Source organism: Amborella trichopoda, chromosome 12 (assembly GCF_054954075.1).
Source record: "Amborella trichopoda isolate Santa Cruz 75 chromosome 12, AtrichopodaSantaCruz75HAP2 v2.0, whole genome shotgun sequence".
Taxonomy (NCBI): domain Eukaryota; kingdom Viridiplantae; phylum Streptophyta; class Magnoliopsida; order Amborellales; family Amborellaceae; genus Amborella; species Amborella trichopoda.
This window is the reverse complement of record NC_142347.1, coordinates 32,794,000-32,866,088: the sequence shown is the minus strand read 5'-3', so window position 1 is coordinate 32,866,088 and position 72,089 is coordinate 32,794,000. Positions and strand designations below refer to the sequence as shown.

The 72,089-nt window shown below is 35.7% G+C and overlaps 3 protein-coding genes and 1 long non-coding RNA gene across 19 annotated transcripts in view; 3 read left to right on the top strand and 1 right to left on the bottom strand.

The window, feature by feature from the left end:
* Positions 1 to 22,550: 22,550 nt before the first annotated feature.
* On the top strand, positions 22,551 to 32,401 carry NRT1.1 (nitrate transporter 1.1). Its single transcript, XM_006841103.4, has 4 exons — positions 22,551 to 22,973; positions 23,068 to 23,285; positions 23,792 to 24,342; positions 31,380 to 32,401. Exons 1-4 carry the CDS (start codon positions 22,859 to 22,861, stop codon positions 32,242 to 32,244), a joined length of 1,749 nt encoding a protein of 582 aa, XP_006841166.2. The 5' UTR covers positions 22,551 to 22,858; the 3' UTR covers positions 32,245 to 32,401.
* On the bottom strand, positions 29,971 to 34,498 carry LOC148779532 (uncharacterized). 3 transcript variants are annotated; one of them, XR_016045653.1, is made up of 2 exons: positions 34,307 to 34,498; positions 29,971 to 34,101 (listed from the first exon to the last, which is right to left on the bottom strand). It is a non-coding gene; the product is annotated as an uncharacterized LOC148779532 (long non-coding RNA). The 3 variants fall into 3 exon arrangements; XR_016045651.1 differs by having other exon boundaries at positions 34,311 to 34,498; XR_016045652.1 differs by having other exon boundaries at positions 34,337 to 34,498.
* A 3,274-nt stretch (positions 34,499 to 37,772) lies between these two features.
* LOC18430965 (uncharacterized) lies at positions 37,773 to 57,890 on the top strand. Of its 14 annotated transcripts, none has more exons than XR_016045643.1 (15): positions 37,773 to 38,016; positions 38,229 to 38,397; positions 40,850 to 40,895; positions 41,049 to 41,091; positions 45,506 to 45,568; positions 46,388 to 46,500; positions 46,679 to 46,750; positions 46,965 to 47,095; positions 47,522 to 47,588; positions 47,700 to 47,764; positions 51,044 to 51,148; positions 54,543 to 54,613; positions 57,019 to 57,131; positions 57,305 to 57,364; positions 57,632 to 57,890. XR_016045643.1 is itself a non-coding variant. In XM_088853449.1 (15 exons), exons 7-15 carry the CDS (start codon positions 46,700 to 46,702, stop codon positions 57,735 to 57,737), a joined length of 774 nt encoding a protein of 257 aa, XP_088709575.1. In that variant the 5' UTR covers positions 37,773 to 38,016; positions 38,266 to 38,397; positions 40,850 to 40,895; positions 41,049 to 41,091; positions 45,506 to 45,568; positions 46,388 to 46,500; positions 46,679 to 46,699; the 3' UTR covers positions 57,738 to 57,890. The 14 variants fall into 14 exon arrangements, 8 of the variants coding, with proteins under 8 accessions (XP_088709575.1, XP_088709571.1, XP_088709572.1 ...); XM_088853449.1 differs by having other exon boundaries at positions 38,266 to 38,397; positions 54,538 to 54,613; XM_088853445.1 differs by having other exon boundaries at positions 54,538 to 54,613.
* Positions 57,891 to 69,967: 12,077 nt separating this feature from the next.
* Positions 69,968 to 72,089, top strand: part of LOC18430967 (vesicle-associated protein 1-3) — a 26,532-nt gene continuing 24,410 nt past the window's right edge. Inside the window, exons 1-2 of the mRNA XM_011623837.3 lie at positions 69,968 to 70,093; positions 71,568 to 71,638. Coding sequence (XP_011622139.1) covers positions 70,042 to 70,093; positions 71,568 to 71,638 — 123 coding nt within the window. The 5' untranslated portion in view covers positions 69,968 to 70,041. The remainder of the gene's footprint in view (positions 70,094 to 71,567; positions 71,639 to 72,089) is intronic.

Below are 72,089 nucleotides of genomic sequence, written 5' to 3'. Positions count from 1 at the left end.
CTTGATTTTAACCATTTTTTTAATTTAAAATTTTCTAATTAGGTATGAAAATATATTTAAGATAATACTAAGAATTTTTTAGAATAAAATTACATGTTATGATAAAATTTTAAGGTGCGCCTTAATTGGATTGTTTAAGGTTGCAATCTTATAGAAACCGCCTATATATATATATATTGAAAAAGTATACAATTTATCTTTAGTACAAGGCAATCACAATTAATTATAACAATTGGATGGGAAATTAAACGGATGCATTTATTCCATTGACTAAGCACAAACTTCAAAAGAAACTTTCTCGTACTTTGTGACACACCCATACTATCAGATTTCACATCGGATGGTTATAAGTACTTGTGACATTCTTGTATCAAAAGTAAATGGTTTCATTGTATACAATCTCATATATATATATATATATATATATATATATATATATATATATGAAAAAATCTTAAAAACGCATGTAGACGAACTGCTACAATATTTCGCCACCCCCACGGACTTGCTATATCCATGGCAGTTCATTGAACAGACCCACAGCGAACGACGCACTAGCCGTTGCAGTTCTACGTGAATTTTTTATCATCATAGACCTAACATGTCCATGACGGTACTACCACAGACATGCTAGGTCCGTGGCGATCGAAAAATGTATGCCTTCCAATTTTTTTGAACATGAGCCTATGGGTGAAAACATTATCCATTTTTACTCATAGGGTTGCCTAGTCTCTCTCTCTCTCTCTCTCTCTCTCTCTCTCTCTCTCTCTCTCTCTCTCTCTCTCTCTCTCTCTCTCTCTTCCGATTTTTTCGAACAGTGATGATCCTATGGACGAAAATACTATTCATTTTCGCTCATAGGCGTTGCCTAATCTCTCTCTCTCTCTCTCTTTATATATATATATATATATATATATATATATATATATATATATATAGTCTTATATAAAAATAGAAAAGTCTTCCCAACGCCTATAGGCGAAAACAAACAGTGATTTGGCCTATTCTCATCACCGTCCAAAGTTCATCGCACGGTCACAATTGTCTGGTAGTATTTCATTTTTCATTTTTTTTCTAGAAATTGGAATGATCTGAAATTTAGAGCATGTATACATCTTAGTGAGGCGCACCTAACACAAATATAAAAAATAATAATTCGTGAAAAATAAATTAACCAAAATGAAACATTTTGGAGGTATTTTGGTCAATTTATTTCATGTAAAATATTATTGTGATATTTTTCGTAGATTCACATATTTTTCATGAACACACGCTCTAAATTTCAAATTATTTCAATTTTTAGAAAAAAGTGAAAAATAAAATACTACCGGACAATCGTGATCGTGCGATGAACTTTGGATGGTGATGAGGGTAGGCGAAATCACTGTTGAAAAGTAATATCACGCAATAGTCTTCAAAAATCATGTTATGACCATTTGTTTGATCCAAATTTTAAATTATACACTCTTTGTATTCTAATGAACAATCACAAAAAAGAAAAATTTGAAACGCAACCTAGAAAGCATTTTTTTAGCCCAATTAACATAGGCCATCCATTTTGATAAGATGCTTAGATCTAGGCCTTAGAATGATTTTTTCTTTTCCAATTTTTGCAGATGGATTTATTATCATTCGATGAACAATGTTAAAAAAGAAAAAAAATGATTTTGAGTTCATAGAGGCTAAGATCTTAAAATTCAACAAAAGAATGGTCTAGATTCATTGTTTGAGGGAACTTATTTTGACCATATCTAAAGCTCAATTTGAACTCTTTTACTTTTGGAATTGATTATTGAAATGAAGAGAGTGTGTGTGCAAAACTTTGGGTCATTCAAATACCATAGAAATGGGTTTCTAGAAGTGTGGTTGCATTATACTATGATACAACCGTTGCATGAAATCACAGCCCTATATATATATATATATATAGAAAAAGTTTATATAAGGTTGCAACCTTGAAATGTTGAACTATGGATGCACCTCAAAAATCCATCGGAAAAGGTTGTCTTAATGTTGAAAAATACTCTAATTGATCATCTCGACATCGAGATGTATGACTATGGAAAAAAAAAGGGATTTTAAGTTCTATAAATAGTGTATCTTATAACATATTATCTAGACTGTCCATTTTCAAGATTTTCATATTTTTATAGATCTACTTTTAATTATTTTTGGATTGTCAAATTTTATAATTAGATATGAAAATAGATTTTGAGATAATTCTAAGAATATTTTACATGAAAATTATAGGTTATGATAAAATTTGAAGGTGCACCTTAATGGGATTGTTTAAGGTTGCAACCTTCTGGAAACCACACCCTATATATATATATATATATATATATATATATATATATATATATATATATATATATATATATATATATATATATATATATATATATATAAGTCTTCCTAACGCCTATAGATGAAAATGAACAGTGATTCGCGTACCCTCATCACCATCCAATGATTGTCCGGTAGTGTTTCATTTTTTATTTTTATTTTTTTTTCTACAAACATAATGATCTAAAATTTAGATTATGTGTATATCTTAATGAGATGCACCTAATAAAAAATATAAAAAAATAATTCGTGAAACAAATTGTCCAAACTACCCCTGAAGCATTTTGGGGGTATTTTGGTCAATTTATTTAATGTAAAATATTTTTTTGATATTTTTCGTAGATTCGCCTATTTTTTATGAACACATACTCCACATTTTAGATTATTCTAATTTTTAGAAAAAAAATATAAACTAAAGTACTACTGGACAATCGTGATCATGCGATGAACTTTGGACGGTGAAGAGGATAAACGAAATCACTGTTCATTTTTTCCTATAGGCATTTTGTAGTATCTTCTATATATATATATATATATATATATATATATATATATATATATATATATATATATATATATATATATATATATTTATATATATACAAGGAGTCACTACTGTACGCCCATGTTTAAATGGCTCAGATTGAATCTGAGCCATTCAGTGGCCAATATAACGCTCACAAATATCCGATAGTGTTTAAATTTTATTTTTTTCTATAAATACAAATCACTTAAAATTTTAGGCGTGTGTTCTTCTCATCAAGGCGCACCGAATAAAAATATAAAAAAAATAATTCGTGAAAAAAAATTGACCAAAATACCCCCCTAAAATTTTTAGGGGTATTTTGATCAATTTATTTTATATAAAAGTTTTTTGATATTTTTCGTAGATTTTCCTATTTTTGAAGAACATACGCCTAAAATTTCAAGTGATTTGGATTTGTATAAAATAAATTGAAATTCAAACACTATCAGACATCTGTGATCGTCAAATCGGTCCAGATTCAATCTGAGCCGTGGGCATTTACTAAAGCAGTACACACCTAGGCACACAACATCTCATATATATATATATATATATATATATATATATATATATATATATATATATTGAGAATAACCTACTAGATCATATGAACATATGAGCCCAACAGCCCAGATTGAATATGGGCCGATTTGATGGTCACAACCTCATTTCGTATTTTACTTTTTAATTTTTTGTCTACAAGTCAAACTTACTTGAAATTTTAGGCATGTATTCATACCATCAAGACGCACCTAATAAAAATATTTTAAAAATAATTCGAAAAAAATAAATTGACCAAATGCTCCCGAAACATTTTAAGGGTATTGATGAGGTTGTGACCATCAGATCAGCTCAGATTCAATCTGGGTCGTTGGGCTCATATGAACACATATGTTCATATGAGCTAGTGGGCTAATCTCAGCATTTTCCCCCCTTCTCTCTCTCTCTCTCTCTCTCTCTCTCTCTCTCTCTCTCTCTCTTTCTCTATATATATATATATATATATATATATATATATATATATATATATATATATATATATATATATATATATATATATATATATATATATATATATATATATATATATATATATATATATATATATATATATATATATATTTACCATATAAATAAAGATTCTTTACTTTAAATATGTAAAGATTACAGAGTTATAAACTATTAATTGTTGCAGAATTGTAACATAATAAAGAAAAGTACTTATGATAATCAAAGCAGAAAGCCAAGATACATCAAATACAATCCATGAAGCATGCGTATAGTCACGAATTTTAAATGTAAAAACAAGTTTGAACTGCATAAAGTTGTTATAGAGATGAACGTAAAATACCAATGGTACTTACTGATTGCATATACAGAGACTTGCAAACTGTTTCCATTCAGAAGGATAGTAAGAGGGTAAAGTAGATATATTACAATCACACATTATGAGAGCATAAGGAAATATAAAGGTTACCGACTTTTGACGATGTACAGATGACTGAAAGATAGATGACTGAATCAAAACTAACCTACTGTCTACAGAAGAAGAGAAGAGGAAAGAAAGAAGAGGAAACTGATTTTGAAACTATGAGAGAGAGTATGAGAGCTTTGGAGAACTTCTGATGCTGCTTCTGTGATATCCTTGATGAAGTCTGTTCTTCTTTGGAGAAGGGAGGAAGTATTTATAGGCGAAGTAGGAGGCTAGGTGCCTTCACTGCGAAGGAACCTTGTGTGGCTGGGAAGGATGCCTTTTCTGCGAAGGAACCTTGTGTGGCTAGGAAGGGATAAAGATAAAATCGTATCACCGTGTGGGGTCATGAAGAAGGACGCGTAGGTGGCTACAGATGTGGTCGTGCCTTGGTGATAGAGATAGAGCATCTTCCGTGTGTCGGTGGAGGTTGTACTTGCCAGTGGCGAGCCATGAGGAAGAGACACGTCGGACGAGGGAATATTTACTGTGGCTTGATGTGACTCCAAATTAGTCATGTCAGCGAAAAGTAGGGAGAAGGAGAATCTTTACTGTGCCTTGTTGTGACTTTATATTTGGCTTTTATGAAAAGTAGGGAACAGGAGGAATCTTTTCTGTGGAATAGTCTTGTCATTGTTATGAGAGGAATAGTCTTGTCATTGTTATGAGACGATCTTTATGATATCGGGCCGGGCTACGCATCGGGTCTCTGACTGAAATCTTCGAACAAAGGATTGCCGGATTGAACTGTCTCTTCTGACGTAGTTGGTGCAGTGGTATCGGGAGCAAAAATGTTGAGAAGATTTTGCCCTAATTCTTTCAGGGTGGCATTAGGATGTGCTCGTCTCATCTTTTTTAAATAAGCAGAGAATGTAGGTAGGCTAACTGTATTATATGCTTGTGGGTTTAAGATATTGGTCTGAGGAGGTATTCGTTTGAGAGGTAAGGAGGCAGGATCAGTACTAAAAATATCCCACCATTTGACTTTAAGGGTTTTGCCAAGTTTGGGAATATACGTATTATTTTCAGAGATAGTGTAATCCCATTTTAGGATCCAGGGTATTTGGTAGATAGCCATGAAGTAGAGATGGAAATCATCTAGGTCGGTACAAGTATTATGTTGTGCAAATTTGGTTTGAAAGGCTTGAAAAGTATCAGGTAAAATTTGGGTCTATGATCCCCATAGTAAAAACCAATGGTGGAACCAATTTGGGAATCTTTCAAGAATAGAGAGTTTAAATTGCAAGTACCAGGAATGAGTATTATTTGGATTTTGGTAGGAGAATACCTTATGCCAGGCTTCTATGTACTCAGCATATTTATAATATTTGTATTGAAAATCTGGATTCAATAATTTTTTCCCTTGAAGAGGATTACATCCCCAATCATCATAAGAAAGTAGTTTTGTTATTTGAAATTTTGAATAAGCATATACTTTAGTAGTTCCTTGATAAAAATGAACAATTGAAACCGAACCGGTTTCCATAAGAATAGATTCATACCATTCACGGGTTTTGACTCCGTATGATGGATTTAAATGGTTTACAAGGTAAAAGGGAGCTAATTTATTTGGGTCAATTTGTGTATGGATATCAGAAATAGGTATATCTGCTAAGAAGGCTGTGTTTATATAGACTGATTTGGCAGAGGTAGAGGTTTGTTTATTTGGGTATGTTACCGGGGAAAATGCCGGACTTGGAGTTTGTATTAGACTTTGAGGAGGAGTCTGAATCAAGTATTCAGGAATGTTTGTGGATCTGAGAGGTGACATAGGTGTCAAATTCAAAGAGGAGTGAATGGGCATAAGAGGCCCAAACATATTGCTTGGTACTAAGTCCATAGGTTGTTTTCCTTTTTTGTTGTTTGAAGACTGAGGATTATTCATATTGATATTCTTATTGGCAAGAAAGAGTTGCAAACCGTATGAAAGTGTATCTTCCTTAGGAGGTGTGGGTAAGGTGCGGTCCCCCCTGCAAAAATTCATGGGTAAGAAAGTCAAGTAAAGAATTAGCAGAGCCGTGAAGATGCTCAATAGAGAAATCAAAAGCAGATAAAATAGCTTGCCAACGGGCAAATATTTGTTTAGAGACGAGGTTTTGAACATCTTTTTGCAGAATGTCTTTAGCGGCTTTACAGTAGGTGCGAATATGAAAGTGTTGGTTTAATATATCCGTTTGAAATTTACAAACGCAGTGAATAATAGCAAGTAATTCTTTTTTCACAGTAGAATAATTTTTTTGTATTGGATTCCAGGCTTTGGAGGTAAATCTTATTAATTGTTCTTTAGAATCAATTGATTGTTTTAATATACCACCAAGTCCTAATTCAGAAGCATTGCATTCTATTATTTTAGAAGCTGTAGGATCAGATAAAGTTAAACATGAGAGTTCTTTGGCTTTGAATTTAAGTCGCTGTACAGCCAAAGTATGAACTTCAGTCCATGGTGGAGGATTCTTTTTTAATCGGTCATATAAGGGTTTAGCATCAAGAGCTAGATTTTGGTAAAAATCACTTATTTAATTGAGACATCCTAAGAATCTTTGTAATTCAGTTTTGTCTAAAATTTTATCAGGAAATTTGTCAGCAAAGAGAATGGATCTATCAATTGGGATAATTGTCCCTTGATTTATATTATGTCCTAAAAATCTAATTTTTGTTTGGAAAAGATTTAACTTTTTAGCAGAAACTACTAACCCAGCATTTTTAACTGTGTGAATGACAGTATGAAGATATTTACAATGTTGTTCTAGAGATTCAGAAAATACTAGAACGTCATCAATATAAACTATCATGAATTTATAGAAGGGATTAAATAAATCATTCATTATTTTTTGGAATTTAGATGAAGCATTTTTAAGACCAAAGGGCATAACATTCCACTCATATTGTCCAAAAGGGACATTAAATGCTGTTTTATATTTATCTTCTTCCTTTATTTGTATTTGCCAAAAACCAGATTTTAAATCAAATTTGAAAAAGATTACTGCTTGTAAGAGTCTGTCGAGTAAATCTTTTTTATTTGGAATGGGATATCTAATCCATTGTAATACTTTATTGAGAGGCTTATAATTAATGACGAGTCGTGGAACTCCTCGTTCTTGTTCGGCATTTTTATTAACATAAAAAGCAGAGCAGCTCCAGGGAGATGAACTAGGACGTATGAGTTTCTTATGAAGTAAATCTTTAATTTCATGATGACATGTTTGTAATAATTCCGTATTCATCTGAATAGGTCGAGCTGTTGTTGGTATTTTTGTTTCACTAAAATTTGGTTCATATGGTAATCCAACAATATGTTGTTTTCTATGCCAAAAAGTAGTTGGTAAATCATTACATATTTCGTTTCCAATAAATCTTTTGAGTTGTTGTATTTTTTGTATCATATCATTAGTTTGGAGATTTTCACTGATAATCTTATGTTTGATTTCAAGTTGTAATGATCCTATAAAATCTTCTTTTTGTTTGATATTTTGTTTGACAGTATTAATTTCTTTGATTTTTGGTTTATCAAGGAATTCAAATTTAATAGGGGTACCATGGGTATTTGTTTCAATACCTGTATGAGAAATAATAATTGGATATAATAGAGTAAGGAAAGGTACGCCAAAAATTACAACCTGGCTGAGTCCCTGGACCATAATAAATGGAGTGGGAAAACAATGTCCCTCATTACAAATTTTAGCATTAGATAACTTGTATTTAATAAATAGTCTACTTCCATCCGCTGTATTAAGGATTTGGGTAGTTTTATCGAAATATTTTGTAAGGACTAATCCTTCATTGAGGCAATTAAGATCAGCTCCTGAATCAACTAAAGCTAGAGATTGGAATTCATATTCATCATTTATGACAATGGTTATTAAGACAAACCATTTTTGTGTGATTACTCTATTTAAAACATTTACTGATTTCCTGGTAGATGATTCGCACTGAGTTATATAATCGTTGGGATGATATGATTTGAGTAAGTGGTCAAATTCAATGACATCTGTGTCAGTATTTATTTCGGAGGTTTCGTTATTATGGAGTTCAAGGATTTGAATTCTATGTTTTAATTGGGTTACTTCTACCTTGACTATATTTACTTCGGCTTTGAGTTCAGCAATAGTGGTTCTTTTTGTGTGGCTTCATGCTGACTGATACGTTTCATTATATATATATATATATATATATATATATATATATATAGAGAGAGAGAGAGAGTCGAGGCTCTAAACAATCAAATTGGAGCCTACTACAAAAATTTCAATAGAAGAGGTTGTTTTGATACCCAAATATCTTCAAATTTATCATCTCGACATCAAGATGTATGGGCATGGGATAAAAACAGATTTCAAGTTTTGAAAATAGTGTATTTTGTAACGCATCTTTGGACCGTCAATTTTCAAGATTTTCAAGTTTTCATAGATCTATCGATTTACACTATTTTTTAATCTTTAAACTTCATAAATAAAGATGAAAATATATTTTAATGCTATTACAAAGATTTTCAGTATTGAAACCACATTTCTTGACACTATTTCAAGGTAGGCTTTAATGTGATTGTTTAGAGCCTAGGCTTTATACAAACTGCACCCATATATATATAGAGAGAGAGAGAAGTTTATAAGGAACCTAGTCTCTAAACAATCAAATTAGAGCCTCCTCAAAACTTTCACTAGAAGAGGTTGTTTGATGCTCAAATATTATCAAATTTATCACCTTGACATCAAGATGCCTAGACATAAGAAAAAAATAGATTTCAAGTTTTTGAAATAGTAAATCTTGTAACGCATTTTTAGACCGTCAATTTTCAAGATTTTCAAGTTTTCATAGATCTGCTCAATCTACACTACTTTTTAAGCTTTAAATTGTATAACTAAAGATGATAATATAATTTGAGGCTATCACAAAACTTTCCAATATTGAAATCATATTTCTCGACGCTATTTGAGGGTGGGCTCTAATTTGATTGTTTAGAGCCTCGGCTCTAAACAAACCACACACACGAAACCTTTTGAAAATCAAAAAAAATTCTTTATGAAAGAATTCTTTCTAGAAAAGAAACACGCCCTTAGGGTTGGGAATAGGCCGGCCCTTAAAAAATAAGGTTTACGCTATAAATTGTGGCCTGAGGGCTAGGCTAGGGCCAGTGCTAGCCCGGGTTGGCCCAATCAAGCCCCATGTCTTTCTTCTTTCTGTTTTCTTTTCTTTCTCTTTCTTTTTCTTTTTCTGTTTCTTTCTTTTCTTTTTTTTTTCTTTTTTTTCTTTTTTTGGCTTCATTTAAATCTAGTCCGGCTCACCCTATCACAACCATAATAGGACCGAGGCTGGGCTTGGGCTTGGGCTGGCCTATGGAGAAAACCGCTCGGTTAGGGCCAAGGCTGGCAAACCTCAAGCCCCGTCCATTGCCACCCATAGGTTCACTCATCAAAACAACCCGGGCCCACTTGCAATCATGTAGGGAAAAGTGGTGACCTGTAACAAAGGTGGACTTATGTTGTGCCATGCACGTGGGGCCGGCTTTCAAGCAAAGCAAGTTGCCTCCTAATCGTTTGGAAAGAGAAAGGTATGGGGAATTAAAGGAGATTATCTTAGTATTATCAATCGGTGTTCTAAAGTTTCAAAACTTCCTTTACATCTTAGATTCATGTGGTTAGAGGTGATGGAATCATTATCTTCGAAGGTAGGAAGTTTTTACGAGGCAATGAGATTGCAAATATCTTGGCGAAGGGGTTAACGTGGACTCCCTGGTAATTTCGTCTGCTTTATTTTGAAATATGTTTTGTATTTCTCTTAATAAATAAAAAGTAAATGCTTTTGTCGGAAAAAAAAAAAAAAGAAAAAAAGTTTGAGCCCTAATCTTCTCTCCTTTTGGATTCTATACCAATGGGACGTACGTTTCTCACTTTTGCTTCTCGTGTAAAATGGCATGAAAGAGAATGGAGCGATCACATCACTCGATGGGACCATGTACTCTTGTTTATCAATAAAAAATATGAAAAGTTCTATAAGGCGTCGACCATTGTTGAAGTCATACGTACATTAAAAATCCGTTGGGGAAGTTTGTTTTGCGATCATCTCGATATGTAAGAATAAGATAAAAAAATTGATTGGATTGTATAAGGCTGAGGCCCTAAACAATCAAAGTAAGTCACACTTTCAAATAGTATCAAAAGATCTTGTTTTAGTACTAAAAATCTTTGGTATTGGTTGAAAATATATTTTCATCTCTGATTATAAAATTTAAAGCTTTAAAAATAGTGTAGATCGAGCAGATCTACAACTACGTGAAAATCATGAAAATTGACGGTCCATATAATACATTATAAGATGCATTAATTCCAAGACTTAAAATCCATTTTTCTCATGTCCAAACATCTTGAGGTCAAGATCGATTTGAATATTTTTGGGCATCGAAACACCATCTTCTAGTCAATTTTTGATGGGCGCCTAAATTTGATTATTTAGGGCCTTGCCCTTATATAAACATTTTCTTTTAGTTTTGAGATTTTCAATTGTTTATACATCATGTTCGTCCACAGTATTTTTGGGCCTTTAAAATTCATAAATAAAGGAGAAAATATATTCTTATTCTATTGTAAAATAAAACTACCTCTTCTTGCGTGGTTCGGAGGTGAGCCTTTTTTTGAGTTTTTAAGGTGGGAACCTATTACAGGCCAAACCCAAAAGTGAGGAAGAGATTCCACAGTCACATCATGAGAGAAGAGGAAGAGTGAGAGGGAGAGGAGAGAATCATTGGGCAAATAAATAGTTTTGTGTGTGTGCATGTTTTTTTTTTTTCCTATAGATCAGCAGGGCATACAAACCCCTATCTATTTTAGAAATAGTTAGTGGTTTTTTAATATAAGTAAGAATAGAAACCTAGACCAGTAGTTGAAGCTCCACAACCTCAACCCCATTTCCATCGGACAAATAAAGTTGGAAGGGATGTAGTACTTTTGCAAAAATTCTAAAAAACCCAAACTCCATAATCTATTTGAAAAAACAAGTAGAGGCATGTCTTCCCACTGAATTACCTAAAAAAAACTACAAGGCTTTTAGTTTGTTTGTAGTTTTAGAGATTAAGGACTTAGGTTTTGGAAGTTTAGATATGTTATAGGGTCCTAGCGCTTAGGTTTAGGGTTTTGAATCCCTAGATATCTATGGTTTGAGGGTGGAAAACGCAGAGTACATTAGAGATCAAAAATTAGGGTTATGGCACTAAAATGATAGGGAAAAAGACTATTTAATGAGATTTCGAGTTATAAATGCCCTCCACTAAGTGTCGACTTAATTTTGTTCGCACCACATGCAACTCGGACTGCTTTGCAAATTGTGAAGGGCCTTAGACTCAATGGATGTTTTAGGCTTGTGTGTGTGATTCGAATCATTAGGTTCTTCGAAAACCCAGACCCAAAAAGGCCTTTGCCATGCCATATGCGTCTTAGAATCACTGTGCACTACAAATGTTCCACCCTAGAGATGACTGGTGACATTTTTTAGAGTTAATTTTTTTTTTTTTTTTTAGGTCATGACTTTCAAACTGCATTTTGGAATTGAGTGAATTTTATAACATTTAACATCTTATGACATCATCTAAAAATCAGAATCAAATTTTACCTATATCTCAATTAAATTTACAAGGTTTATGATGTTCATATTCCAATGGGATGGTTTTAAGGTTCAAGATTGTCAAATTTGTATACATGTCGATTTGCTGATTCTAAAGGCTTGAGGTTGTCTCGCCTAATAGGTTTTGATTCTAGGGTTTTATGTTTTGGGGACCAAGGAACTACATTAGCCAGGGTATCTATAAGAGCTCAACTTTGTCACTCATGATACACAAGTTGGGGGAGGTGAATGTGAAAGAAGTAAACAATCAAGACACTTGAGAGATATAATTGAAAAATAAAGAAGAAGATTCACTTAAATCCTTCTTGTGAAATGGTAAGAGGGTACTTGTATCATGATTCATATGACTTCAACTTAACTCATCACTCAGGGTGCAGTCTTTGAGAGGTTACCTGCCTACTGCCAATCCAAGGTTCCATGGAGATAGAGCTAGAAAGTCACTTAAATCTCGAGTACCAAATGATCAAAGGGTACCACTGTTAGGACTCAACTGTTTTCTACTTGACCAATCGCTTGGGGCGTGTTCGTTGAGAGGGCACCTGCCAGCCATACTAGTTCCCCTTGGCCATGACCCTAGACTTTAGGAAAAATATTTGCAAATGAAGGAATAGAATTGATGTTACTGTGCCCTGTAAAATTGGTAAATATAAGTACTCAAGCTTTAGTCATAAAGTTCTAGTGGGAGTTTTAGACTTTACGTGTCTGATGGCAAATTATGACATGCCATGTAGAGCGGGATCTTTAAGAGCAAGCTGGGTCAGTATTTCTATGCAACTTGAAGAAAGAAGAATGTGTTAGTAAAGCCTGTGAATCTAGCTGTGGCTTTGCAATCTAGGGCTGAGGTTTATGGAGTCGGATACACACCAAAATACTGGTTTGAATTTGATTCCTCGCTGCATCTGTCATGGCGGATTCATGGATACCCTATTGAGGCCAATTATAATTACTAGTTTTAAAGTTTATCGGCCAGTGGATGTATCGACCATTGTGCGAAAAATGGGTCTTCAAGGGAAAAGGGCCTTACCCTTAACACTTTCATTCTTCATGGAACACACGCATGACTTCCACATTGACCTAGTATTGTTTGGAATCTTGGATCTAGGATAGCTACACTCGGGAGAGATCACTACTTATACTGGTACCTAAGATATGTATGTTAAAGTAATAGTAGGATATGATCGGTTTCATATGACTAGTTCTTTTAGGGCACACCTTCTTTCCTAGGTGTAATCTTAGCTACTACTTGACTAGACCAATCAGGAGCCCCTTCAAGAGAGTACTTGTGGATCATGGGTTCATTATGATAGTTTAAGGGTAGGCAATGATTAAGAGTGCCTAGTAGAAACTTTTTCTTTCCAAAGTATGCTCAAATAAAACTTTATTTAACATTGATTCAAATTTACAATATGAATTCTAATATAATTAAGGAGTTAATCTATGTGGGAGTCCTAGCCCAAGTAAGTAAGAAATCTAATTTAAATAGGACTCTTAAAACAAATATAATTGAAATTTGAAATAAACTAATAAACAAAACAAGGAAGACTTTATGGACCTTTGCAAATTTTAGTCTTAGCACACCCCACACCCGATTACCATATCAACGGGGCATTATGATCCTTTAGTCCTGCTGAATCTTCTAAACTGGGAAGCACATCTTGAAAGACCCTTTAACAGAACTGGGGTTGAGAGTGTTGAATACTATTAGTATTGTTTCAACCCTTATACCTTGGGCCATGGCACAAAGGCATCAACCCAGACCTTAAGACTAGATTTCGCTTGCCCCTGTCTTAGGTTAGCCCCAAGTGGTCAAGCCACTTTGATATTTGGCTCTACCTAGATGGGGCGCACCTAGCCAAGAGAGAGAGAGAGAGGTTTGAACTTAGATGGAGTGAATGGGGGGGGAGGGGGGGGGGGTGGAGACCCCTTTATATAGACCACCAGGGACTCCTTCTCCACCTTTATATAGACCACAAGGGACTCCTTTATATAAACTACAAGGCCCTAATCTCAATTAGAATTTAGTTTGAACACAAAATTTTCGGGTAGTCTGAGGTGAAAGAGGAAACAAACTAATGTCATCTATTATTGAAATCAACCATCATGACTAAAAAAATATGGGAAATATATCTTTTTGACTTATACCCACTCCTACCTAACATATGAGAAGCCTAGTCAAACTATATATGTTATTTTTAATAGAATCCCTTTCCTCTCATAAACCATTATAGAAATTCGAAGTCAAAAAATCATGGTTAGTTTTTAAAGTCATAGGAATGAATTTTTAACCAACTAAATGTAACAGGATCTTACAAAATATCTTAGGGAAGATTTCTCAAAGAAGAGGGAAATATTTTCCCCACCTACAAGTTGGGATGTGGCCAAGTTTACCGAAAAGAGAAGAATAGTATTATTTCTCAACTCCAAATTAGGATGAGGGCCCAATCTGATGCTAAGATTATGGCCTCGTCCCAATCTTTATGTCAAGCATCGAGCCTCCGATCTGAGAGGCATTATAATAATGATCCTCAGATCCATAACAATGCATTAGGTGAGTTGAACTTCAGTCCACATGGGACCATAATCAGAAATGCCGGTCTCCACATTGGTGATCCCCATGGGTATTGACCCAGAACAGTGGATCACCAACTCTATAAGACTCGAGAGACCTTAAATAGTTAGGGGATCAAACCAAGGCAATTCCTTAAGAACTTAGAATTAGCTATCAGTCCAACCATCATGGCTGAGATAAATTAAACGCACAAACTCTAGGCAATCTCAAGCCAACTTATGAGAACTAGGTTATAACCTCGATGGTCAGTTACCATCCAATCCTATGAACCAAGAGCTACCCACTAGGTGAGAGCTTCTAGTAGGGGTCTAGTTCTAAATATCAACATTCAAGCCAAGGAAGTCTATTACCTCGATCACCTATGGGAGTGACCAAGCCACTCAGGCTTTGGTCAACTCTTTCATTCAATCCTTGCGGGCATGCTTGATAAGATAAAATTCTAAGTATTCATGATTTTAAACATATGTATAATGGGATTGTTGACTTTCTATGTATCTTAATTATATAATATCATAATATACGGCTTTCTGGGATCTACTCGACTATCTACAACTATTTTGAACCATGTTTGCATAATCCTCTTAACTCATCATAAGGCATGTTTTAAGACATCATAAGGTATGAGCTCTTGCTTTATCATCAGTTCAAGAATGACAACTCCCTTTTTTTAATCTACTCATCTACTCAATACAGTTGATGAAATCATACCAGTTCTTAGCTCTTTCTCTTATTAATTCAAGAAATTTCTTATCTATTCAATAAACTTCATGGCCTCGTGTAACTCATCAACCATTCTTTTAGAAGAACCAAATTACCAGCTATGGTCACTCTATTGGTGGGTCATGCTCATTCAAGATGTGATCAAACAAAGTTTGCTTCAACCTCAGCAAAAACCTAAACCCCCTCGTCTATCAAACCTAAAACACAACACCAAATTCTAAAACTAAAGATTTCCAATCTTCAAAACTTAATCACTATATTATAGAAAACAAAGCACCCCATTAATCATTTATGAGATCTGAAACAGAGCACTCAACCCCAAAATTGTGCAAAAGTCAGTTTTTATCCCCTCTGACTGCCATTTTCGTCAAAAGATCCTTAAAGATTATTCTCTTGCTTCCATATTTTGGTGATTTTAAGATCTGATTTTGTCGAGAAAATGGGAAGATTTGTTCAAGGCCTGATTGACAATTTGGAATGCAAACTCCAAAGACATAAAAGGTGTATAGAGAGAGGGGCGCAAATCGTAGAAAGAGGGAAGGAATCAACACTATCTGAAATGCTCTGCCCGTTTAAAATGCTTGGTTGATGAGAGAATTTTATTGTGGTGCCTTCTCAAGTATAGGTGGCTTAGGTTTCTTAAGTTTATGGTTAGGAGAAATGAGAAAATGAGCTTAAATAATAAGAGTTTTTAGGGAAGTCGCCTGACGAGAGAAATATGGAAAAGATGCACAAGGGTCTGTGGGTTCATGGAGAGAAAGATGGAGGAACAACTTTGCTTGGATTTGGGTGACACGATAATTTAATCCCACAAAATACAACTCGGAGTTGAATTTTGTAGGATTTGAATAAATATGACTAAGCATGATTTTGAAGGATGTTATTTTTGTCAATCAAACAAGTCACGTAGCCTTTTAACATATTTTAAGATCAAAATATTTAGATATTCCAAAAAATCATGAAATATCAGAATATTATGGGGTTGTTAAACCTGCCATGAACAAATAGCAAAATAAGGCCCTGCACTAGTATATGCTACACCCAGGGGCCCGAGCTATTATACCAGTCGAGCCAGTCTATGGAATATGGTCGGGCTCACTCAATCACTCAATGAGGCATCTTATCAATGACATACATATCGATACAGCTCCACTTCTCTACTAGGGGCCCATAGCGTCAATCTGCTACATGCCACCTCAACCACTGCCTACTTGCCTTCTAACATACCAACCCAAAGCATAGGGCAACCAAGGTTCCCAGTTGATCTTAGTTGACATGGTCTACCTAACAAACATGGAGGGGATCCTTAAGGCTCTCAAAACACTTTAACTGCCCCCAAAACTTATATAGAGAGCACTTAGAGGCATTTCGAAGGCCTTCCACGAGGCTTCGTGATGCCCAATTTCACTAGCAAGTCCTCAAGGAAGATAGAACCAGGCTTGCATGTTAATGCTTTTCTCACGACGTCTTCTTGTACAACAAGTCGAATAACCTCGAGTCCATACTCTTGCATATTCTAGAAGTAGAGCTCAAAATTTGGCACAAAAGGATCTCCTCAAAATATTATGAAAGTTGTCCTTATTATATTTCATCGACAACCCACCTAAATGGGATGAGAAACCAAGCCTAGAGGACGAATATCAAGCCACCATCCCATGCGAAGCCAACAGTTAAGCCACCTAAATTGGACGAGAGGCCAAAGGAAGGACTCATAGAAGTCAACATGAGCAGGACATGGCTCCACCAATTGGCGAACTCCATAATTGAGACAATCCTCCTTATGCTACTCATGTCCTTACCATTAAAGAAGATTCAATAGGAGTAGCCGATGAGATTGGGGCTTCATGAGATGAGCCCCGACATGCTACATGGGAACTAAATGTTGTTAACCTTTCTCTCCTTCTCCAAGGGACTCATTAAGTTATTAGTATTGACGATGACCATATTAATTCCCCAAGAATAGTAATGACTATGAAGTCCAAATAAAAAAGGACCATCATGAAGGTCTGGGGTGATTGCTCACCTGTTTCAAGAATCAAATAAGGCATTGGGCCCACCAAGTTCATACTCTGAAGGTATTCAAAACTCCATTTCGATACTATGACGTGCAAAATCCACAAGGTTTTAAAAATTTGTAATGACACTATGAGACCCTCCCTCACCCATGTGAGTAAGACCTTAAAAGATCACCATTAAATTTTGACATAGATCTCTAAAAACGTTATCACATAGGTGTGGGACTTGGGTGAATGGATTTATTGATAAATTTTCTAGAGATCTATGTCAAAATTTAATGGTGATCCTTTAGGGTCCTACTCACATGGGTGTGGGAGGATCTCATAGTATCATTACTCTTTAAAACTCAGCCTTTTCAAAAGTCTCACGAGCATAACGAGACTGAAGACCATTTCTCGGTCCCATATATCTAGAATCACTATGAACGTATCAACAGGAACTGTGGGAACACGAGGAGCAATTTTCCACATTGGTCGCCTCCTGCATCTCTCTCGGCGACAAACTCAAGTGAAGAATAGTTCACGAGAGACACATGAGAGCGAAATATAAAAAAAAGTTGCATGGCCGAAGCGAAACATAAGTAGAGGGACGCACCACTCAAACTCTCCCGAGTAACCCTCCTTGAGCCTGGACCGAGTTCTAGTCCCAAGGCGAGTCTTTAAATATTGCTCAAAACAAGTCGAATGGAATATGTCCACCACTCCCAATTTCGAATCCTACTTCTAAATGATCTAAAAATCCCTACAAATTATGAACATGTTACTTTGGTTTATAATTTTCAAATTAACATCACTAATTTATTTACAAATGAAAAATTGACATGAATAGTATGCAAATTGTTAAAGAAATGCTTTCCATGTCACCTCAACCACATATAAATTATAGGTGACCCCACTTCTCAGCCATTAGATATGAATCGACAGCTAACATTGTTTGTCACAATGTCACGTCAAAACACTGTTTAATTTTAATTTTTTCAACAAAACCTTTTTGGTTGAAATCTAGAGCATCCAATCTCTTTCTTGGGGCGCACCGAGTAAAAATAATATATATATATATATATATATATATATATATATAATGAAAATAAATTACCAAAATACCTCAAAAAGTTTCAAGGTATTGTGGTAATTTTCCATCACATTAAATTATTTTTTCATTATGTTTATCATGTGCACCCCTATTAGATGTATGCAAAATTATTTATAGAATAAAGATTAAAAAGAAAACACTCTTGATTCATCAGATCAAGATCTGACGCTCAAGAACCAGGTTGTGACATTGTGAATCAAGCCATCTCGATCATCTACTCATATGTGAAGGCTGAGATTAGGGGACATGTATACTATATATGTAGAAAGGATCACTTGGAAAGTTTTTCCATCATTAAAACCACATCTTATTCGCCTGTATAGATGTGTACCAAACTATAGGCCAAATTTTTTACAATGCAACCTCATATCCAAAGAGCATAAAACCTTGAAAGTTGGTAAATATTCGAAATTATTACCCAGATATATAATAGTGATTCGTGTAGTATTCCATATGTTTCGTTGTTTAGATGCTTATCCTCGTATTGTTTGCCTCAAGGAGCAATCCATCTCAAGTATTCACAAGGGATCGAGTACTCGTATAAATAATCAGTACTCATTTTCGAAGCAGTTACATTGAGTAATTGTTTCCCTTGGGAAAATAAAAATGTTTTTTTTTTTTACAAATGAAAATAAAAATGTTTTTCCTAATGAGAATTTTGTCTTAATGTAATTGTTCAGAAATGTTTTACGTTATGAAAAATTTGTCCTAGTAACATTAATCTGGTGCCTTTGTAGAAATGAATTTTGGACGTCATGAAATGGCCCCTTGCTTAGGCCTAGAGGCCAGTCTTAAGAGAAATTGCTTTACGCTTTTTTGTGATGAATTTTCCATCTCAACTATTCTTGAATAATCACGCCTCTTTCAAAATAAAAATAAAAATAAAAATAATAGTTAGAAAACATGGAAGGTTGCCTTGTTTGGGATCTTTCTTGACAAAGGTTAAGTGCTCTTACACTTAACCTCCCGCACCCAAACTGGCCCACCATAGAGCCAAAGCCTATAATGGGCTTTCATTTATAAAATTCAAATGTTGTACAAGCAAATAAGGTTTTTTTTTTTTTTTTTTTTTTCGGGGGCGGGGTAATTCAATAGGGAAGACATGCCCCTACCTATTTTTTCAAATAGGTTAGGAGTTAGTCTTTTAAAGGTGCTAGTAGGGTGGTATCAATGGGAATGAAAACCACAACATGAGGATTAAGGTATAGGGGTGCTACAACCACGACCCCAGCCCCTTTTCCTGAATAGGACGTTTCTATATATGCATTATATATTCATGTTGTACATATGGACAAGCTTTCTATGCTTCCCCTGCAGCATAAAACTTTTATACTTCCTCCTATCCAATCGTCTATTCTAAATGTATGGCTTAGATGGCCCCAATCATAATGTCACCCTCTATACTATTTTATTTTTATTTTTTTATACAAGACATTTTGATATCAAAATTTGTACGTATAATCCTCTTTTGAACTCGCACCTATAAAAGATATAAAACAAATATTTTTTATAAAATAAAATGACTCAAATACCTCTGAAAGTTTTAAAGGTATTTTGGTCATTGTATTTTATCAAAAATAATTTTTAATATTTTATTTAGGTGCGCCCCATTGAGTAATCGTACATACCAAATTTCATAGTCATATAGTTAGTAGAAAAAAAATTAAAAGTAAAATACTTTGAGGCATCAGATCTAGATTAAATGATTAGTAGGTCACTTGATCTAAATTGAACGGCTGGATGAAAGGGGAAGTATATAGCATTTATGTTGTAGGGAAAGCATAAACACCTTTCCACGTACATATTTAGTAGTTACCTATATTGAAAATTTAAAACAATAAAGAACAACAAATTTAGGGGTGGCAATCAAGTTGGGTCAAACCCAGCGTGTCGGGTTCAGGTACAAACCCATGTTGGGTTCTTGTCACAGTCTAGGTCAGGCTTGGAATCTATCAACTCGGGTAGGTTTTGACCTAAATCAGCATATAAAAGTATAAAATATGTACAAGTCAAATACTAGTTGCTATATAAATATGTAAAATAAATCTTTTATCTTTCTACTTTTAGAACTGGGTCAAGTTCGGGTCAGGTCCAAATTAGACCTAATTAGGTCAAGTTCAGGGCGGAGTTAACCTGAACCCGACCTAACTAGTTGACACCCCTAAAAAAAAAAAAAAGGTAATTTTCTATGAATGTTTATCTCCTCCGCTTGGGTGAAAATAAGAATGTCAAAATCATCCATGTCTCAAGTTCATATCACCACAAATAATTGCTCAATTATGGAAAACAATTGAATGCTACCAGCTCAATTATAAGATTAAATAATTAATTATTAATAAAATACTCAATCCCTTGGGCAATTTTTACCCACAGTGCGTAATTTGGTCTTCCAAGGTCTTCCAAGTTAGTGAACCTACGTGTCATTCGTCACAGAATGTTGAGGGGCCACATAAATTGGACGGCGGATAAGGGCCCTCAAAGTCCACGTGAGTTGAAATGCATAAAAACACCAATAATTGATGAACACGTGTACCAGGGCTAACTTCATGTATCAAATTTTACCAATAAAAGTTTGGTAATGCCATAGAAGACCTTTTCTTCTGCCTCACATCCCGCAAAGAACCCTTCGTACATAAATTAATACCTTATATGCCCATATGGGATAATGTCCACCTTTTAGTCTTTAGGAAGAGATACCTAGTAACCATTGACTCGGGAATCAAGAGTTGGATTAGTCATACGTAAGAAAATGAGAATTTAAATTTTAAAAAAGAAAATGGTTGGATCTATCGATTTTAAAGTTCTTCTAAATGCCCACCCACTGACTCCGAACCAAATTATTGGAATTGAACCAGGTTATTCTAATTTAGTGAAGGAAAACTCGGGTGAGGCTACTTTGACTCGCCCGAATAACTTGGACAATATCTCTTATTTGGTTAGATCCGAATCAGGGATCTAAAAATTATTCAAAACAATAATAAAAAATAAAAAAATTATTTCTAATTATTATTTTTTTACATTTCTATCATTTTCGCGAAGAATGAAAAGTATTTGGGCCGTGATTACATTTTTTCTTCTTCTTGGATTATTTCTAAAATACCCCCGTTCCAAATTGATTTGTTCAAATTCTATTTTTCAATATTTTTTTAATCTCATTTATATGTGCTTTGTTTAATTTTACTTTAACATATTTTCGTATTTTTTGAGATTTTTTATTTATTTTTTTTAAAAAAAGGCAAGAAACAATCATAAAGAAAGAGATTTTTTGTATTTCTTAGTTTTGTCAATACGTTTTGCTTTGGCCGGACTTGGCCGTACCTGAGTAACTCGGGCAGAATCTCATGGCCAAGTCATGTTTTGGAATACTATTCCAATTCAAACAGGCTACTTTTAAAATACAACTATAAAATGGGGAAGGGGCTAGGGTTATTGTTGCAACCCCACACCCTAGTAACCATGTTATGGTTTCCATTTCCACTTATATCAACCCACAAACGCCTTTAAAAAAAAAAAGTAACTCATAAACTATTTGCAAAAACTGGTAGGGGCCTTGTCTTCTCCACAAATTACCCAAAAAAAATTGATTGCTATAAAATTACAAAAAGAAAAGTTTATATAGTGCTGAGGCTCTAAACAATCAAATTTGAGCCTACCTCAAAAATTTCACTAGAAAAAGTTGTTTTAATGCCTAAATATCTTCAAATTGATATCTCAACATCAAGATGCATGAGATTTCAAGTTTTAGAAATAGTATATTTTGTAATGCACTTTTTGAATATCAATTTTCAAGAGTTTCAAGTTTTGATACGTCCATCGATCTGCACTATTTTTAAAGCTTTAAACTTTATAAAATAAACATAAAAATATATTTTAAGGCATTCACAAAAATTTTTAATATTAAAATCACATTTCTCGAAAATATTTGAAGGTAGACCCCAAAAACAGAGAGAGGATAAGTTTATGAGGATGTTACGAAGAGAATAGGGTTGCAAAATGAAATTTCTTGAAGAAGGAAGGACCATTTAGTTGAACTCCTGGCAAAGGGACCACAGTGAGGTTTGTTTAATATTCACGTACATAGAAAAATGGAAAGTATTATTATTATTATTATTATTATTATTATTTAAAATGGAGAGTGTGTGAAGAGACTCGTAGTCGTTATATATAAATCACCCGCCCTATCCGCTTCGATAACCAGTTCTCGCCACTGCATCTTCACCTCAGAGGAGAGAGAGAGATCACATATTTGCCACGAAAAGGGAGAGAGATTCCACATACTTTTTGGAGTTCAAAGTGGAGAGATTACTTGTATTGGGCCCTGAACCCAGAGAGAGAACTCCATATTTTTTAGAGAGAGAAATACAGCGCTTCCTCTGCGATTAAATCAAAGAAATAAGAGAGGCATACTTCTGTTCTGTGTGTTGGGACAGAGCAAGCCTTTGCAATTTCATTGAGAAAGAGAGAGAGAGATTCTTGGTACCATATTTTCAGAGAGAGAGAGAGAATGACACTTTCCATGGCGGATGAGACTGATGTCCTAAACGATGCTTGGGATTACAAAGGGCGCCCTGCTAAAAGATCCACAACAGGAGGATGGCTTAGTGCGGCGTCGATTCTGGGTGAGTTCTTTTATGAACTGTTAACTTTATATTTCAGAGAAAATCTGAGAGTTTTCTTCAAACAAACTTGAGATGTGTTCCTTGTTTGTTGCAGGGGTGGAGCTTGTGGAGAGGCTAACCACGCTTGGCATTGCCGTGAACCTTGTGACCTACCTGACCAATACCATGCACCTCAGAAGCGCCTACGCCGCGAACTCGGTGACAAACTTTCTGGGCACTTCCTTCATGCTCTGCCTTCTTGGCGGTTTCATTGCCGATTCCTTCCTCGGCAGATACCGCACCATTGCAATCTTTGCCGCTGTTCAAGCTCTTGTAAGTGGAAGAACGATGAGCTACTTGACCCAGTTACTCGGTTCGGACCAGGCCGAGTCTGAGGACTGGGCCTAGTCTAAAAACATTGCATAAGATGATATAAAATTGAGTGGAGGTGCTTTTTAGAGCTCCTGTTCACCTATCAGAAAAAGAAAAAAAAAGGAAAATATTTGATTGGTATTAGATTTGGGCCATCATTTGGTGTGACGGTAAGAGGGTCGGATCAAGAACACTTGTTGGAGTCTTGAGAGCAGCTATTTTGTATATAAAAAACAAAAAATTAAGACCGTTTTCAGCTCATCCCTCCGGCCACCCTGCGTAGGTGGTACCAGCATCGGGTTAAAGAGCTTTTTATTATTTGATTGTTGGTACAGTGGAGTAATTCGCGCCACCCTGCGTAGGTGGTACCAGCACCGGGTTAAAGAGCTTTTTATTATTTGATTGTTGGTACAGTGGAGTAATTCGTGGAATGATTTGTCTCAGACATGGTATCGGATGCAATGCAGGGTGTGACACTCCTGACTATTTCTACAGTGATCCCCGCCCTGAGGCCCCCACCGTGCAACGAAGGTGGGCGCTGCGTCCCCGCAAGCACCCTGCAGCTCTCAATGCTGTTTCTGGCCCTCTACCTGACGGCCCTCGGAACAGGGGGGCTCAAGTCGAGCGTGTCTGGGTTTGGGTCCGACCAGTTCGACGAGTCTGTGGCTAATGAGAAGGCCCAGATGATGCGATTCTTCCAGTGGTTCTTCTTCTTCATAACCTTGGGAGCGCTGGGGGCGGTCACGGTGCTTGTGTACATCCAGGACAACATCGGGAGGCGCTGGGGGTACGGGACCTGCGTGTGTGCCATGGTGGTGGCGCTCGCCGTTTACTTGAGCGGGACAAGGCGGTACCGGTTCAAGAAACTGGCCAGCAGCCCTTTGACGCAGATCGCGCGAGTGTTGTTCGCCTCATGGAAGAACAGGCATCTGGAGCTGCCTCTAGACCCCATGGCGCTCTGCCAGGAGAATTTCTCAGAGATGAAGAAGCCTAGGTTCATCCATACCAAGCAATTCCGGTAAGACCTTCTTAACCTTTTTCATTCACTATCACTCTCTTGTAGGTGTGTCGTAGGAATCAATCCGGGTTTAGTCAGTACATTTCCAGGTCTACTGGACGCACTTGAACTAGCCAAACCTGGGCAGTCTGGGCCTTGAACCTAGCGTAGCCCTAGTCTCTACAGGGCCAGTCCCAGCTCTGTCAGGGCTGGGTTGTGATGGGCCCAGCTTGGCTAAGTATAATTCAAGAAAAATAAAGAGGAAATTTTTTTTTTTTAAAACAGAATCGAGCCAGGCTGAACCAGGGCCAACCTTGTCGTGGCCCTAGCCCATGGCTGGCCTGTCCTTGCCCTTAGCCATATCTTGCGGCCGTGGTCCACGTCTTTTAGAGCCTAATGGCATGATTTGGGTAGATTGGGCCAGGCCAACTGGCCCTTTGCCACCGCTATTATTCTAGACCCCACCTGGGTCCACATTGGACTTTCTTAGCTTGGGTCCAGTCCATGTCGAGATCTACCTAATTAACGATGCTATACAAGAACATGCCTGTATATATATGAATTTGTATTACAAAATCATTGAACTATAACAGGATGATGTATGATTCACCATTCTTTAAGTTACCAAATTAATCTTAGAGTGAGTTATGAATATTGGATTTACTAATTATATAGTTTTTTTTTAAAAAAAATTATTTTTTCTTGCTCACTAAGTAAGGGGATTTGTGTACATATCTTTAAAAAGACAATAAGTACTTTTGTCATCTTCATAAGAGGTAAAGTTGGTATTTTATTAAAAAAAAATAAGAGTATTTTACAAATAGAGTTTCAAAATACTAACTTCTAAAATACCATTGTATTTTTATAAAACATTTAAATTTACTTTTATTTAATGATTAAGTTAATAATAAAATATTTTTAACAAAAAATAATGGTGTATCGATAAATACACATATCACAACTCATTCTAATATTAATTTTTGTATTTTGAGGAGTTGTAACACTAGACAAACCCAAATATAAAATTATATAAATAATAATTGTATTAATAAATACAATTCTCAACCTAAACCCAACCGGACCTTTCAAGCGGCTCCTATCCTAGTCTACACTTGTACCCAACCGGGTTAGGTCTAAGTCTTCCATGACTTAATTGAGTCCGGATCTAGTCACGACCTGCCCAATTCACATCACTATTCACCTGGAAAAAGATGAACAATGGACGCTTGTCCATGCAATTCCACCATTATTGGCCCCAGCAGTTGCAGGAAACGATGTATCAAGTGGCTCACAGGAACATATATTCAGTGGTCCTACAAAGTATCAAGTGGCTCACAGGAACAAATATTCAGTGGTCCTACAACGGTTCAAATGGCCCACTTTCATTTTCCAACCAATGACTTGCTGGGAAATCGTCAAATAAGACACCCAACAAGCTTTGATCTGTGTCACATGTGATGTGCCTCCTGCTGTCCTCAATTATATGATGTTATATTAATATGAATCGATATGCCATGCTTTTAAGGGAGCATGCTATTTATCTACTCCCTCGAGTAAAAACCTACTTGGGTGGATTTTTTAAGGAAAATGGTTTGATAGGGTGCAGCCGAAAAACCTTTTAATCAATCTTATAAGCTTGAACATTATAGTTGTGAAAAAACTTTAGGATTTAAAGTTCTAAAAATAGTGTATATTGCAACAAATCATCTAGACCATCTATTTCCCCTTAAAAATTAGTGTTAACAGATCCGCAAGAACTATACCTTTTTTTTAGTTTCAAATTTTATTATCGGTATTGAAAATTGATTTTAGAGCCATCATGAAGATTTTCGATGCTCAAAGTGCTTCCCGGATGAGGATTTGAGGTGAGATTTTATTTTGTTTTTGTAACACCTGGCCCTATGAAAACTTCATCATTTTTTTAATCTAAACTTTTGTGAGCTAACCGAGAATTACTAGGCACATTTGGTTTGCGTGAAAATATGTTTTAGAAAATATTATCACATGAAAAAATCCGCTCATGTGGTTTTAAGTATGGAAATACTTTCATACCAATTATTTTTAGTACATAGTTTCACAACAATTAGCAACTAATTGATGTAAAAATATTCCCACACTTAACAATATAAGATAATTTTTTCATGTGAAAATATTTTCCAAAAAAATCAAATGTGCTCCAAAAGATAAAATTTGAATTTTAAGTTTTCTAAAACTAAGAAAACGTTGGTGGTTCCAATCTTGAGATATTATTTCCTCAAGTGCACAGGGAGTTCAATATGAAAATTTTCTTTTTTGCGGTTAGTCTATGGGTTAAGAATATTACTTTCCTAAAATTTAGGATCCTAAATTGCTAGTTTTAACCAAGGGAGTAAATGGACCGATGCTCCCTCGGTAGCATGAATCTGTCGGCATTTAATATTCTCTCAATAATGCCGTTAGTTGGGACCGATGCTTTTTAATAAAAGAATTTATCACCCATCCTCTTTGGCACATTTCAACTGACCAAAATACCCCTCAATGATTCCGGACTCCAAGCAAATTTGTACTCCAATGAAATTCCCAGCACGCTCTATCAAGCTGACCACCCAAAAGTGTAGAGTTAACTTCCGAAGTTTAAACCTTGCATTATTGAAGATTGTCTACATTGTTATTGGTTGTAAGTACAAAACCTTTAGATGGATTCCAAATACTATGGAAAAAACCAGCCTGGTTGACCCGGACCCGGCACAGGTTACCCAGACTCATCCACTGGGCGAGTCGGTTTTTAGCTGGTTTAGGGGGTCTAACAGCTATGGGTCGACTCCTACTCAAGTGTTTTTCTACCACATGGCCGGGTTTCCTTTAATTGCGCCGGTCTTTGAGTCTACCCTGCTGGTTAGTCTGGTTAGCTCAATTACATCCCAAGTTTAGTGATTAAGCTCGGGGTCTTAAAAAAATTTCAAAACAATATAAAAACCAATAAAATAAAAACTTGGTTTTTTTATATTTTTTATATTTTCTATCATTTTGGCAAAGACTTAAATGTCTTGGTCATGAATACTTATTTTTATATTTTTTCCATCTTTTTGGATTATTTTTAAAATCCCCTTGGTCACAAATTGATTTTTCAAAATCTTTGTCATTACCTTTTAATCTCATTTGGATTTATTTTATTTAATTTTTTAAATATATTTTTCATATTTTTTGGAACACTTTTTGGCCACTTGCCTGGATAGGGTGGGGTTGCTTGGATCCTGTCCAGCCCAGGTCTAGGTTCCATACTCTATATGTACTTTCTTATGCTTATTACAAAACACGAGGGTAGTCAAAATAGCTAAGGCTGACAATGGATTGATGGCATGGCCCTACCCTAAAGAACTAAAGACATGAGTCACAAAATGTGGCTTGAGTACGGCCGGGGCCTAGCCATCGTGGCTCGAGAGCTAGGCTAGGCTAGGGCCAAGGCCACATGTCCAACTCAGCCTCGGCTCGGGCTAGCCCTGTTTTTCTTTAGTTTTTCCTTATGTATTCTTTGAGCGTATTAGTGTTGGCCCAACCTAGCCTAGCCAAGACAAGGCCGAGGCTGAGCCTAGGCCATAGCCTCTTTAGCCCTTTTAAGGTTGGACGGGGTTCATTTACACCATTGTCACTAGGGCTGAGAATTCTTCAGATCGGGTATGGATCCACCCATATATGGATTCAGATCGGAAAAGTATACATCGGATTTGGATCTAGATCAATTCCAATTTTGTATCTTCTAAAGTTAAAATATAATTATACAAGTTAAAATAATTATAGATATTATATATAAGGTAATAAATATTAAATTAATATATATATAAGTTTCAGGGGTATTTTGGTCAATATTTTTTTCACAAATTATTTTTTAAAGATTTTTATTAGGTGTGCTTCACTAAGATGTACATACACTCTAAATTTCAAATCATTCCGATTTGTAGAAAACAAATTAAAATTCAAATACTCTCGGACAACCGTGACCATCAGATCGGTACAGATTCGATATCGGCCGTTGGGCATTTACTGTAGCAGCACACACATGGGTGTACATGAACTTTTTCCATATATATATATATATATATATATAGGAAAATTGTTTCATGCGGGGTGGATTGCATTTCTACATATGCAATCCAGAAAGTGTAAAGCATCTAAATTAAGTCCTGAAATCTATCTCAAAAATAGATTTATTAAGGGGGCCACATTTATACATATGTGGGCTTGGTAGCATAGAAACCGGATTTCGGGATTCGGATCTAGACTGGGTAACTTCTCAGCCCTAATTGTTAGGTCTATCTTTCATAGGTTTTGGGAAATTTATCTCATGCCTTAATTATCCACTGCCTTCCTAAAAGATGAAAAAGGCTATCGTTTTAGGGAATATCAGATAAAACTCTAACCTTTTATTTTTTTACAAAGAAACCCTTGGGATATTTTCTTAAAGTCGCTTTGGATGAAAGTACAAATATTAGAACTTACAATATATCTAAAAAGAACCTCAAGACTCTCTCTTGAATGTTGTGACACCTGGAACTTTAAAAATATTTTAACCAGAAGAAAAATGTTCCTTACTATTTTTATCAGATAATTATAGCTCTAAAGATATTTTACCCCCTTTTAATACCACAAATATTTATCTTTGGTGTATAACATTGAATTGGACGAGACTTGATTCGTTTTAGGGACCTTTTCTGATCACCCATATTTCAACACAATCTAAATTCCATCGGACAATGGTCATCGAATAGTGTTGAAATCGTCTCTCTTTTTTTTCCTTTTTCTTTTTTTCTACAAATCTGATTTATCTCAAATTTGGTGTCTGTGTGAACCAAATTATCATATACCAAGAAAAATCATAAAAATATAATAATATATAATAACATTACTAAAACACCCTAAGATATTCATAGAGAAAACGTCTTCATTTTCGTTATTTGAATTGTTTTTTATTTTTTTTAGATGAATATTACTGAGGCGTATGCACCCTCCAAATTTGAGGTTTAATGCATTTCATAGAAAAAATAGTAAATCTGTAATATTATCAGATAAACATTATCATTTGTTGGATTTTGGACTATAATGAGCCATAATAAAAGCACTGTAGAAACGTGTTCACGTATATTTTTAAGTGTCTTTGCACGCGCGTTTGTTTATGTGTGTGTGTGTAACTAGAAGAGTAGAGTTTTATTTATAGATTACGAGTTAAACCTAACCTAGAAAGCAAGGAGTTATATTATGGCAAGACTTTATATATGAGGCCACCCACATATAAAATATATGTGGCCCCTAGTGCTAGCTGTCTGATTGAATGGATGACCAAAATAGTTTTAGTAACAATATCTCGTTTATAAATGGTCTTTTTTTCCCTTTTTCTCTTTTCTCTTTCTTTTTTTTTTCTCCAAATGTCAATTTTGCACAAAATTTAGGGTGTGGCCTCACCTTAATGTGGAGCACTCATCAAAACTAAAAAAATATTTCTACTTAGAAATTGACCAAAATAAACATGCATGCTCTAGTATATTCTAATCATTATTTTCATAAAAATTATTTATTCTTGTTGTATTTGATGTGCCTCGATGAGATGTTAACACACACGAAATTTCAATACAAAATGATTTACAAGATAAAAATAAAATATTATAGGCCACTCAATTATGATTAGACTTAGAAACTAATTGATGACTTTATACCCAAAGTTTTCCTAACCGTCCATTCAAATCGAATACCTAGGAATGGGGATGGCATATATTTACGTGTGTTGGGCACCACATTTAATGTTTTGCCTTCCATTTGGGGTAAAACTACAAATCTATTTGCACTAAAATAATTCAAGAAATGCATAGAAGCATCCTTTGTTGGTAACCGGACATGTAACCTAACTGCTTTCATTTATACTGTGTCTTTTCAAATATGAGTCAATTGTTAGTCATAATAATAAACATCAATAAATAAATAATTAAAATCGATAAACAACTTACTCGGACCTGTCCTTAAATCATACGAGGAACTTGAGATTCTATACCAAAACCTATAGACCATGCTATCCTATGACAGGCTACCTTGAGAGTCCGTTTTGGTGAATCTCTTTCACCCCTTTTCCATCATTCTCTATCTCTTTACTCATGAGGGGTTAACCTCTTCTTTTAGAGATCTTATTTTGGTTTGTAATTCTCGCATTCATGGTCCATAGGAGTTGATATCCAATTATAACTCCTGTCTTAATTCCCTTAAGTGCAGCTAATTAGGATTAACATGTTAGCACCAAATTGTTAATCCTATGTAATGAGCTAAACCCGTCATTAGTCCACTAATGACTCACATAATAGGATATCATCTAAGTATTCCTACAATTTGATAAAGGATATTTAGAACTTAAATAAGTTTTATATATCTATAATATAGAAAAACAATTTTTACAAAGAATCCAAATACGCCACTGGTTTTCCCTCCAATGCAACATCCTATTAAAGCTAAAAAATGGATCTAAGTATATAGCATTGCCTCATATTAACAACATAAGATTTCACATATATTACAATATGGCTTTTGTACCATTTTTGAAAAATAAATTCCTCAGAGAAAAGGGCCTGATAGGCCACATTTCCAACATCAACGTGATAACAATTTGTGAACGATATGGAACCACTAGCATTTCACCCAAATTTACCACATGAATATAACAGTGATGCTCCAAACCATGTTTTCTTTTGCCTCATTAATTTTACCATTCAAGATTGTTGATGGACTTCTTGTATTCAACTATCAGGGTGGCCTTTATAAGTTTACTCTTTTTTTTTTTCTTTTTCTTTTGTTCTCTTTTTAAAAGTAGTTATGCAACGATGGATTCCCTATCCACAATAGGAGTGGAACTCAAGATGCCATAGCACCACCATCCTGACTACTTGACTACCTAGCTTTGAACCCATTTCCCTCTTTTTTACTCAATTCATGTCCCACAATTAGTTTATCCCTGATTTCTTATGTTTTTCTGCTAACTCATTGTCATTATCTTTGCCATTATATCTTAAACAATTACTGATAATACCATGTCTTCCACTCAGTTTCCTCGACAAGGCAGCCATACTAGAGCCCAACTTGGGCCTCCCTGAAAGGCCGACGAACCCGTGGAAGCAATGTTCGCTAATGGATGTAGAAGAAGTGAAGATGGTAATAAAAATGCTTCCCATTTGGGCCACCACCATAATGTTCTGGACCGTCTATGCCCAAATGACTACCTTCTCTGTGCAGCAAGCAATGACCATGAGAAGGCACATCGTCGGGGGCTTTTCCATACCCTCTGCATCGCTCACCCTCTTCTTTGTTGTCTCAATCCTCCTTATAGTGCCCTTGTATGATCGAGTGATTCGCCCCCTATCCCGCCGTATCACGGGACACCCGCAGGGTTTCTCCCCCCTACAACGCATAGCATGTGGCCTCATCCTCTCCGTCCTTGCCATGGTTGCGGCAGCGCTCACCGAGATAAAGCGTGTTCATGCCGCACACCCTAGCTCTTCTGTGGTCCCCTTGAGTGTTTTTTGGCTAGTTCCACAGTTTGTATTGGTGGGTGTAGGTGAAGCCCTTACTTACGTGGGTCAATTGGACTTTTTCTTGAAGGAGTGCCCCCAAGGAATGAAGAGCATGAGCACAGGCATGTTCCTAAGCACACTTTCACTTGGGTTCTTCTTCAGCTCCATTCTGGTGTCCGTGGTCGACAAGCTCACGACACATGGCAGTTCGGGAGGCGGATGGATTGCAGATGATCTGAATAAGGGGAGGTTGTATGACTTCTATTGGTTGCTTGGAATATTGAGTTTTTTAAACCTTGGGGTGTTCTTCTTCTGTGCTAGGGGGTATGTTTATAATGATGCAAGGATGGCCGAGGAGGATGAAATGAAGTGTCTTGATAACATGCATGAGGAGCTTTAGGATTGGTTAGGACTTGGCATTTAGGGTTTTGTAAATTTGAGGAGGTTGATGTTGTTGCTTTTTACATATGTGTTTTTTGGTTTGGGTTTTGTAAGTTATTGTTGTTAATAAATAAGAAACACCCCCTTCATTAATGGTGACGGCAGTTGTCACATAATTCGAGAATTAGTTTCTTGTTGCCCTCATTTTATTACATTCTTATTCAAAAAAAGATAATGGACGTTATATCAACTTCAGGGGAGATGACTAGGGTATCAAACCAACAATCTGTTTAATCTTTACGAGATACCTTTCATGATATCCAAGCATTCAAGATCTCTCTATATAGATATTTAAGTAGTGATTCCACACTCATCACAATCCAAATTCTTTGAAATGAAACAATTGAGAATCTTATCTTTGGTGATAGCCAAAATCACCATTTTTATGTTTTTTCCTCAAAAGAATCATTCTTATGTCTTTGGTTAAAATGAAAAATAAGTTTTCTTATTATTTCTATAAAAGGAGGTCAAGAAAGACATAATATTTATCCTTTCAACGGTCATACTTTTAAGATCTTGTGAGAAGATATCCAGGGAAGAGAAGGGTCTCCAAGAGAGATAAATGACATCTTAAAAAGAGATGGTATTCCCATAGGATTTTAGGTTGGTTAAATTCTGACTTTTAGAAAGAGAAAGCCTAATGGCTCACAAGGTTCTTTTCTGCTAGTGGGGCAGCGATGGAAAAGATGAGGTTGATAAGCGTGATCTCTATAAAAATGGGTCACGAAAGAAACAATTCTTATTTTTTAAGTGCTACCTATTTTATTTTCAAGGAGATGGGTTTCAAAGAGAAAGTGGCTAATTGAGGTTCCTAATTCCGTATTCTAGGGGTTCTCAAGGAAGCTACATGAAAACATATTTATTCAAAGAGTGGGCTTCGTGTTAGCAAAAATACTAATGTGCTCCAAAAATTTATATTGGTTCATGCGTATAATGGGAAAGGAATGTGTGTGTGTGTACGCATGTCTGTTTTATTTATTTGAAACAGTCTGAATCTATAATGGAAGATGAGTTTTTGAAACAACCATCAAAACTTTAGGTACATTAGGGTTTGGGATTGTATACTATAAGACCATTTCTCTTTGTTATAAGGAAGTTAGAAGTACTACTAGCTATTAAATGTCGAATTGGATGGCTTTGCATGTGTAAAAAAAATCAGGAAATTCTTTTTTGAGTCAATGACACACTTACAATCACCCGATTTAAAATCTGATGGACAAGAGTGACTGTGACCTCCTCCTTAATACTCAAGGACGCGATTAGCATGCAGGCCAAGGCCGCATATGTAGAAATAGGGGCCCCTTAATAAATTTATTTTTGAGATGGATTTTGGATTTAATTTTTAGGGATATGTAATATCTAACATGGATATCATGAATATGAAAAAATAAATAAATTTTAAAAACTAGAAATAATAATTCTATTAAGAAGACCTTTGAATAGTTAATTTCAATTGTTTTTAGCTGGACCACATATTTACATCCATCTTTAAGATGGATGCTTTATACTTCTGGATTGCATATGTGGAAATGCGGTCCAGCCTGCATGAAACAATTTTCCAATACTCAAGCACCCAATGAAACCAAACCTTGTTTTCCTCCAAAACTCTCTCTTCCTCTGATGAGGTGGGGATTCTGGATTGGGGGTTTCTCTTCGAGGGAGAGTTACTCACAAGAATGCCTTGGAAACTCCATCTTAGATCACATAAAATTTGTTCTTCTTCCATGGATTATACACTAAAAACCCTAGACGCTAATTATGAACGGTAGGAACGATCCTTGTCAACCCCAAATACTTTCTCAAACGAGCATCAGACCTGTAGGAGACAAAAACAATACAGATTTGCTGTTTTAGAGCTCTAGAGAGAGAAAGTAGGACAATTTCAATGCATAACTGGAGAGAAACTATTTATGAATTTTATTTGATTTTTTTTAATTGTTATTAACTAAAACTTTCATTGGATAAAGGAATAGAGCTCCGAAGTTATAGAAAAAATTACAAAAGAAGAAATAGAAGAATACAAACAATATTCTCTACTTCCTGGGGTGTACCATCTCAACTGTGAAATACATCGTAATTTTAACCTTAATTGATCCGACACCACAAACAAACTGCTTAAAGGCCCAACTAAACCACACCAAAAGACTATCAAAGACAACCACCACAAACCTCTATCTACTACCCACCCAAACTTATCTATTATATACCCCATTAACACCTATCCTTTCAACAATGATCTCTTGAGCCAAGTTTTAGTCGGTGCACAACTAGCTCCAAAATAACAACTCTAACTGAATAGCTTGACAAATGTTGCAACGTTGATGGGATGCCAATGGCTCATAACCGGTGACTAAAAATAGGAGCAAAAGATTGGCCCAAAGAGAAGCAGGAGGAATAGAGGAAAAATGGGAGGTAGTCAAACAAATGTCCAAGGTAAGGTGACAAAAAGCAATTGAGAGTGGGGGATCATCACTCAAACAACCCTAAGATGAATGCATCTGACCAAACATTGGAATTTAATTTTCCCTAGAGGGAACAAGGAAAAACCGCAACTGGGCGGCCCACTTGCCAAATAAAAGCTAGGCCCTATTTTAACTGTTAACCTAAGTAGCCAGATACATAGGTCTTCAAAGTCCTTGATGTAGAACCCTGAGGTCTGAAAGACCCCGATGATAGGATACCAAGCCTCAAAAAGAGGATATTTCTGTCTTAAGAATTAACCTACGTTAGGGAGAAGAGAATCAAAGAGGATAGGAGATCAACAATGAAGAAGACCTCATTGAATGAAGGTGGTAGGGGGTAGAAGGAGATGGAAAGGCAAAGCATAGGAGAAAGATGGGGTGGGGCGAAAAAGGTGTGAAAGTTTTTTCACACATATAAGCTTCAAATTATTGTTTTCTTTGATCGCGTAACATTTTTTCACTTCATTAGGCAGCCAATTGGTGTGAAGATGCTACACAACTAAATACATTTTAGAATTGGATGAGGTTTCTATAAGACCTAGGCTTAATAAAAACAAAATCGAGCCACCCCTCAAATTCTCGTCCGGACAGCACTGTCAACAAAAGAAATCTCCATAATAGTTTTAAAATCAATTTTCAATACCAACAATAAATTTTGAAACTAAAAAAATGGTACAAATCTTGCGGATATGTGAATGCTTATTTTTAGGGTGAAATGGACGGTCTAGATAATTTGTTACAATATACACTTATTTTTAGAGCTTGATTCCTAATTTGTTTTTGGGAAAGTATATAATGAGACAATTTACTTTTGGTACAATGTGGTCACGATTAATCTTGGTCATTGGATGTGAAATTAGGTTGTTGCATTTATGTCATTGATCACGCTCAAAGTTCAAAATTTTTTTTATTGTTGGTCATTGGATAGTTATAAGTAATTGTGATCTCCCTACACCAAAGGTCAATGGTCTTAATTAATCTTAGTCATTGGATAGTTATAAGTAAGTGATCTCCCTACACCAAAGGTCAATGGTCTTAATGTGTACACTCCTTTTCTTTTGTTTTTTACAACCATAACGTTCAAGTCGAGATGATCGTTGAATGGTTATAAGTAATTGTGATCTCCCTATACCAAATGTCAATGGTCTTATTGTATATAATCTTTTTTTTTTTTCTTTTTACAACCATAAAGTTCAAGTCGAGATGATCGATGTAAAAGTTCTCTACTGCTTGAAATCACGGATCGTTCCATGACATCAACCCACCCGCTAGCTCAGCAACAACCCACCCGCTAGCTCAACAAAAACCGTGAAATTTAAAAGCAGCTCAACAACAACCCACCCGCTAGCTCAACAACAACCGTGTAATTTAAAAGTGCACGAACCCCCACCTCATGCATGTGCTTTCGATGGTGTCTCAATGGCTTTTATATGTACTTGCTCAAGTCCTAATTCTTCAATGTGGAATTGCTTTGCTTCTTAGCAATGATAAATAGGAGCACTGCGCATAACTCAAGAACACAAGTGGTATGGTTGTAGGGACATAACAAAGAGTGCATGTACTATAGTTCTGCAGGATCACAATGTACATTCAATCCCTTTGGTGAAAAAGCATACTTATGGAGTACTTTTGGATCTAAAATATTTTCTTTTTGAACAATAAAAATGGATCTAAAATATTGTGTTTCGTTTTACAATCTATCAAAATTATAAAAATAAAAAATAAATAAAAAGGATTTTGAGTTTCTTAGTAAATTTTTTTATTTTTTCTTATAGTTGTCAATAAGATTTTTTCTTAAAAAAATTAGTACTAGCTCATAGGGTATTAGAAAAAGCAAAAAATAATACTAATACTGGTTTATTGAACATTAAAAAAATATTAATTTATAGGATACTTTAAGAGAGAGAAATAACAATAGCTCATACCACATTAGAATTTATTTCAAGTTGCTTTATCAATTATCCCATATTGCAAAATATGAATTTATTTATTTATTTTTTCTAATTTTATATAATATGATTGCAAATTTATTTTACTAAATTTTATATTTTTATTAAAACTAATTATTATACATTAGATTTATTTATTTGTGATGGTCATACCTTTGTTTTTTGAATCATGTTTATTATAATATTGTAATTAATAATTATACTAATTATAATAATTATTAAATATTTTATTTTATTTATTAATTTATTTACATTATAAATTGTGCAATATATTAGTTTTTGTTATAGTTGTAAATTAATTTTTTAAATTAGGTGATATTATAAGACAATTTTCAAAGTTATTCTTAGTTGTATAGTAAAATGATGATAAAATAATAAAATACAAACCAATAATTCTAATTTCAATGTATAATATTGTATGAGTAATGATTTTATGAGACCTTCCTATACCCATGTATGTAGGACTTCAAAGGATCACCATTAAATTTGGCACAGATCTCTAGAAAAGTTATCACATGGTGTGGGAGTTGACTTTTTTAGCGATCTATACCAAATTTAATAGTGATCCTTCGGTGTCCTACACACATGGGTGTGGGAGGGTCTCACAAGGTCATTTTTGGTATTGTATTTAGATAAATTTTAATAAATCTTTGATGATAATCTTCATAAATATCTCAATATTCACATATTGATGTAAAAAAATAAAAGTTACTAATGTATTACTTTTATTTCTTATTGAATTTCTAAAAAAGACAATATAATAAATTTTAAAAATTTTTAAAGCCGAATCCAATTGATTGTGCTGATTTTATATCCGAAACGTCAATTTATGGATCCGAATGGGTTCTTGTGTGCCCGTTCCGGGGCACCGATCCGCTTTTTAAACAGGCTTGAATTATAATTTGGATTGAGGTATGAGAGATGGAGGAATGATAGGGTTGTTTACGCGCATCAATCGTGCTAAATTCTTTCCCACTAATTCCTTGATACTGTTGTTCTTTGAAGTAAGGACGACATTTGGTCCCGATAGCCTTCGCATGAGAGAGATATAAAGTTGCACGACGGAAAAGCTTTCCAACGAGGAGTTAGAAGTGAGGATTGCAGGCCCGAAGGGCGAAAGGCTTACTACAATTATAGGGTTTCACAGAAAGAGAGAGAGAAACGAAACGTCATAGGGAGGGTAAGTCTCATTCACATAATTGTCTGAGAGAGAATCGCAGTTGAAGAGAGAAATGGGGACAAGGTCCAACTTTTACAAGAACCCTTCCTTCTCATACAATAAGGAATTATCTCTCTCATCCGTGATCCAAAACCTCAGAGGTAAGAGCAACCCTTCAACAAAATCACCCTCCCCTTACTTTCCTTTTCTATTGAATTTCTGGGAATCACTAGTTGCAGTATCCTTCTTTGTTTCCCCTGAATCTGTACAAATGTGAAAACCCACTTTTTTTTTTTTGTAAGAATGTGAATACCCACTTTGAATTTCTGATCATATCATCCAATATTACACCTTAAAATTTCTGGGATTTTAGCATACAACGTTGCAACTGGGAATGTCTTTGCTACCAGTGCTAGTGATGATGACAGTATTGAGGTGAAGGGCGCTAATTGCCCTAAAAAAAAGAGAAAGCAGGAGAAAGCGATTGAAAAAGAAGAAGATACTGAGGCATTCACCCACCAGGCTTTCATAGAAAAGCGAAGGCAAGTACCAGTTTTTAAATTGAACCATTCGATAGCTTTGAGGTGTTTTTAAGATGCAATTTGGACAGTTTTATTATATTCATAGTCTGTAGTTAGTTGTCTTCAAAAATGCCTCTAATCATCGTAGTAGTGGTTGTGCATGTCTTTGGTTTTGTTTTGTGGTTCTTTGAAGCCATTTATTGCTACAACTCCCAATACCCACAACTTTTCCCATGACATTTCTAAGGCTCAATGCTAAAGTAATTGGTTCTTTTGGTCACAAAAGAGAGATCTTGGACCTTATTAGAGTGTTACCAGATGATAAAATGGGTAGTAAGGATAGCATCTGTGAGTTTCCTCAGTTAATTATAGGTTACGAGAAATCAGAGGGTGATTATAGACACGTTGAGATAACCTTGTGTAGGACAGTAAGACGACCCATTTTAAGCAACGGCAATCCTGAACAAATTAACGAGGAATTTGAGTTGTATAACTGGGAAGCTGGGTAAGTGCAGACAGCTGGTTTAGTTCATATTCTTTCCAACCTCATATGCAGTCTGTATTATCCCATAGTCCACAGATAATGAAATTTTGCACTTCTATTAAATTTTGGATTATCAAAAATGAAGATGATAATTCTTGATTTCCTTGAGTTGACTCAGTGGTATGCGATGCGTAAACTTCGACAAGGTCATCAAACTATCCTAGACTATTGCTGATATCTTCAGAATTCTAAGCAAATTGCTTGGGCACTCGATTCGGTAAGTTAGGTGACTCACATGAGCTATTTTATGGTTGATCGGCCATGTCTTGTGGGCTTTGGTGATTGGCCAGCATCCTGAAACAATTTGGCTCAGAAAAACTAAATGGTATGAGATGTTGAGATTTGAGAGAACTGGGCTGTGTTTGTATTAATGGATCTCATCAATTTCGACCTTCTGTTTTTGTATCTTTTCCAATTATGTTTTAGATGAAACTGATAATTCTAACTAAGATATGCTTGGCAACTAGGGGCATGTTATTACATTTACGATCCCCCTGCCCCGGGCCCTGTCACAGCCTCCAAGGCCTGTTTGACCGTGGTCCACTTTAGATGCAGACCTTCAATTGTTTAGTGATTTCAACGATGCACTAACTCTGGAACATATTCAGAGGATAGGAATCTGAGTACCAAATCTATGCGTCATGTGCAACGCTGAGGAGGTGACCATCAACCACTTTTTATTCATTGTAAAACAGCCTCCTGAATCTGGTCCTTCACCCTTAACCTATCTGATTGGCCCTGGTTCATGCATGCATCAACCACTCAGTTATTTTCTTCTCATTTCTTTCCCCCCTTTCCAACCGCCAGCCTTCTGCTTTGGAGATCCTCAATATTGGCGTGCATTTGGGCCATTTGGTTGGAGAGAAATAGATTTACTTTTTGATAGGCTGCACCAAAGCATCTATTATCTTTCTGGGCACAAAACTGCAAAGAATTCACCTCCTACTCTTTGATAGTGCTTAACCAACATTGAGGGAAATTATTTGCTCAATCCCACATATGATAACATGCTCTTTGCATTGGATTCCACCTGATATAGGAGATATTAAACTCAATTTTTTAGTGGTAGTTCTTCGGATATCCACACATGGCAGGCACTGGGGGCATATACAGGAATCAATTGGGGCAAACTATATCAACATATCCAGGCCCTATAAGAGTAGAGGACGCAATATATGCAGAAGCCCTGGCTTTGATTTCAGCCTCAAAGTATTCGACAGAAATTTGGTGTTAACCCTTTGATTGAAGGAGGATAAAAAATGTTATAAGCTGGGCCAACAATTCATGCTTTTGCCTTTGGAGATCAGAACATATTTTTGACGAGATATATCACTTTTTCCATTGCTTACAAGTTACCTTAGGGTAATCGTGGATAGAGAATTTCTTGCACAGAGTCCATGGCCAAAGAAGGATCCACCAGACTAGACCTTTGCATTTTGAGAGCATCCTCCTTAGGATGCATTTTTGCTACCTAACGTTTTTACAAACTTTCACTTTGACATACCTCACTATAATAGCTTTTTGATTTACACATGGCAAGATGAACATATTTTTTTATTGATGTCGAGGATACATCTTCTAAGTTCTGTTACTAGAAAGCTTAGTCTAAACATGTAGAACCAAAAGCCTTTAAATGTTTCCATGTTTTTAATCTTTATTTATAGTGTTTTGGACTGAGCCCTTCATGTTCAAACTACATTGATTTTCTGTGATATCTGATGGTTACAGCTTTATTCTTCTTTTAATTCTATGTCCATCTTATGGTCATTGAAGTATTCTGAGCTATATCCTTGAATGAAGATATCCATAATAATACTCTAGAATATGCACCATGCTTTTCTAAGGAGAATATTACTTCTAGCCTCTAGATGTGGATGTGATGCTTCTTTGGAGGATCTGACGCTATCTTGCATTTTTTATCATATGCAGGAAAGAAGTTGGTTCATCCCAGATATACCAAGATTTACTTACTAGTGTATAAACCATCTCTATTCCTCATTTGTTTTTGTTAAATTATTTTGTAGATTTGTGCATTTTTTTGTTCTAAGTTGTTAGATATTTCAGTTTTACAAAATACATAGCCATGTGTTCAAATGTTAATCCTAGATTCCTTCTTGTCCATTTGCAGGGCGCTCTCCATTATGAGAATGAATGTCACATAAAAGATGAAGGTATGTGAATGATGAGATCATTTGTTCTTTACTATCTTTATCGATTGACAGTTGTTGCGGGCGAGAAAGCTGATTCATTTTGGTGACAATTGAGCTAGAATTTGCTTTATGGTTCTATTGCGGTGGTAAATTGTGGTAGAATTTTCTTCATTGTTCTCTTATCTTTTTTCCTTCTTAATGTATTTATCATATTTCCTTAGTTGCATGTGTAGTTTTGTAACTGTTTACTAATTACGAGCCATGTGTATCTCTTAAACCAGTGTTTCAAAACTTGGCAAGCCTGGCTTGGACTAGCTTGAGTTACTCGGTCTCAATAGGGTGCTGGGACCTGTTGAAAACTCTAAGGAACCTAGCCAAGTCTCGCCTTTCCTGAGGTTGAGATATTATTTTTTAACAGATGGTTCTTGTTGAGTCTTGGCAGAGTCAAACCGGCAGACTTGGGCTTGGGCCCTTTTCCATTCCATGCTCAAGTCTGAGTTTTTAATCAATGATTTAAACTGCTTCACAAACATAAATTTTGGCAGTTCTGTTGATGGTATCATCTAGATTTACGCCCTCATACTGGAGTAGTCTTGTCTCCAAATCTGCAAGTTAGGGCATTGATGGTATTGTTGTATTTTTTAGGTTCACATGGAAGAATAGAGCTCTGACGGCCTTTACCAAAGTCATCAGATTTTTCCTTTTGAGAAAAGAGTTTATCCTTCAGGATGCCAAGGCCAAGGGCAACTAGCCCTTGGTGCCATTCCCCTTAGGAGAATTGGTACTCCCCTTTCAAGTGTGTAATGAGTCCTGTAGTTTTATCAAGTAGTTCGTCCGGGCATTGGCTCTGGATATGGCTGGTATTGACCTGGTTCTATTAGTTCCATTTACTCCATCTTGTTTGATTCTTTTAGATAGGAAGTCCCTGGCGAAGTTGGGTGCTACTTTTGAATAATGGAATCGCAATAGCGTTTTTTGGGCAGACCTAGTGGATGAAGAGTTGTTGTTTATCCTTTGGATCCTTTCTGTTTAGTTGTCCTGAAGCGTTGAATCTTATAGGAAAGAAAATCTTATTCCTGCATTTGAGAACCTATGTTTCTGTACTTCCAGAGTAGAGACTATTATATTGGGCTGAACTTGGGTCAAAGAAACTAGTGTGCCAGGACTTGCCTTGGCCAGGGGACTTGTCCCCTGGCCGAGGCGAGTTACTCAACTACGTCCTGCATAGGGCCTTTTGGCCCAAAAGAATAAAAAAGATAGAAAAGATATTAAAAAATAAAATCTTGTAGTAAAAGTAAATAGAAATGTAAAAAAACATTGAAAATTCAAAATAAGCTTAACAATGTACTGAAGAAATGGATTTAAAAAAAAAACCGATTTGCAGTTTGGGACATTTTTTAAAATTTCAAACAAAAGGGGGAATATAAAAGTTGTGATTACGGCAAAATATATTCACCAATCTTTGCCAAATACATCCAATCATATACAAAAAGATTATAAAACAATCCAACAATTTTAATTTGTTTTTAGATTTTTGGTAAAAAAAATTTTATCCCCGAGTTGTACACCCAACTCGGGGAAACTTGGCCTTGCCTATAAGGCAAGGCCGAGTTACTCTGTGTCTGAGGGGACTCGGGCGAGTCATGGCACGCTGAAAGAAACCATCAGAGTGACCATCAGTACTGGCCTCCATGAATGAAAGACTGGGCTCCATGGATGAAAGGGACCATGTGCAAAGAGTCTATGGATGAAAGAGGCCATATGAGTGTACTCTACATGGGTGAAAGAGTCCATTAGAGTAGAGTTCTACTTGAATGAGAGAGGCCTTTAGAGCTCGTTGGAGTTGACTCTATCTAGGACATAGTGGGCTCTGTCACTCTCCCCTTAGCATGTGACTAGGCTTTGGCTAGATCGAGTGGATCTGCACCTGAGACTGAATAGGATTATTCCCTATGATGCAATCAGCCACATAGCGCTTTGTGTGCCATGTTGAGGTTGGCATAGCACTGTGGTGGATGCTGATTCAGGAGGAACCAAGGTCTCTCCTGAGAAGCCGGATAAGACGAAACCAAGACACTTTTGTCTGTTTGTCAGGAGGAAACCTAGACACTCGTGTTTTTAAGTTGTTGCCTTGCAGGGACAAGTGCCCGAAAGCCTCAATATGGAATTCTACAGAGCATGTGGTGCTACTGGTAGCTTCCTGTTTGTGTGATCCTTGAGATTTTTGGGTTTGGCTTATCCATAAGCATGTATGTGCCTGAGAGAGGACTCCTTTGACACCTTGGGTGTGGTCATAGGGCTGCTTATGGAATGTCTAGTTGAGGATCTTGTTCCATTGCAAGGACAAATTTCCTGCTCTTTATCTTATGGCTTTAAGGGTTTTTGAGAAAAGAAAAATCGGTTTTATTTTCTCAAATTAATCACCTCAAATTTGTCTAGTAAATTTGTTTTTTAGGGCAAGGTATTTTTGGAAAAAAAATTTGACTTTTCTGGAAAAAAATAGTATCTCACTTTGTAAAGATTTAGAGGGCCTATAATGGGTTTCTGTGGGATACAAGTAGGCCCAATATGTGGCAGCTTGTGTGCCATATGGGGGACCAAAAGAGGACCATGTGGATCCCACTAGCCATGGGGCTCATGTGACACATGTTCGAAAAGGAAGATTTTGGACAGATTTGGCCCATAGATGTATGACTGAAAGAAAGTGGCCTCAGTTTTCTTCCGCCTCCTTGTCTGAGTGATCCAAGTAGAGAGAGTAAGAGGTCTTACAATCTGCAACTACTAGCCCCTGAGATAGGGCTGGCAATGGGCCTGAACTGGGGCATTGGCTGGCCCTAGTCCGTATAGGGTCGTTTCGAGTTCGCCCTGCCCTAAACCAGGCTGAAGATGGCTGGCCCAGGACCCACCCTGGCCATGCCTAGGCCGGGGTCTACCCTTCAAAAAAAAAAAAGGAAAACATAAAGAGGTCAGGCCAGACTGGCCCTATTGTACCCTGGTCCAGATTTGGTCCGGACTGGCCCTCGGGCTACATTTTGTAGCTCAGACCCTAAGTTTTCAGGGCCAGGCCAGTCTGGGCAGCCCATTGCCGGCCCTACTTTGAAACTCACCCAAAATAGAGACATAGGAAGTGGAATAGTATGTAGTAGCCATCTATCCAAGGAGATTGTATGGGGTGTAAGAAGTCCTTGAAAGCGATTTTAGGCAAAATTCAGGTGCAATCTTTGCTGATTTTTCCAGGTTTTGTGCAGAACATGGCAGCAAGCACTCCCTACGGCAATTCTTGTGTCCCTTTTTGGTTTTTGTGCCGTATTTCTTGGGTAAAAGATTCAGGATTGGCATTCGTAAGTAGTGATTCAAAAAGTGGACCGCCCAGTGCCTAGGCGGTCCAAAAAGCCTGGGAACATCGCCCAGGCCTAGGTGGCCAATCTGAGTGGTTGATCCCTGGGTGGCCACCTAGGCGGTACAGAACCCGCCCAGGCGTGGAAAAACCATTAAGTGAGGGCATTTTTCGTCTTTTTTTTTATTTTTAGGGGCCAAAAATTAGGGTTTTAGGTTTTTGAGCCAAATTTAGGGAGAGAAAGCCCCCAAAAAACTAGATTGTGGTGAATTTTTTACGATCGAAGGGTTACTCAAAGTTACTCAAACTAGATTGTTTTCTTCCTCATGATGGTGTACTGCAGTACTGGTGTGATACTATTTGATAACTTGGTTTGATAATTTGGTTGGTTGGAAAATTTTAAGTTTTAATTGGATATGGAGTAACCGACTTATGGATTATGGTTATGCTTATGGAGTGTGTGCTAATTGCTAAATAATATGTAGTATAATTTGAATTATGTATTGCAATACATATAACCGATACTGACATAACTGCAGAATGCCAGAATCCTTATTTAGATTCAATTGAGCCGCTCAGGTTCTGGGCACCTGTCTAGGCGCTGGGCAGCCTGGACCCGCCTAGCACTTTTTGAAACTAAATTTTTGAAACTATATTTGTAAGGGATATATGTAGAGAATTAACAGCAGTATGCTAACAGATTTCTAATAAGATGTGAAAATTGCTCCTTGTGTCACCCTGTCAATGCTTCCTGCAGATATTGACATTGTTTTTCTACATTTCCCTTTCATATGCATCTATATATTTCTAAATAGGTTGTCTGCGCTTGCTATTTTTCAAGAAACTTTGTAATGTTCTCCCTGACCTCTTCACCAATCAGATCCATTATAAAGTGTTTCACAAAGTCCTTGATTTTTATGGGTTGATACTTTTTCTGTAGGTATCAACTTGGCGATGTCATCCCATTTTCCCTACCTGTGAGTGGCAAATATGGTCCATATAATGGAGATGCCATATTTGTTACGACATTTGCATGATTTTTTCTTTAGCTCTTTCCATATGTTGAGCTCTCTCATTGATATAGTTTTGAACTTACAGAAATAAAAACATCCATAAGGCATCTTCTGGGGAACTACAGCAGCCTGAGAATTTCCTGTTGTGGTACATGATTTGGACAAAACTGCTTTCTTGCCTCCTCTGTTATGTCTTCATCAGTCATCATTATCTTTCTAGACATCACAAGATTTCCTTCAGGACCAAATGAACAGCACACAATGGTATTTGGGGTCATGGGTGAATGATGCTTCTACTTTAATCCACTTATTTTCAAACTTTCCCTCCAAAAATTGTTGAACTTCTGCATCTTCAGGGACCTGAGTAGCATACTTTCACCAGTTTTATTTATTTTTCTCGAGTATATGATTTAGGACAAGAAGTAAATAAACAATTAATGAGAAACCAGAATAAAATAATGATATAAAAGGTTCACTGGATTTCATCTTAGACCAACACATCAGAGGTATTGCTTCTGAGTTCCAACTAAGAGCGGCTGAGTTCCAACTAAGAGCGAAGGAGTGTGTTTTATGTGAAGCTTATGGCTCTCAACATTGAACTATCTTATAAAAGTTAACAGACCCATGACTTGCATTAGAAATCAGCTCTTCTGGAGTCTGAATGAGGAATTCAGAACTGCTTCTTTTGAATCTCTCCCTGATGATGAAAAACTAGGAGTAAAGCATGTCAGTTCAGAAATGTCTTATCCTGTGTCTTCATCTGGAAATGTAACTGTGAGCATTTGAAAAATGTTCAATGGCCAACTTCCATTGTTTATATCATTGTTTGATGTCAGCAATCAGCGTGCGATGTAGAAAAGAATTCCTTTGCATGTTGTGTGCTGGTAAGATGTGAACTTTTCAACAATTAAAATTCTGGTGATGGTAACTGAGATTTCTTATGCAGTAAATGATTTGTGTCTAGCAGCTCAAGTTGACAAGTGTAATAGTATAAAGAAAAGAGGAGAACAACGATTTCCAGTTCCCGGGGAGCCTGCATGTGTAGTTTGTGGCAGATATGGAGAATACATTTGCAATCAGGTATGAAGTTTACCATGACATATGGATTTCCTTACTGGTCTTTGCTTTTTCAATAATTTTAATGATTCATTACTGCTTTTACATTTTAAAATTCCCTTGAACTTACTTGTTTCCTTGCACTCTTGGTTTGCATTCTGTCTTGTTTTCATGAATGGCTAGTAACCATTTGTTCATGCAGACTGACAATGACATCTGCAGCATGGAATGCAAAGCTGAACTGCTGGAACTGCAATGTAAAGTTGGAACTGAGGTGTGTGCTAGTTGTTTTTCAGCTCTTTGTTTTCAGCGTTGGCATTGTTAAACAACATCATGCTCCTATATACAGTTTATTCGCAATTTATAAGGAATTGTTGTTTGAAGATGAGATTTGAATATGTTGTTTTAACTTATTGGTTGCTGAAAGAACAGATGGCTCTTATAGATTGATGTTTTGTGCTTAAGATGTCTCACTTGATTTCTTGCAGATGTCCATTGGATGTTTAACTTCAACAAGACCCACAGATGCGTCGGAGCTGCCAGACTTCAAAGAGGGTATATGGGATTTTGGAAGGAATAGATGGACGAAAAAACGGTCCAGCCTATGTGCTTATGAGTGGTAATCAAGCTGAAATATCTTATTCGTATGGTGCATTTGTATGAAGACAACACATTGTCGCTTTGTGGTTAGGTTATAGATGATGTTATGTATTGTTTGTAATGTAATTAGAGATTTCTTTGCTATATAATAAGACTGATTATTTAAGAATCATTGGTTTCGCTGTTATGATGTCAGATGTGTTTTTTCATCTAGAAATATTCAAAATGGAGCAATATCTAGTGTGGACATGTAATCCCATGTTTTCCGGCAAGAAATTTCACTAAGTTGTGAAAATATTTCTTAATATTTGGTTAATATGCTAGTGATGAGCGCAATTATACTCTATATTAAAGTAATGATTAAATGTCATATTTACCGAAATTTGCTTCATTTCTAATTTCCTTAGTGGACAGTTTAACTCACAGACAATTGTTCTTCTTATAGTTGGAAATGTAAACGACCTGGGCATCTTGCAGAGGATTGTCTGCTGATGAAATCTATTCCCTCTCAGGTTTGAATATTCATTAGAGTTAATAAATTCATGATTTATTTAGATGATATTAATGTGCGTATAAAAAATTTTGTCATCTTATTTAGGAGGCACTTTGATTGTTTGATGCAGACATCAGCTGCTATGGATCAAAATCATAGTTCTATTTCCAGAGGTCTTCATGCTCTTTACAAGAGGTTTTTGAAAGATTTCTTACTCATACACAATTTTTATAACTTACTGTTCTTATTCAATGCTCCTTGAAGTTCCTCAGTCTTGAATATTTGTGGTGAATTTCCATGTAACGGTGTAGGCTGTGCATTTGTATTTTGATTATGCTTTTTTACCGATTGCAACGGTACTATAAACGGGCTTCATATTGCTCTGTCAATTATATTGGACCAGGGAAAGTCCTTAAGAGTTAGTATGGGCCATACGCCGTTAGTTGGGGGCTAGGCCTCTATTTCCCATTGAAATTTGGCTGCTGTGTAGAAGGCGACGCAGGTACTAAAAGTGAATTTGCTAACTGAATCTAGTTCTTGGCCAAAGGGGCAGACTGTATTCCAATTTTGGCGAGATATCTGATGTGGGGAGGAGCCCCTAATATGACTGTGCTGTGAGCTTTTTAGAGTTGCTCAAGCAATGGATATTGCTATTAGTGCATGCTATTAGAGGACTGGTAGGAGGGTTGTATGGGGCCCCAGATTTAGGAGAGGACTCAGGGTGGATGTATGTAAGTGAGATCCTTTTATTGGTGCCCTTCTGTCCTGGAAGCAGAATAGCAGACACTCTCACCTTCTTGACTATTTGGATAGTCTATGCTCTTCCTAGTGTCCAAGTTTTTGCTGGCTTACATGCCTGGAGATCCTCATATATGTCATTTACAGAACTAGGAACAGTGATGTCACCTCCCACTCCATTTCTAGTAGTATACTTCCATCTGGGCATATGAACCTGTTTGGATTCCAATGGGTAACACTCAAATGGTGACTATTTTGTTGCTGAGGTGATGTATGGCACCCTTACCTTTGAGAGATAAGGGTGCCAGTGAAAGAATTAACTTTACTTGGAATTATGGGGTTTGGAAGGTCGAGAGAAGGTAAGGGTGTCAATGAGAAAATTAACTTGGAATTATGGGATTTGGAAGGTAGAGAAACAATCACATTTTTAGGGTAGAAGTCTAGTGAGGTGCTAGAAAGAAAGCATATGTGGATCAATCATGTATTGAGCTTCTGCTTCCAAACAATTTATGAGACCCCACATATCCAACGTTATGTCTAGTTAGAAGCAAGTTGTTTTCTCTGAGTCAATTAGACTGAAGATGATGATGTTCTGGATTACATCGGCAAGTGGTGTTTGTTGACTTAATTTTGATGGTTGCTCACCAGGCAGGTATTTGTGAGAGGTTCCTTGGGCATCATACTCATGTTGTTCTAGGGTCCTTCTGTGGTTTTTGACTTAACCTTGGTAGAAGCAAAAGCCATTCTAGATGGAGTTAGGGTGGCAATCAAATGCCCAAATATAGTGAGGGGTCTTGAATATATGGTTTGGTCAAACAAAGACAATGGACGCCAAATCCTCTCTCAACACGCCCAGATAAGATAATATATACTGAGTTGCACTAGTGCCTGAGCCACATTATTACTATATATTTCTTCATGTTTAGTGATTTTGAGCTGCAACAGGAGTACATGATCGTGCTGAACACATGTAGATATTTATATTTTATTTAAATTAATAACTATTGTTTAACGGAATACATTAATAACTATTAAGAGTACACATTCGACAACATTTTGGATAAAGTTACTCCTAGTTTTACAATCTTCTAGGATATTGACATTCTTGTGAGTGATGCTTGATACTAATAATGATTGATCCATGTTAAAAAAGTCTGATGGTGAACTATATATGTGTGTTTGTGTGTATGTATGTATGTATGTATATGTATATGTATATGTATACATATTGAAGTTTTCTATGTGTTATTATGTTGTGCTATTTCAAATTTATCATAAATTGCTTGAAATTGAAATGCTAAAACTGTATATGGTTGAAAGTTACCCAAAATCCATATAAAGTTGCATAGTCATTACCTATCAAATGCCAATATGCCATAGGTCCATAGTTGACATTGAAATCATCATTAGACACTAGCAACAAGAGTCAGCTCAAGAATCACAAGTCACACCTCAAAAAACAGAAAGTCAAAATGCATAAAACAGTAAAAAACAAATTTCCAATAAAACTCAAAATAGATAAACCAATTACACTCAAAACATGACATCACATCTGATTAACTCAAATTGGCAATTGAGTTTCATCAGCACTACCTACAGCATCCCTACCACCATTAGATGCATTTGAATCTGATGATGATGCCATGCCATTATCATCAAAGTCATCGCCCTCCTCCAAATATTCCTATTCATCCCTATTCTCCTCTAAGCCAGCTTCTCTTTCTTCATCCTCCTCTTTCATTCTCCTCAACCTCTTCCTTTGAGATTGAGATCTAGTTTTCCTTGACCCAATTATGTAATGACAGTCACTATGCCATATACCCATTTCAAAAATTAAAGAGAAATGACCAGAGTATTGAAAAGAGGCAATAAAGTAGAGAAAGAACTCACTTTATTAGCCCTATTCGATCCTTGAACTATTTAAGGATTACACGAACTAATAGAGTTGATAAAAAAACCAATTTGGTTTGAGACTTTTTACTAAGATTGGTTTCCTCATCTTAAAGAAAAATTTCAAAAAACTCAAACCAAAACTTACTCTTGAGCGTGGCCAAATAATCCAAGTTAAACTGGTAAAAGATCACAAAAACAAAAATCAAAAGGGAAACAAAAGCAAATCAAAACCCAATTTCAAAAATTACAGAAAAAAAAACAAGGGAAATCAAACCCAATGTCCACCAAAAATCACCAATCCCTATTTCAAGTGTTGTAATACACTAAACTTTCCAAAATAAAATCAATATTGATAAAAATTATGTGACCTTTGATTATCAAATTTCCTCTTTTGCAACTACTCCAAGCCCAAAAAGTGTCCAATAAATTAATTTTCGATTTTGCAAGGAATTGAAAACTTTGAATTTTTCAATCTTGAGAAAACTCTCAAAAAAAAAAAAAAAAAAATTTTGATGTTTTCTCTATCCTGAAGGTACATAACGGGTTTTGGGGTATAATACCCCCCAAAACCCTTTTCCCTTGTGGGGGAAAAAAGACCTTTTCTCGCTTGCCACTTTCTGCCCTTAGCCAAGGGCATTGAGGCGCCACCTAGGAACATGGCTGCCTAGGCCTATATTATTTGTTGGGCCAGTCCTGGCCAACTTGGTGGAGCCAAGCACCAACGTTTTAACACAGGTTTGACCTATCGTATGATTATCTTTTTTGTAGAATTGTTAGTTCTATGTTCTGCAGAAATATTGCCTAAAGTTTTGAGCGTCGCATGATTTCCATTCCTATGGACAGATGCAATCTCCTTGGTCAAAGTGCATCAGATGCAAAGTGCAATTCCTGTCGTCGCTCATTTAGCTTGGCAATGTGCCTTTATTGTTCTACAATTCTCTGTGACAGGTTTGGCTTCCTAATCTTGTCAACATGCATCCTATCTATCTCTTTGTATGTTATAGTTTGTTTCGTATTTTCATATTGCAGTTTATTATGCCATATTGCGATAGCCATTCATTCCCTTCGGAGGCCTCTAACAGTCTGAATATGGATTGAGAATTTTGATAAAATTTTGGCTTTTCTCAAATTAATGACTCTAATTATGCATATGCAGTTGTTAAGTGATGTAGTACAAACGGCAGTTTTAACCTCTTCCAATGTCTGTAATTTTTCGTATTATCCTCTCATAAGTTCATAGCAGTGTTCCATTACCCTGCTCGAGCTTGGGACTTGGCCCTTACCCAAGCAAAATAAGTTGGGTGAGTTTGAGTGCACTTGCTTGAGTCCTGCTCGAGTCCACATCAGGGCTCATGAAATTTCATATAAATTCATGATAAGTCTCAAAAATAAAGTCAAATAAGTCACAACAGCAGAAGTGAAAAAAATCTATGACTAATACAGATTAAAAAAGAGAAGAAAATATGCAAAACATAGAATATATTGACAAAATAGGCCCATTGATTTTGCATTGAAGAGTAGGGAATACAATACATAGGTCTGTACTCTATGTCTCTCGAACATAAACTCATCCCAGTGATAGCACTCCAATACAAACATATATAAGAACTATTTAAGTAACAAAAGGAGCATTGTGAAGATAGATGGGGATCCTGTATCTCATTGTCAGGCAGGGGCATCCAATACAACCAAATAGATGTGAGATTAAAGGGGCAGTCGCTATCCCAATGATCCCTTTTTGCTAGACTGGCACCGTAGACAAATTGGTCCTTAAGCCAAAGTCATCAAGACTAGTCCATCACTCATTCTTACTCGCATCCTGAATCTATTCCTCTCCACCTGGCATGTTTCACTTACCACCTGGGCTCTGCTGCCCAGTACCCTGACTGTGTTGCTGGCTACATCACACACCACCCAGGCTCTGATGCCAAGTGCCTTCGCTTTGTCTCTGGCTCTGTTGCCCACTACCTCGGGCCAAATCCTTATTCTTGCCCCTCAAATACCTCTACCTGTGTCTCCTGCAGGCCATCTTGGTTAAGTCCCCTCGATTTCTCGGTCATCTGGCTCATTTGCAAACTCCTCTTCGAGGGTCCTACTGTTGACTTCTGGTTCGTCCTACTCCACCGACCATTCATCTGCTAGATCCTAATTGAAAATGTTTTCAAGGTCAATTTGATTGTAATCGCTGAGCTCTTCCTGAAGTTCATATTGCAATTGACATATATCAGCTTGTGCAGCCTCTTTGTCTTCAACATGTTCCTTCTTGGAGCATGGATCATCTAGTATGTACTCTAGTTTCTCTCACATCGTGTGGCACAACAAGTTTCACTTAGGATCCTGATTGTGATCTTTTTTTATGTGGGCGGTAGTAAGTCCATATAGTTTTCTCTCTGTCACTCAAAGGAAATAAGATGCATTAGTCAATTAGAAATTATAAATACAATCACATATGCTACTTGATGTTGGGAAATATGACTCATTAAATTTGGAGGCTAACTTGGTTCCGATTCTCCTTGAGCTTTACCAGTCATAATGCTCCCAAAAACCTCAAACTGCAAACCAAATTCCACATGCTCAATACACATACTACGACAATGCGGTCTTACCAGCACTAATGCAATGGATCCCATTAGAATTTTGAAGTTAAGCGTGCTTGGGCAAGAGTAGCACTAGGATGGGTGACCTCCTGGGAAGTCCTTGTGTCACACCTCTTTATACGGCGGCCTACTCCGCTCTTTGTTCTCAAAAGAATGCACATACTATCATCATTGTCAAAACCTTTTTCCTACTAATTGGGGTCGACTACATGAATCTTGATCCATCATTCTTTTCTATTAAGGGTCATTCCCTCAGTGAGGCCATAGGTCCCCATATCTTTTCTCACTACTTTCAACCATGTCCTTTTGGGCCTACCCCTTACCCATTTTGAGCCTTCCACTTGCAGTAATTCACACCTCCTAACAGGTGATGTACTAGGTCTACACCACACATGGCCAACCCACCTAAGTCTACTCTCTCTCATCTTATTGCCTATCGGTGCCATACCCAAAATTTTTCAAATGTATTCATATCCAATTATATCCCTTCTTGTTTTGCCACTCATCCATTTCAACATCCTCATCTACACTACACTCATTTTATGGGTATATTGTTTTCTGACCGCCCAACATTCCTCCCCATAGAGCAAAGCTGGTCTCACAACTGGCCTACAGAACTTTCCCTTCAGCTTCATTGGTATGTGGCGATCACATAAAATTCCGGTTGTACATTTGCACTTCACCCACCCAGATCTAATTTTACGCGTGACATCTTCTCCAATCTCTCCATTTTCTTGGATTATCAACGCAAGATATCTAAAGTGCACTCTTTTTGGTGTTTCTTTGCCGTCAATCTTAACTATTTCCTCATCTCTACTCCTATAATTACTAAACTTGCATTCCATATACTCTGTCTTAGTCCGGCTAATTTTAAAAGCTTTAGATTCTAGGGCATCCCTCAAAAGTTCTTTGTGTTGACACCATTTTGGGTCTCGTCAATCAAAACTATCATCTACGAACAAACTAAAAATCCATATCCCTTCACAAGGTATATTTAAAACTTACCACTTCGTGGCTAGGATTTGGGCCTCCTTATAAGGCTTTGGTCTCTCAATACAATATCTCACCTCTTCCATGATCTTAAGATTAAAGAAGCTTGAGTGAGTCCATGTGCCATTTCATGATACTATATGGCAATGTCATTATATTGGCTCTGGTGAGGGAAGAGAAGCACTTCAGTGCATTTGACGATTCTAGGGAATGGTCTTCAGAGAACTTTTTTGAATAAAAAAATTGAATAAAAAGGCATACAAACATATTCTCAGTTGAAAGTTTTGGCTAGAGTAGATCAAAGCAAGCTGAAGAAGGCTAAGCAGGTCCAAGAAGAAAGTGTTTCTCTTATGTTCGGAGGCCAGAGGAAATCTAAAAATATTGATATATGTAGTCGCTTAGATACATACATATACACTGTTGGGCATAGAGAGAACTATACCAGTTTGGCTGTGTCCTTATAGTGGGCAAGCACATAATTCTAAGAGAAATTGAAAACCTAAGACCAAATAGATAATACTTTTACACTTTTATACGCTCTCTCTTAGAGATTCAAATTAATAGCCATGGTGGCTTACCTTTATCTTTTTTTTATTTTTTTATTTTTTCATTTTTTTATTTTTTTAAGGAGTTCATGTTAACTTGTCTTCTAATGATGGAGATATTGTTTGTTTAGGAGATGTGCTATGTACGTATTTATTACAAAACTTCCTTAGTAGAATCTGGTCCAAATTAATATTTTCTTTCTAGTGCAGGGCATTTGAAATCACATATGGATGCAAACCCATCACATACTCAATTTTACTCCTTTAAGCTCAAGCGTTTGGTAAGGGAAAAAAAAAATAATTCCTTATTTGTGATGCATTGATTCTAATTTTATGACTCATACATCTATCGATAATGAAAACTCAGAATTCTGCATGAACATTCAAATGAATCATGACTTTTATATCCATATTATTTTTAGGATAATTTATCACTTCAAACCTTAGATTTGAACTACTTAGCATCTCCTCTATCTTTTGATCTAATTCCAAATAGAGTATCATTCCCATGGGATGTCACATCATTATGCATTTTGGAATTTTTCAAATCACAATCTTTGTTGAAATGTTAAATTGTTCAACTTTTACGTGGGATTTCAACTTTTACGTGGGATTTGATATATTTCTCTTATTTTTATTCTGTTCTTTCTAATGTGATATGATCTCCCTCTTCCTCTCTCTCTCTCTCTCTCTCTCTCTCTCTCTCTCTCTCTCTCTCTCTCTCTCTCTCTCACACGCACACACACACACACACACACACACACACACATATATTATAAGCAGCTTATGCTATCCTTTCATTTGCTCAGTTTTTATGTGTATGTGTGCATGTAGTTTGATCCTAGCAAAAATGTTTGTGTGTGTGTGTGTTGGACTCTCTTGGGGGACCATGAAAACTGATTTTTTGCCATGACATCCACCACTTTTGTGTGGGGTAAGGGATACGAGATGCTTGAAATCAGTCCCCACTCCAAAATAGTCTCCCTAAAATTTGATTTTGACCTCCTAAAATGCTTCATATCCTTCACTGCCCCAAAAATTGATGTGGACCATTTATCTGAATGGGAATGGATTTAGGGGATTTGGAGCTTCAAATTGAATCTTTTATTGGCTCCTACCCAACCAATACTGATGTATAAAGTGGTTGAACACCAGTTGTTTGTTGGTATGCCTTCATACAAATTTCAATGCGTGGGGGACCTAGAAAAGCTCCAAATCAGTCTCCACTCCAAAATCAGTATCCTCCAAGAAAGCTTTGATTTTGAGCTCCATAAATGCTCTAAATCCACCGCCATCCATCAAATATGGAATCTGGATTTTCCATTTGAACTGTTGGTGGATTTGGGAGATGTGGAACTTCTGGAAAAACCCAAGTCAAATCTTTATGGTCCTTCGTAGGGATGGATGGGCTAGGGGAACACCAACTATGGTTCTCCGCAAGGACCACCAAAAACTGTCCATGCACATGAGAACTATTAAGTCATCATTGGCTGAATACCGATGTACTTATAATCCTAAAGACATCAATATAGTAATAAAGTTAGTGGGCGAGGGGATAAAATTGCTCTTTCTTTGATACATCTTCCAAAACCATAGCTATGCATGTTGTGTTAAGACACCATGCCAACCATGACACACGTTGTATGAGCTTGCCCTTTTGAGCCTTCCTTGGACTCCTCATTTTAATTGCTTTATTGTGGTTGTTTAGCCTTAGCTTGTTCTGGTAATAGAATGAGCAGCCGTCATGCAGCATATTGTTCTCTTGTAGAAGAGAAATGGCTACATATTATGGGTTTGTATACTATGTTATCATAGGGTTTTCCTAACACCTCCAGAGTGATCTGGTATCAACGGTGGACAGGTTGGGTGTGTCGCTCCTAGGTGTGGTAACTGGCTTGGGTCATCCTGCCTACCCTAGCTGGGTCCTGGTCTAGACCTGGCTATTGGGCCCGATGGGTCAGGTTTGACCCAACTGCACTGGAAACAGCCTGTTATCCATCCATATATATATATATATATATATATATATATATATATATATATATATATATATATATATATATATATATATATATATATATTACAAGCAATATATATCATATTTTATTTGTATAATATAATAATTATTTAATAAATGTTTTTACATCTCAACTTCGACTGTGCTAGAGCAGGGCCCAGTTTTGGTCCAGGTCTTACCTGGGTCCTGTCAGGTCAAGTCCAGGTTGGGGTTGACTCAATCAGAATCCGACCTATTTACAGCCCCCATCCTTCCTCTGTCCAATTCTTTGTTTGGAGTGAGCGAACAAACAAGTCACTTAACCGTTTTGTGTTGACAAGAACTGCTACTAAACTATTTGAAACCCAAACGATGGCATAGACGATTTTCCTCATGGTGCTACTGTTCCTAAGCACTAGCTGGATCCCCTCTCTATAAACTATTTCCAAAATGGCATCTTCAAATGTAATGGTAAAACAGTTAATTATGATACTTCTTGGGTGTTGCTACCATTGGCAGGCCATTGAGATTAAAAAAGATGAGAATGTGTGCCAAATATGATAACTATGTTGATCTCTATATCATGATAATTCTTTATATATCCAATTAAGTCCACCTGTACTTTCATGAGTAGGTAGTACTAGGTTTATCGTTATATCTATTTTAACACTCATATACATTGTCTTGCAGGTGAAGTGCTGTAAATCAACTTGTGATGTGACTAACATTAAGGAACTCTTAATATGCCACCACTGCTTTAACAAGGCGTTTGACAAGTACTACAATATGTGCACAGCGACTTGGTAAGTAATACTTTTGGCAAAATGAGATATTTGATTTTCTAGACAAACTCGTATTAGTTACCATGGCAGTTCTGCAAAGATAAAGTGGTCTAATTACTCTTATTTTTAATATGCATTCTCGAGTGGCCTCAGTACCTCTTGGGTACATGTAAACAACTCAGTGCTCTGTGCAGGTACGGAGCTGGACTCAAGGTCATATGGGGTTCTATTTGCTGTGATGAGCACTTCACGTGGTCAGTAACCACGTTCTTAATAGTTATTATTTTATGAAAAGCCTTAATCATATAAATGCCATGACAAATCTCTTCTCTACCATCCATCAGCTGTGATTGAACCTTACTTCAGCTTGATGCGACCTTGGAAACTATCTAACCATTGCTTAAAAGGATTAATACACGGAGGAGATTGGCCTTCTCATGGATAATTCCCCCTCTCATGGATAATTCCCCCATCCTAATGCCATTCTTTGATTTTCTGTTTGATCTCATTTTTGTGTACAGGCACAGGATGAATTGCCCTAGTTCAGACATAGACGACAGTGCATACCTTGTCAGCAGAGGAATGCCAAGAGAAAAGAATACCCAGCTCTGCGACTTCATCTTCTAACTCTAGTTTCGGTTCACAAGTATTTTAATAAATTTAGTTCTATCACTTAAAACTCACGTGGTTACTTGATGAAGGTTTTGTCCCTACCACGTCTTATGCAATCTCATTACCTCATCCACTCTTAGTGAATGAAAAGGATGGGCATTTTTTTTATTCGTTGAGTATTTCATGTCCCCAAGTCACCATGGCGACATCAATTATCCATTTGCATATGTGAGAGAGAGAGAGAGAGAGAGCCCACCACCACTACTGCCGAGTCTCCCTCCATCACCACCCTCCTGCCACCTTTAGGGGCTGATGAGAGACCACCACGACTGCCAATACTGCCAGCAACATGACCACACGACCATCATCAGGGAGGAGAGAAAAACCACAACCACCAATAATACCTTAGCATTCCATCACTGCTAATATCACCAGCATGAATAACCTTACCCATGTCGTCATATCATCACTGATGAGGCTGTGGATTTTGCACTGGCACCACCTAGGCTTGGTCATGAGACATTGTGTATGCTCGCTAAGCATGCACCACAAGGAAACAGTTGAAATTTTGACCTATGATTCAATGGGCAAAGTCAAAGGGGGATGTGTCCTAGATGGAAAAAACTGAAAAAGCAGTTGACGTTCTTACCCAAGCTTAGTTTGGACCGAGCGGACAATTATGGGTAGGTATGAGATCCTACTGGCAAATGGGTGCCCCTGTAGGAAGGAAATACGCAAAAGGGTCATCCCTTTAGTGATATGCTCTCTCAACTGTCCCACCTTTAAGAGCTAGGCGCCTCTCTTGACCTTCAGCGATTTGGAGGTTTTACAAATATTTGAATAAAATTTCAGATTGATGAGCTTATGTGTGTTTAATTGTGTGGAAGAGAGCACTCATGCACATGGTGCGAGGTGTTTTAGTGGGCAGCACGCAACAAAATATAGGGAAGAAGCAAGCAAAGTTGAGAGCAGGATGTCTGAGACAAGGGCCTCTGACACCGGTCAAAATAGCACCAACGACACAGACTGCATGGTGAACCTTGTGCTCCATTTGATGCTCAAATGATAGACGCTCTTGGCCCTGGAAAGATTTCAGAATGCTGGAGTTTGTGCTTCTGCATTCTTTTTGGTTGTTTAGTGTTCAGAATGGCCCTAGAGTAGTGGCTTGTAGGCTTGAATTGTTTTTGAGATGTTTGAAAGTACTGCAAACTATGATAGCAATCCATGTTTAGGGCCTCACAAGGGTGTTCATGCAAATTTCAGATAAGATCAGTAAGAGCCCTGGAGTAGTGGTATAAGATGATAAGAAACATGATGCAGTCAGACTGGAAAAACGAGCTCGAGGGTCCAAAAGAACAAGGTTTTGACCCTAAATAGGTCTAGAATGGATTATTATAGGCTTAGGGCCTATAAATCGGACCTAGAGTTGTGGGGGTTTAAGGGGTTTTATGGGTGTTTAATCTCCTTTTAATAATTTTATTTTTATTTTCTTCATAATTTGAAGGGAAATGTTGAGTTTAGGGTAGTTTTGGGGTTTAATGGGTGACTATGGGCAGAATAAGGGCCAGAATTATCCTAGGGTTTAGGTCAAATTGGGAAGGTTTTTCTAAGTGGTTTAAACCTAATTTGGAAGGTTTACAGTGTAGATTAGCCTAATTGGGCTGGTTCTCCTAATGATCAAGGCTAATTAGGAGGGTCTTGGCATAACTAAATTTGTTAAAAGTTAATTAAATTTATAGGTTGCTGCTAAGGATGCATAGAGCATGGGTATGTGTGCATTGTGTACTAATATGGTCTCTAAAGCGGTTTAAGGTATGGAATTTTAAGTGGCACTGAGTTTTATGTTTAGGATAGGCTTAGGAAGGTGACTAGTCAGGATCCTATAGTTTAATATCTGGGTACCAAGAAATTTCCTTAGCCTGGCATCTCAAGTTCTCAACCAATGATCGAAGCAATCACTTAGTATTGAGAAGTTTATCATCATCACCATCATTATCATAACTTTTTTCCAATTAATTAAGGTCGGTTATACACCTAATATTGAGAAGTTATTCTAGCCAATGACATGATTTTCAGGATGAGCACATGGCTTATGCAATGTTCTGAGCATTATTTTTTCCTTTCATTAAAGGTTGAATATGCCATCTATAGCTCTAAGGCCTGCCTATTGATGCATTTATGAAAGGGTTTTCAAAGCTTAGATTCATTTAGAGAAGCAAACTTAAATGAACTTAACCATGTGAATTCTCAGACACAAAGCACTGTAAGCAAATCCAAATGATCCCACGGATTCAAGTTCTGACCTTTTCCCTGCACTATCCCACGATTAAGTAGGTAAGAGAGAGTCAAGGGAAAATATTCCTTTTATAAGAGCACTCAGACTAGTGATAAAAGCCATGACAGTTGAATTTAGGATCGAAAGAACTCACTCAATTTGGATTTAGGAATGAATGAACTCCCTCATTTGTATTAAAAGATAGGAAAACATCACAACAGTCTGTTTGTATTGTTGCTTAGAAGTATTCATGTTATTACTACTTTCTAATTAAAAAAGAACATATTTTTCTTTTCCCGCAAACCATGTTCTTTTCCTCTCCCTATTTCTATTTGAGGTGCTATTTTGCGGTGGTTAGGCTTCAAAAAGGCGTGGAGACGGATATGCTGCTGAAAAGTTGTTTCCCAAGTAGAGTAAAAAGGAAGAGTGTACAAACTAGCCATTTACTTATAGTATAAAGAGGTTATAGTTATTCATGTCAGTCCTTTTAAATGTGTTGATTTTAAATGTCATTGACTAGAGTCAAAGTTTGAAAAAAAAAAAAAAAATTGTTTTTTCTTTTTTTTTGACAATTACTTCTATTCATCGTTCAAAGTACAACATCTCAGGACACAAGTACATTATAAACAAGAAAAGCAAGCTTGTCCACTCCTCGTTTAGCTAAGCCATCCGCAATGTCATTTGTCTCCCTATAATGCTGAAAAGATATCTACAAAGATGTACAACTATCCATTATACTCATCCACTTCTTTTTTAGGCACTGAGGCCTTGATACATGATTACACCAGTTTAGGCCTTGATACATGATTACACCAGGTTATAACATTGAGTGAATATTCTTCAAAAGTATGAGGGATCTGAAAACCCTTATGAATAATCAATTTTACTCCTTGCTCTAGTGCTTCTAATTCAGCTTCCTTTGATATTCTCACTCTACACGGGCCCAAATAACAAAAAATAATATCCTCATTTGAGTTTCTCAAAATTCCTCTTTATCTCGAAGGCTTTCGATTGCCCATTTAGCTCTCATCAAAATTCAGTTTTAAACTCCTCAAGAGAGGAGGCAGAACCGCTTTATCGGTCTCACTTTCACCATCCTCTGCATACTTAAATTTTTTGAACTTTGTGACACACGTTAAGCCATCAAATTTGTTAGGAGTGATTATGACTTCTCTATAATAATGACAAATGGTCTCATAGTATGCAATCCCAAGTTAAAAATGGTAATAAAACCATTTGAAGTACACTTCCGATTAGAAGATTGGAACAAATATTTTAAATAAGAGAATAATGATGTGTATTTTCAATACAAAGTTGTGGGTCTACGTGAGTTTTACACCGTCCATTTGAATTGATAAAAAATCTCAGCACCTTTAATTTAGAGGACAAGTCAATATGTTTCAAACCAGGACTCTATTTTTGACCTTTTCGCCCTCTCTCCTTCCACCCATTCAAATCCTCCTATGTCATTCTATAACAGTATGCCCTTCTCTCATTCTGTTTTTTTTTTTTTTTTTAATGAGGTTTCTATAAGGCCTAGTCTATATGAAAACACAATAAAGCTTCACCTCAAATCCTCGTGCAAAAAGTACTTCCGGCAAAAGAAATCTCCATGATGGCTCTAAAATCAATTTCCAACACTGACAGTGAAATTCTTTTTTTTTTCTTAATAAATCAGTGGGGGAGAAAGCTCGACCCGTTTTTCATTAATAAAAATACAAAAAAATTATAACTCATTATGTTTTAGCCCTATTATAAGGAAATTGCACAACACCGGTAAAAGTTTGGAGGCTTAGAGCGCCAAACAATGGCTTTTGTAAGTAAATTTGCCACCATATTTGTCTCACGATAAATGTGACAAATCCACCATGAGTGATTTGCAAGTTTGTATTGACAATTGGAAGCAATAAAAATAATATGAAACACCCATGGAGCTTTACAGTGCCTACATATGACTTAAACAAGGAGGGATGAATCACTTTCGATCAGTAGGGAAAAAGAGTCCATTTGAATAGCTAAGTCAATACCGACAATAAAATTCAAAACTCAAAAAGGGGTACAGATCTTGCGGATCTATGAATACTTATTTTTAGGATGAAATGTTACAATAACCATGTTTTTAGAGTTTGAAATCCTTTTTTTTCTTTTACATCCATAATGTCCAAGCCAAGATGAACAATGTAAAAGTTTTTTCGATGAATTATAAAGTGAGGCTTTACTTATTTCGATAAGGATGCAGCTGTATCAAACAATTTTCATTCTTTTTATTCTATAAACTTATTTATCTCCCTCTTCTCTCTCTACTACAACAACCATGGGCTAGTAGGATGCTAAATCTCATAATTCGCCATCTGTTTGAAGGAACTTTAATGGCATCTCAATCTGCAATTTTGAAACCTTTGGGAGCTCAATAAGTGGATCAGCCGATTTGGGGTTGATGGGTTTTATTACTGGGCTTTGGAAAGACGTTCCAATTGTAGGTCTACTGAATTAGGGGAGAGAGAGTGTGTATTGGGGTGAAAATGGAGAAACCCCAAAAGAAAACCCTATGTTCTACAAAATAAAGTCTTTCGAGTCAAATGAGAAAGATTGTGAGAGAACAATTCGGAGGAAGACCCAAAAAGGGACCCTAAATCATTTAGTGACAGTCCTATATGGTACGTTTGGTTCCCGTGAAAATATTTTCTATATAAAAAAATTCTTTTATGTGGTCAATTATGAAAATATTTTCATACCAATTGATCTTAGTACATCTTTTCGAATCAATTGTCAAACTAATTGATGCAAAAATATTCTCACACTTGACTATTTGAAAGAATTTTTTCACGAACCAAACGTGTAAGAAAATGACGTTTTCGAAGAATACTCACAAAGACTGCCTTTGTGGAGAGCTTCATGGATCTTTCCTTCCCACAAAATCAACCAGTTTTAGAGAGAGAAACCATAAGCGGCAAAGCCTCAACACTTATGTGATTTACTCCAATAATGGAAGACAATGGCAATATCAATGAGAGCCGAGGGCTTCTTCGGTAGAGAGAAATGAACATAAGACTGGTACGAAAAATAAAATGAAAAAGAACAATGGCATAACATTAAATGAAATTTAGACTTAAAATAAAACAGAAAAAGAAAAGAATATGCACATCCAACATGTAGTCCCACAAAAGAATACAATTAAGGGTGTTTTGTATAGTGTAGAGGCTCTAAACAATCAAATTAAAGCGCACCTTCAAATAGTACTGAGAAATGTGATTTCAATATTGGAAATCTTTGTGATTGTCTTAAAATATATTTTTATCTTTAATTATAAACTTTAAAGCATAAAAAATGGTGTAGATCGAGTAGAGCTATGAAAACTTGAAAATATTGAACATTGACGATCCAAAAAAGTATTACAAGATGCACTATTTTCAATACTTGAAATCTATTTTTTTCTCCTGTCCATGCGTCTTTGATGGTCTAAGGTTATTCTTCAAAAATATTTTAATTTTAATTTATTTATTTTACATATTAATGATCCTCATGCTCGAGATTATATATTTCTTAAAATTAGGTAAAAAATGCATTTAAAAAATTAAACATTGTGAGAGGGCGCATATCTACATATCAGTCGGCCGACTCATGAAAACCGTGTCCTTTTACATGCGATTATCCTTTTGTGGGCGCATATGTATTAGACGTACTTTCCCAAGCCCATGAAAAGCTTAAATACGTGGAGTGTCACCTTCTAAAAAAAAATACACAGAGAGCTTTTAGAAAAAATTAACATGACAACTAGTCCAGCACTTCTCATAATTTCGTATAAATTTAACATTTTAGAAAAATTTATAAAGAAATGTAAAAATTTCCTTTTTTAAGATATATTTATGTAAATATCACCTATATTAGAATTTTAAACTTATCGTCAATTATTTTACACTAATTTTCCACTTTTTTGGAACATGTCATCATCTTAGCCTTTTTCCAATTAATTAGGGTTGACCAAAAATCCTTATATATTTTCGAACTACTTTCAATCACGTCATTTTGGGCATACCCTTTGTCATTTTCATTCTTTTCACTTAAACTAACTCACACCTCCTAACAGGTGTTGTACTAGGTCGGCACTGCACATGGCCAGCCAATCTAAGTCTACTCTCTCTCATCTTATTGCCTATTGGTGCTATATCTAAATTTCTTAGAGCATATACTACTTCCAACTGCACCTAAACTTTCTTAGAGCATATATCATATTTTACTTTTTATATCTTTTTCTATATATTGCAACAAACTCAAATTTGAATGTCCATACTTTTCACCATTATGCCCCCAGAAAAATATAAAAATAATAATTTAAAATAAATAAAATAAACTAAATAACCTAAATGCCCCTAAAATTTGTACATATATTTCGGTCATTTTATTTTTATTTTACTATTGGTTTTTGGATTTTCTTATAGATGTGTGATGGTGAAAAATGCATATACCAATTTTGAGCTCAATCCGATGTATAGAAAGAAAAGATAAAACTAACACATTAAACACATTCTTAAAAATCAAGACATGAACATCAAATAAAAAATATTGAAGATATTTTTAAGTGAAAATGTATAAAATGAGATCATTTACTTTTGATACAAGGAGATCACAATCATTTTTTACCATTAGATGTGAATTGGCTGGTTGAAGAAATGTGATCGATCGGGTACAAAGTCCAAAATAAAATTTCTCTAGTGTTGTGATCTATTAGATTTCATATCCAATGGCTAAAAATTATTTTTGACCTTCTGGTACCAAAAATATATGCCATCATAATATACAATCCCATTCCAAATTCCAAAAATATATAAGGTATAGTTATACAATTTTTCCTTTGAAAAAATGTCCCTAAGTTTTTAACTTTTTGTAGATGTCATTGTGTCCCTTTTAAAAAATGGTTGACGAATCTGTTCAACAAGGTGCTGAGAACAAAGAAAATACCAGACAATTGGAAGCAAAGTATTGTGATACTTATTTACAAGAACAAATGAGACATACATAACTATGCAAACTATCGAGGTATCAAGCTTATGAGCCATACTGTGAAGTTTTGGGAGAAAGTGATCGAGCAACGACTATGGCATGAAACAAGTATATCTGAAAACCAATTGGTTTTGTGCTAGGTAGGTCACCAACCAAGGGTATTGATTGAGAAGTTTAAGATGAAGGAAAAAGACCTCCACATGGTCTTTATGAGTCTAGATAAAGCTTATGATAGAGTACCTCGATATTGGATTTGGTGGGTGTTGGAAAAAAAAATGAATCTCCAAGCACTACATTAACTTGGTGAGAGATATGTACGATGTCGCACTAAACTAGACACCTACACGATAAGGTACTGTGGTGCATGTTGTTCACATATGACATAGTTTTGATCGATGAGACCAGAAAACAACGTCAATGTAAATCAGGACTTTGGAGGGAAGCTCAAGAATCTAAAGGTTTTAAAACTAGCCGGACTAAGCTAGAGTATATAGAATGTAAGTTTAATAATAATAAGAATAGATACGAGAAAGTATTTAAGATTAACGACAAAGAAATACCAAAAAGACCATACTTTTAATATCTAGGGTCTTCCAATAAAATGGAGAGCTTGAGGAAGATGTTGCACACATAATTAAAGCCAGGTGGGCGAAGTAGATATCTGCAACCAGAATTCAATGTGATCACTGCATACTAATGAAGCAGAAGGCATGTTTTATAGCACATATGTGAGACGAACTTTGCTCTATGAAGCAGAATGTTGGGCGGACAAAAAACAATATACCATAGAATGAACGTAGCGAATATGAGGATGTTAAGATGGATGAGTAGCAAGACAAAAAGTAATAGAATTCGAAATAAATTCATTTAAAAAAATTTTGGTATAGCACTAATAGACAATAAGTTGAGAGAGAGTAGACATAGATGAGCTGCCCATGTGTGCCGCAGACCCAGCACAACACCTGTTAGGAGGTACGAGTAAGTTCAAGTAGAAGGCTAAAAATGGATAAAAGGGGGACCCAAAAGGGCATAGTTGGTAGTGAGAAAAGATATAGAGACTTATAGCATCACTGAGGGTATGGACCTCAATAAAGCAGAATGGTGGTCCAGGATTCGTGTATCTGACTCTAATTAATTGAGAAAAGACTATGATGATGATGATGTAAATGTCATTTTCTCCTATGAATTGCTTTCCCTAAAATGCCCATTAGTTCAGTACTCTCTGTTTCGAACTATGTTGAAATTGGTCTTTTGCCAAAAATTATTATTTGCTGGTACCTAGAGTATGTGATATATTTGTGCTTTCAACAAAGTTTGGTACTAAGAGTAAAAAGAACAAAATTAGTGTTTGGTTCTTTCGGAGAACCAAACATAAGAGAAAGACAATACTGTGATACTAAGGAAATGAGTGGTTGTACTAGTGTCATTAAATAAATACAAATTTTCAAAAAAACATTCACTTCATAACTCACTTCAGGTCATATAATTTGACATCTAATATTTGAGAATGATTGTGACCTCTATTTACAAAAGAAGATAAATAGTCTCTTTGTAGACATTCCTATTTAATATTGAAATGCATATGTATAGATAGCATGAGTATACCATACTTGTCATGTCTCAAAGAATAATAACTTAATAATGTGAATTAATATTGATCATAAACATTGAGTGAACTATTTTAGTCACAACCTTTAAATATCTTTAATTTGTAATTTAAATAATAAATGGTGATGTATTTTTTAAAAAAATTTATTGTGAAATAGTAAAGTATTTTAAAAATTAGATTAAGATATTGGAGGAGGCAATATGAAAAAACAAATACAGTTAATATATTGTAAGTAGTTTATCATTTCTGTATCTAAACCCTAATCCCAAAAAATCTTTTTTTTTTTTAAAGAGTAATCATTATAATTTAAATAAAATATAATTTATCACTTTTTTTTGTCTCGATCTAAACCCTAATCCCAAAAAATCCTTTTTTTTCCAAATGAGTAATCATTATAATTTAAATAAAATATAATTTATCACTTTTTTTGTCTCGATCTAAACCTTAATCCCAAAAAATCCTTTTTTTTTTCTTCAAAACATTTAGTAATCGTTATAATTTATCTAATATAATTTATAAAAAAATCATTATAAAATATAATTATAATCAAAGAAATATTTTTTTATTTATTTAAAAAGATTTAGATTCAGACCACTAACCAAATTGGGGACAAAAGATGTAAAAATGGTTGTGTGGGAGAGTGTAGAAATGGATGTGCGCATACATTTATAAGTGGAGTTTAGAGAGAAAGTAGAAATGGATGTACGCAGAAAAGACATAATGGCGGCGGGAAAATTGATGTGAATAGGAGAGAAGGAGAATAGCGGTAGATAGAGGAATTATTTTGGCAAGAGACGCACGTAGTTAGATTACCGCTTAATGGATTTCACCGCCATCCTACTTAATAGATATCACGTATTTTGGGAAAATCTTGTGTAATTTATTTTTTTACTGATGAAGTGTACCTAAATAGGTAAATCTTATTTCCTTGTAATATATTTTGTGTACCCAAACCTAGTAAGAGTATTGACTATAACAGGTAAAAGATTAAAACAATATTATCATAAATATCTTTATGTTAGAGATATTTTAAAACTATCCAAAAAATTTTGAAAGTTCCTTTTTTTTTTTCCTTACTTTTTTTCCCAAAATTCTATTAAGTTTTTGGTACTTCAATTATTGAATTGAGGCGGCAGCTTGACAATTGCAAAAAATAACTTTCGCTAATAAGAGTACCAAATATTTTCTTCTTTAATCTCTTTAATATATTTTTTGAGACACTCTTTATTGAATACATTTTTTCTTTTTTCTCAAAAACCATATCAGTACTGGACAAAGCATATTCTCTCTTCTTCTTCTTTTTAGTTGGGTGGGGGAACAACAATAATTTAGTGCTAATAGTATTGAATTAGAGTTTGTTAAAAAAATAAAAGAGGATATGTTCCATATTGAAAGTACCTAATATGCTTACGTAAAAAAAGAAAAAAAAAAAAGAAAAAAAAAGAGAGAGAATATGTTTGGCATTGAGAATACCAAAGTGGTTTCTATTAAGGGTGCAGTTGGCATACAGACGCTTCAGTAGGTGTAGAGGTACGGTGCCCTTCAAATTTTATCATGGTATATAATTTTGATGTAAAATGTTATTAGGATTATCTCAAAATCTATTTTTATATCTAATTATAAAATTTAAAATTTAAAAAATGGTTAAAATCAAGTAGATCTATAAACATATGAAAATCTTGAAAATGGACGGTGTAGATAATATGTTGTAAATTGCACTATTTCTGAGATTTAAAATCTTTTTATTTTTCATAGTCATACATCTCGATGATCAATTAAAGGATTTTTCAACATTAAAACTACCTTTTTCGATGGATTTTTTAGGGGCATCCTTAGTTCTACATTATAAGGTAGCATCCTTATATAAACTTTTTCCTTCTAGAAGAATTTTGTCCAATATTGAGTATAGCAAATAATATATTTAGGAAATTAAAGCCACAAAAATGCTCCGTACTCCCAGTACCTAGCATAAATTTTCACAATTATTAGGCTACAACCTTAGTTTGGTACTCATGTATCAAAGTCAAGAGCATTTTGGAAAATAAGCTGAGAAAAATTGACATTATAATTTAAAATTTTTAGGGAATTATTAAATATTGCTAAAAATAAGGATAATTATATTAATTTATCAAGAATAAATTTATTCGGTACTCTTAGTATTGAACTAAATTAAAGAAATGAATATATTCAATACACTTAGTACCAAACAATAATTTTGTAAAAACCAATTTCAATACAACTCAAATTTGTGAACTAATAGGCATTTAAAGACAAACACATACAAAAAAAACATTTACATAAAGTTTATAAATTTTGGATATTTTTAAATATATCTAAAAAAGATATCTATGTTAAGGGTGTGGTTAGTAGTAAGGTGCACTTTCAAATAGTGTCGAAAGAACATCGTCTCAATACTAGAGATCTTTGTGATGGCCTAAAATTTTATTTTTACATCTAATTATAAAATTTAAAGCTTGAAAAATAATGCAGATCAAGCCGATCTATGAACACTTAAAAATCTTGAAAATTGACGGTCCAGAAAATGCATTACATGATGCACTATTTTTTAGATAAGAAATCCAGTTTTTCTCACGTAGGTCGAGATGTTTAGTTTGATGATTTTTAACAACCGAAACAACCTTTTATAATGAGTTTTTGAAGTGCACCTTAATTCGATTCTTTATAGCCTCATCCTTATATAAACATTTTCCGTGAGTTAATTGATGTTAAAAATACAAAAACAAGATTTTTTTAAAAAAAATTCTCTTTTTAAATTGAATATCCCTAACAATTGATATTCAGCTTAATTTCCTTGGTTTTTATTTAAGAAAATTGTTTCATGCGGGTAGGACCGCATTTCTAAAGATCTGATCCAAATTTAATGGTGATCATTTTGGGTCCTACAAACATGGGTGCGGAGGGGGGTCTCACACAATCATTTCTCTTTTAAAATTTATTTATTTTTTCATAATACATATCTTTAAAAATTAAATCTTAAAATCCATCTCAAAAATAAATTATTAAGAGGCTCGCATTTCTTCATATGCGGGATTCGCCATATAGAAACCAGGTCCACCACATCTAAAACGATATTTATGATTAAATTCTTTTTTAAAATAGATATCCCTGAAAATTGATATTCACCATAATTTCCTTGGTTTTTACTTATCACCTTGTCAGAATCTCAAAAATTCCAGCCAAACTGAACCTCACCTCCTGTTAAAAAAAACAAGAGGACAAAAGACACGTTTGAAAATGAAAAGAAAGTAACCGTTTGATAAAGCCACGCTGTTATTTCTCAAATCCTTGTGAATCCACCATCCTTTTGCTTCGCTTATTTTGTTCAGGCCATCGAATTCCACAGTCCGTATTTACAAAAAATTTTGAGAAGTAATTGATTGGGGTTATCTCTCTCTTGACTGGGAAGTCGAAGCATGAGCAGCTGGGAGTTTCTAAGCGTTCAACCCTCCGAACTCAATTTCCAATGTAAGGCTTTTCATCTCAGATCTTCTCAACTGTATATTTCTTTGTCTGGATGATCACTGATGTGAGATAACCTCCATGTAATTCGACAAGTCATTATTCGACGATGTAAATTATAGTTGCCTTGATCCTTGATTTGGGGTTTCATTTTCTGTTTCTTTTCTGTGTGGTGGAAGATGAAACCCCAAAATCTCAAATTTGAATTCCAAGTTCTGAGCTTTTGTTTGTTTGCCTCTCTCTCTTTTATTTTATTTTTATTTTTATTATTAATGGGGAGTTTGTGGTTAATGTCTTGATTCCAATTTTTCCCTGGAAATTTTTTATTTACTGTCGATTCGATAGTTTAGATGCATTAGATTTCCCATCAGAGCATTTGTTTTCCTCTTTGGTTGCTTATGTGGCAGCATGGTTACAAACTCCGCTCAGGCTCGGGACTCGGACTAGTGTACAGGGCCAAAAAAAACCCTAATAGTGTACAGGGCCAAAAAAACCCTAATACATAAAAAGTTTTTTAAAAAATAAAATTAAAATGGTAATAACCGTACTAAACTAAAGTAGACAAAAAGTCCAACAAAAATAAATGTAGAGTATGAATTAGAAAAAACTTGATTTGTAGCTTAAGACATTCAAAAAATTCAAAAAAGAAGTAAAATACAAAAAATAGGGCATGCGGCAAAGAAAACTCACAAATCATGACAAAAAAAGTCCAACTTACTCTATATTTTTTGAAACTTACATATAAAACATTTATAATTTGATTTCACAATTTAATATATTTTTATGATTTTTTTATGTTTTTAATGAACCTGAGTTTTAGCCAAGTACTGGCTCGGCAAGGAGCCAAGTCCGAGTGGACTTGGCCGAGTTTTCGATCACTGTGGAAAAATGCACTTACCAATACGTTCTTGGCTTCATTTTTGGCTGCCCCATTGTTTCCTATAATTCCACTTGTTTAGAATCTTTTGCAATATGTTTGTGAAACCATGGATTCCCACAATTTCCCAATTTGGCACTTAGTTTTTCTTTGTTGTCTACCTATTTTTAAACTGGAGTATGTCAACCCATTCCAACCATTTTGACTCTAATCTATTTAAATTTTGGTTAAATTTGATGTATAGGAAGTTTATGAAATAAGTTATGGAGACTAAGGAGTCTCTCAATGTGACATTTGAGCCTTTTGGGTGTCTCTTTCTCTCTCATTTGTATTACTGGCTGTGTCCTCATACTTACAATCTCTTTGGGGTGCATTCTTTTTATGGCCGTGATATAGTGGTATCTGTGGCTCCATTCATGTAAATTTAGCTACTACTAATGACAATGATTATGTTGTTTGCCACAAAAGCTGTTGTTTCTTTGTGAGCTTTTCACTTTGTATTTCCTTTTTTTTTGTTTTTTGTTTTTTGTTTTGGAATATTACTTTTGTGTTTGTTATTACTGTGTTGTGATAACTATGATGTTTCTTATTACCCATGAGCAGTGGAATTGAAGAAGCAAACGTCATGTACTTTGCAATTGACTAACAAGACTGATCGTTATGTAGCTTTCAAGGTATACTCTTCTATGTGTTATATATGATGCTCACATTCTTTCCTTTAGCTTTTTGTTATAATTCCATTTTATTCTGACATGGTATCTATAGTTCTTATCTCTGAAAAAAAGAGTGGCTGTCCTTTATTGTATCGGATAATGAATGATTAATCAGATGTCAGAAATAAAAGCTTTTGTTCCTTGATCCAAGAAAAAAGAGAGGTTATTATCTTAAGGGAAAATTTTATATAAAGCCGAGGCTCTAAACAATCAAATTTGAGCCTACCTCAAAAATTTTACTAGAAGCGGTTGTTTTGATGCCCAAATATGTTCAAATTGATCATCTCGACATCAAGATGCATGGACATGCGAAAAAAATGGATTTCAAGTTTTGGAAATAGTGTATTTTGTAATGTATTTTTGGACCGTCAATTTTCAAGATTTTCAAGTTTTGATAGATTTGTCGATCTAC

Bases quoted from the DNA above. Each gene is read 5' to 3' on its own strand.
- NRT1.1 (XM_006841103.4), top strand. From the start codon at position 22,859: ATGACACTTTCCATGGCGGATGAGACTGATGTCCTAAACGATGCTTGG. The intron at 22,974-23,067 runs GTGAGTTCTTTT...TGTTTGTTGCAG, and splicing joins TAGTGCGGCGTCGATTCTGG to GGGTGGAGCTTGTGGAGAGG. The intron at 24,343-31,379 runs GTAAGACCTTCT...TCTTCCACTCAG, and splicing joins ATCCATACCAAGCAATTCCG to TTTCCTCGACAAGGCAGCCA.
- LOC18430965 (XM_088853445.1), top strand. From the start codon at position 37,929: ATGGGGACAAGGTCCAACTTTTACAAGAACCCTTCCTTCTCATACAAT. The intron at 40,896-41,048 runs GTATAAACCATC...GTCCATTTGCAG, and splicing joins ACCAAGATTTACTTACTAGT to GGCGCTCTCCATTATGAGAA. The intron at 54,614-57,018 runs GTAAGGGAAAAA...ATTGTCTTGCAG, and splicing joins CCTTTAAGCTCAAGCGTTTG to GTGAAGTGCTGTAAATCAAC.